Source organism: Cavia porcellus, unplaced genomic scaffold (genome assembly GCF_034190915.1).
Source record: "Cavia porcellus strain 051 isolate PalLab524CR breed Dunkin Hartley unplaced genomic scaffold, mCavPor4.1 scaffold_8, whole genome shotgun sequence".
NCBI classification, from domain to species: domain Eukaryota; kingdom Metazoa; phylum Chordata; class Mammalia; order Rodentia; family Caviidae; genus Cavia; species Cavia porcellus.
In genome coordinates, this window is record NW_026947491.1 from 17,951,799 (window position 1) to 18,023,887 (window position 72,089).

At 40.2% G+C, this 72,089-nt stretch overlaps 1 gene segment (V, D, J or C); it reads left to right on the forward strand.

The window, feature by feature from the left end:
• Positions 1 to 5,746: 5,746 nt before the first annotated feature.
• LOC100726449 (immunoglobulin heavy variable 3-23-like) lies at positions 5,747 to 31,748 on the forward strand. The segment is given in 3 exon segments: positions 5,747 to 5,854; positions 5,961 to 6,265; positions 31,638 to 31,748. Coding segments are annotated over 3 exon segments (462 nt in total).
• Positions 31,749 to 72,089: the final 40,341 nt, after the last annotated feature.

Below are 72,089 nucleotides of genomic sequence, written 5' to 3' on the forward strand. Positions count from 1 at the left end.
TGAGCACATGGAGGAGAGGCCCAGGACTCTGGAGCTATAAACAGGTAATTATTGTGTGGCATTGCTCTGCCTAATTTGAGTACACTGCAAGGAAATTTTTATTAAATTCTATAGGTTGCAGTGGAATCTTGGAAAGCTTGATCTCTATTTCTTCTTTGTTGGTTAATTTCACCTACTTCTTGCACCTAAAGATAGCTTATCTGGCAACTTACTAATGGGACTCATGTTATTTGCAATTACAGTTAGTAATACCACCTCTGTGGGCTCAAATTGTATTATCTGATTGAAAGATGCAAAGTCTTCTCTGTATGACCTGAAGCTACAGAATGTAGGACATCTGACCATGAATGATGGCCAGTGCTGCTTGTGGGTCTTCCTACTTCCATTCAGGGTATTCTTAAAATGATTGCCAACAAAGCTCTGCAGCCTTATGCAGGACTTTCACTGCCTAGTACATCTGGCCTTGTCCTGTCAGGGCACATGTGGCTTCACAGCACAGTTTATGGGTTCATTCTGGGGGGCCCAATTTCTCTTGAGCCTCTTTTCCACAACCTCTTGGAAGTGCAACAACTGTAAAAATGTCTCTTTTCATTTGTCTCCTCATAATTGTTTTAGGAGTTCTGAATGAGATTTATATACGCAGCTTAGTATTCATCACAGGGTTCCAAAAGGCCCAGAATTTCTGCTTTTGTATTCAAACTGTTACTTTTCTTAAACGATGGTGGGGACCAGCAAGGGATGCTGAGGATCAGCAGCTGGTGCCCTGGATCAAGAATAGGGGTCTGCATCTATAGAAATGATCACGTGACTCACATTTTGGCTTTATTGATATGGTGGAAATGTAATTATGTGTGGTGGAAATTGTACGGTGGATTAAACTTTCAACATATCAACAAAGCCAAAATTAAGAATCCATGATCATTTCTATAGATTCAGAAAAAGCTTTTGATAAGGTCCAACATTCATTCATGATAAGAACTTTACAAAAATTGGAATATATGGTCTTTACCTCATATAACAAAGGCCATCTATGACAAACCAACAGCCAGTATCATACTAAATGGCCAACGATTAAATGCCTTCAATTTAAAATCAGGCACAAGACAAGGATAGTACTGGAAACACTAGCCAGAGCAATTAGACGAGAGAGAAATAAAAGGAGTAAAGATAGGGAAAAAAGAAGTTAAATTATCGTTTGTAGAATGACATGATACTCTACATAGATGACCCCCAAAACTTTATTAACGGAATCTTAGATATAATAAATAAATTCAGCAAGATAGCTGGATACAAAATCAATACTGAAAATCAATAGCATTCCTATACACTAACCACAAAATCATACAGAGGGAAATAAGAGAAAATATACCCTTCACACTAGCAAACAAATAATGAAATATTCAGGAATTCCTCTCAGGAAAGAAGTGAAAGCCCTATACAGGGAAAATTATAATACTCTGAAAAAAGAAGTTGAAGATGATCTCAGAAAATGGAAAGACATTCCTTTCTCATGGATAGGAAGAATAAATGTGAAGATGGCCATTATCCCAAAACTCTTATATAGATTCAATGCAATCCGCATAAAAATACCATCAACATAACTCATAGATCTAGAGAAATCACTCCTAAAATTCCTCCAGAGAGAGAAGAGACCTAGAATATAAAACACAGTTCTAAGCAAGAAAGGGAAAGCAGGAGGCATCACAATCACTGACTTGAAGTTATACTAAAAAGCTATTGTAGTAAAAGCAACATGGTACTGGAATCAAAACAGAGCCAAAGATCAATGTAATAGATTAGAAGATATAACCACAACTACAAACACACTCAACCACCTTATCTTTGATAAAGGAGCAAAATAGCTTCACTGGAAGAACGACAGTCTCTTTTACAAATGTTGTTGGAAAACTGGCTCTCCATATGCCGAAAACTAAAACTAGACTCATGCCTATCACCATGTACTAAATTAAAATCTAAATGGATCAAAGATATGAATATTAAAACAGAAACACTATATCTATTGGATGACAAATTTGGTAAAAACCTTGAAGACATAGGGGTAGGTAGAGAATTCATGAACAGAACTCAAACTACATGGGAAATACACCCCAGAATCAATAACTGGGATCACATCTTATTAAAAAGTTTCTGCATGTCAAAAGAAATAGCCAGCATAGTGAAAAGAAAACCCACAAACTGGGAAAAAAATCTTAGTGAAGTCCCCCTCAGACAAAGGGCTTCTGTCTAAAACAGATAAAGAATTAAAAAAAAAATCAGACCCCCAAAATTCAAAGATCCAGTCCAAAAAAGGGCATCTTAGATGAATACACACTTCTCAGATGAAGAAATACAAATGGCAAATAAATACATGAAAAAAATGTTCATCATCATTTCTCATTAGAGAAATACAGATTAAAATCACACTGAGATTCCATCTCACTCCTGAAAGAATGGCTGCGATCAAGAAAACCATCAACAACAAATGCTGAAGAGGCTGTGGGATAAAAGGAACTGTGCTGCACTGTTGGTGGGAGTAGAGTGGTGCAACCATTGTGGGGGTCAGTCTGGAGATTTTTCAAAAAGCTGGGATTGGAAGTCCTATTTGTACCAGCTATTCCACTTCTTGGCATATTCCCAGAAGAACTGAAAGCATCGTACCCAATGATATATGTTCACCCATGTTTATAGCAGAACAATTTGTAATCCCAGATCTTGGAAATAACCCAAGTGCCTTTAACTGAGGAATAGATAAAAAAGTTGTGGTATTTTTATACAATGGAGTACTACTCAGTTATAAAGAAGGATCACATTGAGATATTTATAAATAAATGGGTGCAGCTTGAGACCATACTCACAAATGAAATAAATCAAACTCACGTGATGATTAAGTACACTAACAACAAAAATAAATCAAACTCATATGATTACCGAATAGTTTCCCTAGCGTAAGAAGTGACTCAAATACATAAAAGTATGTGGTACTCCTAATTCCCCATTATGTGGCTTTGAAGCCTTATAAAGTTTATACCCATTAAGTAGATTGGTTTTATTCTGGACTCTTTGATAGTATTGTCTGTGATGATATGAATAGCTATTTTGAAGAAAACAAAACATCATAATACCTAGTGATGACTTAATATCATCTTGTTTTGAAATTCCATCAAACTGTTGTTCTTTCTCCATTGGTTTTATCATGGTGTATCTTACTGGATTTTATTATATGTGATAATATAAACAAAATTTTTATATGCAAAGAGATAATATAGAAACCATTGTTCCTTTTCCGTTAGGTGGTTCTAAATACTGTGTAATACTTTCATCCCTCTTAATGGATTCAACTCTGTCTTGACATGATTGATGCTATAGTATATGAAGTTATACTGAAATATTTCAATGAAAGAGACACTATGGTAACTACTATGAAGTTGGGTTATCTTGTAGTGAAACACTATGTTGCTTAAATTGTTCTGCTTTGACCTGTATTATTATGTCCTCTTTTATCTCAATCTCCCCCTTTTAAAAAAATACTTATTTATTTATTATTATTATTTTATAATTAAGGGAAAAATAAAAAATAGCAGGATATATTATAGTAACTGTTTTAAATTTCCTATTAACTTGATTTGAAGCCCTGTATTGCTCCCACCATCTTGATTTGACTGATTTTTACTCTGTTCTGTTCTGTTCAATTTGATTGTATCTAGTTTGAGAGTATAGGCAACTAATTTGAGGCAATAAGATTCACTATGATGCCAATTCTGGTTTGACTATTATCTTCTTTTGAAGTCCTGTAATGTCTCCAGTGTTTAGGTTTTATTGGTCTCATTCTGTACTGTCTTGTTCAATTTTATTATACCTAATGATATTGGCAATTCTTTTTAAGGTAGGAAGAGGCATTATGGTAACTATTGTTGATTACCTTGTATCCTGGTGATTTATTTATTTATTTATTTATTTATTTATTTTTTACTGGTACCTGGCATCGAACTCATGACCACACACTTGCAAGGCAGGCGCTTATGCCGCTGAGCTAAATCCCCATGGCCCTCTTGCATCCTATTTTTACATCATGTACTATGTCCATCCTTTGTTTTGATTGACTGCTTTGTTTTGTGATATTTGGTTTTATTCTCTTCCAAAAAAAGTAATAAGAATTATGGGAGTAATAAGACACAAAATGTGTAAATGTTATTGTAAAAAAGAGAGGAAAAGAAAGTGCTCTAAAGGATACAACTGCAAATGTATTTAGATGTGTAAGATAGATGACCATATTACTAAGTTTTTGTTGGAACATTCAGCACAATTGTTTGTAGTCTCACTGTTTGAATGTTCATTTTATATGCTTTAATTCTGTAACTTGAACAACTATTTCTAAAATGACAATATGTAATCTATTAACTATTGATTTCTTACTGTTTTGTTAATTATGTATTACTTGTGCCCTTATACTGCTTTTTTTTCTTTAAATAAAATTAAAAAAAAAAAAAAGACTAGATGTCTGCAGGAGACCAGGGCCAAGTGCTCAGGACCAGTTGGGAAAGCTCTGGACCAGCATGGGGAACCAGGAGCAGCCCCAAATTGGTATGGGGAAGGAATTTCTAGAAGAGGGCTTCACAACATTTAGTGTCTGAGTTTCCCCTCTGTCTTAGCATCACACACACACTGAGGAGAGTGCACAGTGTATCCTCTCCAGTTCACACGTGAGGTCTCCAGACTGGAGAGAATGGAAGGGATTTTGGTGTTGACAGAATGTATTTATACTTGTATTTTACATTCTTCTTCATATGACATCCAGTGGGAAAGCTGCAGCAACGTACATATTCTGGAAAAAAGAATGTGAACCTTGGGAACATAAATGCTTTGCAATACACAGTTCTATGATCCTCATGAAATATTGTCTTTTATTTTTGTCGCCATGATGGAACTGTCACATATAGTCATAAATGTTTCAGTTTAGGAAAGAATAGAATAAAAGTATGTGCAGGAAGGGGGTTTTATGGAAAATGACAGGAGAATTTTTGAGCAAACGCATTACATGTCTTGAGAATGGGCATGGTTTGTGAGTATTTATCTATTGTATAGTTGTGTCAAAATGTATATCACTTGTTCATCAGTAAAATGAACATCTAATGTATATATTTATGCATAATCTATAAAAGTGTGTATTTTTTGAATAATTTCTTACCTCTCCAGCAGTAAAATGAGATGTCAGACCCTTGAACATATTTTTGAAAAAGGTGCCACTTGTCTACTCACTTATGAATACAATAGAATACAGAATGATATTGTCACATTCTGTCATTAGAAGAAGACATGTGACAATCATTGTTCAGTAAGCCCACTTTGTATTGGAATTGCTCAGCAAGTTGTTGAGTTCTGTGAGAAGATTGCAGGACCTCACCGACAGAAAGATTTTATAGCCTATGATCTCACAACTCATAAGACATTAGCCTTCTCACTCTAAGTACACATCTGTAAACCGGTGAAGTTACCAAATCCACTAACTACATATTGGTGAGAATTAAAAAAAAAAAAAAAGGTGAGGTTACAAATAGGAAGAAACCATGTATTCTACATATTGAGAATATTATAAAACAAATCTCAAAACATTCTCATGTGCTTTGAACCCTTCCTTCTCTGAGGCTTCCACCATAGAATCGGCCATATATACAGGAGGCCATGCAAATAGGACCTCCTTGTGCTATTGAAAACCACCCCAGATTTCACCCGGCAGCTCTGCAGAGGATACAAGGCCTGGGGCCCAACTGTTCCCACTCAGTGATCAGGACTGAGCACAGACGGCTCACCATGGAGTTGGAGCTGAGTTGGATTTTCCTGTTTGCAATTTTCAAGGGTAAATTATTTCAAACAAAAGATGTTAAGGGTAACAGCGGAAATGAATGGGTTACACAGTGGATGTGTGTGACACTTAACTAAGCAGGATGTCTCTGTTTTTGCAGGTGTCCAGGCAGAAGTGCAACTCGTGGAGTCCGGAGGAGGCTTGGTGAAGCCTGGGGAGTCCCTGAGACTCTCCTGTGTGGCCTCGGGATTCACCTTAAGTAATTACTGGATGGATTGGGTCCGACAAGCTCCAGGGAAAGGGCTGGAGTGGATCTCAGCAATCAGCGGTGGTAGCACATATTATGCGGACTCCGTGAAGGGCCGATTCACCATCTCCATAGACAACGGCAAGAACACGCTGCATCTGCAGATGAGCAGCCTGACACCCGAGGACACGGCCTTGTACTACTGTGCAGCTGGCACAGTGAGAGAAACCTCAGTGGGTGTCAGTCAAAAACTTCCATGCAGAGGCACTTGGGACCAGCAGGGGTCGCTCGAGAACACAGCACAGAGTCTACAAAAGGACATGTATTTTACCATTTTATTATTTTAGGTTAGCGTTATGACATTTTAAGAATGATGTTATAGGACAATAAAAACATCAAGGAAACACATTTTAAAAGTGTAACTACATAAAATGCCAACTAAACCACAAAATAATAGATTCATTTTCTAAAGCCACCAAAAAGCAAGAAATCTAATGTAACAAAATGTAGTGCAATTCAGTTGGCTACTGTCCTTATTGAAACAGTGTGTTTTTCTTTTTGTGTTCTTTCCTCAAAGAAGATAATACCTTTTTCAATGTTTTATAATGGAATGTAAAACAACTTAGTAAAATACAGTATAAATTTGTAAGAATGTCTTTTAATATGTCATCTAACATGTCTCTCACAGATAATATCTGGAAAAATAGATTAAAAAAAACCCTTCAGATGTATGATTACATGAAAGTCAATGTTCACTTACTCACAGTTAAAAATCAAGTAATACTAACAGAAAAGAGACTCAAACTGTGTTTTTCAAGTAGAATTGAATTTGATAAAATCCATGATACTAAGTACTAAGGAATTCAGAGATTTCAATAATTATCAGTTTTTTCAGTTCATCAATCTTCTGCCAAACATTTTTTCTAAAGTGTGTTTTAAGCCAATGTTACTAGGAAATGTCATACATTAATATTTATATTCTTTCCAGAGAAGCTTATAGACAAGCATCTAAAAATGTCTTTATAGTAAAGTTGAGATGACACTGAATTATATGTTTGTATCATATTTATCACCTCAAGTGTTTCAATGTTGCAAATTTATTAAATGAACAAAAAGCATAAAAGCAAAATATTTCTGAGTTTGCAGGTGTTTGATGTAAGGTGCAGGGGGCGGGCATTGCAGGAGGGCCGGCGTGGTGCAGCTGGTGGCATCCCTGAGATTCTCTCATGCAGCCCCGGACTCACCTTCCCTGACTGAAGGATGAAGTGGGACTACCAGCTCCATGAAGGGGCTACAGGAACTCACTGTGATGGTGACACACATTGTGCCAATCCTGTGAAGGGCTGATTCACCGTCTTCAGAGACAGTGCCAAGGGTCTACTGCATCTACAGATGACCAGCCACAGGTCTGGGGACACAGACCTATGTTAGCATGCAAGAGCCACATAAGAGAACATTAGTGTGAGCCCAGACACATAGCTTCCTGAAGGGCACCCCCATGGTTTCATTCTGAGACAGGGTTTCAGACTGGTGTTGAACTCACTTGGTAGCCCAGGATGGCCTTGAACTCAGAGCAATCCTCTTGTCTCAGGCTCCTGAGTGCAATCCTCTTGCCTCAGGCTCCTGAGTGCTGGTATTTTGGTCCATGCCACTATGTCCATCTCTTGGTCTCTTTTCAAGGGGTGCACATCCACACTCCACACACTCAGCCTGACAAAGGCATGTTTTGCCACCATTGTCCCACATACAGAAAATCCATTCCCACAATTGCTCATCAGGTCTCTGCTGACAGGATCTAAGGAAACAAGATGTTCTTTGGGAGAATAGTAGGCCTCATCATGGCTCACACTGTGCCACTGCCCCTTACAAGCCTTCTGAGATTCAAACCTGGTTACAGTCCTTAAGGCCTAAGTGGGTGCTGAGTGTGGGACCTGAGGAGTTTCAGCATTATCATGCTTGGTAGCACAGGCTGAGTGTCCTCAAGCAAGAGAGGGAAGGCCAACATTATAGGTATGTGTGTGGAAAACGTTGGGCCCTGTGAGGAGGGAAATTTATCCACCTGGCAAGATAATGTCTTCAGAGTTCAGGAGTTCAGTATGCTCCACCTCAACAGGGTACTCACAAATATCTCCATCCCATTGCACAGAATCTAATTCTTTCCCTTTTATCACCCTCACTTTTACGTCAGATATCTTTTATGGTTGATCATTAAAATTACACTTTATGGTGTAGTCAGGATTTACAAGGAAATACATTTAAAACAGGACACACAATTTATAGTATTGTTTCATATTATTCACTGTGTGAATAAAATGCAGAAGAGTGCAGGAGATCTGTCTACACACCAGAGACCCAATGAATGCAGCTAGGACCTGGTATTAATGCCAATGTCTTCTACTAATCTAGCTGGAGGCCTAGAGCCCGTGACAATATCCCATACAAGTCTGTGTCAAGAATATGCACCAGGAAGGCCCAAAGATCAGTAGTGGAAGCTAGAAAGTCTGTACCTGTGGAAGAAGCATCTGAGCCACAGGCTGAGGGATCTGCACTTTATCTGCAAAGCAACACTCAAAATAAGTGTCCGAGCTCTGCCATGAATGGCAGCTGCCATCCTCCATGACTGACAGTACCTGATCTCTTCTGACAAGGAGAACAAGTGAGTTTCTATCAGGAACACCCACCAAGACAAGCTTCTCCAGGAGCTTCAGTAACAAAGCACCTTTCCCTCCACTAGTGCTTTTATGCTACCGGCAACAACCCTCAGGTAGGATTTAACATCCAGGGTCACCGTAAGTTCAGCCAGGTGTCACAGCTGGCCATAGTTATTTCAGTGCTATTTGTATGAGGGAATAAAATTATCAGCGCTATTATGGTTTGAAACCACAAATAAAAGCCATTAGAGTTGCCTTTGTAGAAACAGTAAACCAAAACCAGTATCACATTCCTTGTGGGATTAATGGATTGCAGTGCCTCTATCCACGTTTTAAAATATGCAGGATTGCTGGATCCTATCACATCTCTATTTCAGTCCATTTGGCCCTTGAAGAAGATTCATTGTTCCTGAAGAATGGTAGTGAATGATCATGAATTTGGTCAAGTAGCAATTCCGATTGTACTTGCTGAGCAGATATGGTTTCTTTGATGATGAGGATGGTTATTTTTTTTTTATCTTTTCACAAGTGGGATAGAGCTGTGGATGTGACACAAGAGTTCCTCTTCATATCAACCATAGTCACTGAGGGACAATCAGCTTTCAAGTGGTGAGATCAGCAGTCTAAGACCTGCAGTGTCCTGCTTCAGAGCATACTAACTCTCCATTCCTGGGTCACAACTTATTCTCCAGGGATCTTGATCACTTTTTTCTCCCACACGGTGTTCCTCTGGTCTTTTTCAATGATAATATCAGGTCATTTACGTGAGCTAATGTTGGGAACCCTCTGGACCTGGCAGTAGAGCCTGTGCCAGCCAGATTATGGGACATAAATGCAACTAAAATTTAAGGTCTGTGAACCTCAGTAAAACTTCTAGGAGTCCAGTGGGACATTTGTAGCTATAATTTCTAAGTTGTAAGATAATCACATCTGAACCATCATAAAACCAGATGCATAAATTCGAGTGCCCCAATTTGGTTTCTGGCATCAACACAATCTCACTAAAGGGTTGTAGCTTTAGTAGTAGTTTAGTAAGCTCTAGAAGCTTACTAAATGATTCAGAAAGGTTCTGTTTTGAGTGTGGCCTACGAGGAGAACAAGCTCTGCAAGTGGTCCAGGCTTCTGTGTAGACTGTCCTGCAGCTCGGCCCTATGCTCTGGCACATTGAATGGAATTTGGAGTGGCACTACAGATAGAGATATTGTTTGGTTTCTCAGGCAGGGTAATTAACAGCAGAGGTGTGGGAAACCCTGCAATTGGTCGTCATCTTATGTTAGTAAGTCAACAGGCATCTTAATATTAAGTTTCTATTTAATAGTTAAGTTTCTATCTCTCCTCACCTTGCCTGTCACATGTCCCTGTGGTTCAGCCTATACAGCACTTATGCTAATTAGCCTGCATTATGGGCACGTGTGCAGGAGACTCAAATTGCCCTATAACCTCTGGTCTTGCTAGAACTTCCCACTGTTGCTAAGTTAACTGATAATGTCTCAGAACCCAACTCCCTCCTCCCCCAATACCCTATATATTTGTTACTCTTTCTTTGAATAAACGAGACTTGATCAGAGCACTGTCTTGTCTCCATTCTTTGTGCTTCTTATCTCTTTCAATCTCCACTCCCCCTCTAGAGTCTCCATGATTTTCCCGATCATCATGCAAATGTGCTCTGTTATTTTTGTAACTATGACAAAAATTGTGATGGAAATACTCTTGGTAGTTTAAGAAAGAATAGGATGAAGGAAGTGACTGGAGGTAATTTATGGAAAATGACAGGAGAATTTATGACCTCATAAATTACATATCTTGAGAATGGGTGTGACTTTGTCAATATTTAACTACTTTTATACTTTGTAAAATGTATCTCACTTATCCATCATTAAAGTACATTTGTAATATATATATATATATTATATATATATATATATAATATATATATATATATATATATATATATAATATATGTGTTGCATGTTTTAGAGCAGAATACTCGAGAGAGCTTTCTTATCTCTTTCCAGAGATAAAAGATGTCATATTCTTGAACACAATTTTGAAAAAGATGTTGGTATCTCTTCAATTATGAATATAATAGAATATGGAATGGTGCTGTCACATTCTATCTTTAGAAGAAGACATGACAATCATCATTATGCATGCTCACTATGTCTTTGAATTGCTCAGTAAGCTGTTGAGTTATATGGCAAGGATTGTAAGACCTAATGCCTGGGATGATTTTTTAGCCTGTGATCTCACATCTCATATGATATTATGCTTCTTAACATATGTACACATCTGCAGTACTGTGAAGTTACCAAATCCACTAATTATATATTGGTAAGAATACAAAAAAATTCACATTTGTTTTGTTTTGTAGTTCTGTATTGCGTGTACCCTTACGCCGCTTTGGTTTGTTTTGTGTTTTTCTCTTTTTCCTCTTAAATAAAAAAAAAATTCACATTACACACCAAAAAACATGCATTATACATATCAGGGATATTACAAAACAAAACACTGCCATGTGCTTTGAACCCTTCCTTCTCTGAGGCTTCCAGAATAGAACTGGAGAGAACATATATACATGAGGCCATGAAACTAGGGGCTCACTGTGATGATGAAAGCCAGCGAAATCCTCACCCTTCAGCTCTGCAGAAGAGCACAGCCCTGGATGCCCAAATGTTCACACTTGGTGATCAGGACTGAGCACAGATGGCTCATCATGGAGCTGGCACTGAGATGGATTCTCCTGTTAGCAATTTTAAAAGTAATTTGTAACAAAAAATATTGAGGGAGTCAATGGATATGAGTGGATTACACGATGGTTATGGGGAAGTTTTCATAGCTGGATGTTTCTCTGTTGGCAGGAGTCTTGTGTGAGGAGCAGCTTGTAGAGTGTGGGGGAGGCTTTGTGTAGCCTAGGAGGTCCATGAGACTCTCCTGAATGTCTTGGGCATTAGCTTCAGTAGCTATGGCATGGGTTGTGTCTTCCAGGCTCCAGAGAAGTGGCTGGAATAGATCTCAGGCATCACTAGTGGTATTTGGTGAATATATTATTCTGACTCAGTGAAGGGCTGATTCACTCCAGGGACAGCGGCTAAAACAGGCTGCATCTACAGGTGAGCTGCCTGAGACTTGAGAACAAGGGTGTGTATTACTGTGTTAATGAAACAGTGAGGGAAACCTCAGTGAGATCCCAGAGAAAAACCTCTGTGCAGGAACACTTCTGACCTACAGGGGAAGATTAAGACACATAACACAGAGTGTACCACAAGAGGACTTGTATTTTACCAATTTACTATTTTAGGGTGGCCTAATGGTAGTGTAAAAAGTGATGCTATGGGATAATAGTAACAGTATTTTAAAAATCATACCTCAAGTGTTTCAAAGTTGCAAATTTATTCAAAGAAACAAATAGCACACAAATCAAAATCTTTCAGTGTTTGCAGGTGTCCCATGTAAGGCACAGGTGGTGCAGTCCAGGAGGGCAGATTTGGTACACCAGGGGGCATCCCTGAGACTCTCCTCTGCAGCCTTCAGATTCATCTACTGTGAAAGATTAATGAACAGGGTCTACCAGCTCCAGAAAAGGAACTAACAACATTCACTGTGATGGTGATACACACTATGCTGACCCTGTGAAGGGCTGATTTACCATCTACAGAGGCAATGCCAAGGACCCATTACATCTACAGATGAGCAGCTGCAGCCATATGCAAGAGCCACAGTGCAGGGACCTCAGAGTGAGCCCAGACTCAAAGCTTTCTGCAGGACCACCAATGACCAGTAGGCAGCAGTTGGATCACAGAGTGAGCACAGGGTCTACATCAAGAGAAGATTTAGAAGAAGGTGAAAGAAGGTTTCTTGTCAGGATCTAGGACTTCTCCATGTAATTCTTACCCTTGATACTCCAATTTCATGTGTCTTACCTCGGATATCTCTCATTTAGACATGGTCATTTGTCAAGAATTCATCCTTCTTTATAGCTGAGTAGTAGCCCATGATGTACAAATGCTATATTTTCCTTATGCATTTCTATGTTTATGGTATATTGGCTGCTTCCAGGATTTAGCTATTGCAAATCATGTTGCTATAATCATTACTATGCATGTAATTCTGTAGTGTGATGTTTAAGTTTTTTGGCATAGATACCTATAAGGAGAATCACCACATTATATGGAATATCTAATTTTAGTTCTTTGAAATATTCTCATTCTGATTTTAAAATATCCCTTCCCAGGAACAGTGTAGCAGTGTAGGAAAGTAAATATGAAGCAGCATGAGAATGGTCATAAGCTGTCTGGTGATGGGATGTGGGAGAGAATCAGGGAGGGAAGGATTGCAGAGCAGCCTCAGGACACACTGAGGATGACACATGTGCTCCCTGCTTTGGGTTTGTGTGGCTGTGCCAGTTTTCGTGTGTGTTAACACTTCTCAGGTGCACACATTACATATGGGCTATTCATGCTTTATATCTGGTGAGACTTTTACAGATAAACAGCAGGTGAGAACAGAAGAAGAGGGAGAGAATTAACAACACCGGACAATGAGAGAGCCACTAACAGGTACCAACATCATCACCATTTGTTTTCCTATCAACAATCAGTGGAATGCAGCAAAGTCATGCAATCTCTCACCACAGGGAGAGGGGATGCAAACCTCAGGAAGTGCAATTCTGTGTCTAGTAGCTGTAACAGGAAACAGTCTGTTCACAGTTTATGAGAGCATAGGGTCAGATGAAGGGCATAACCTTATAAGACATGGGATCCTATGGAGATGATGCAACAGTTTATGACACTTTCATCATTTTACATAATCTCAAAGTAAGGAGCATCAGTTAAATATCTATGATCTGTGCAAATACACAAAAATGAAATGAGGTCAAGGGATACACACAGAACAAGAATCTAACACATAATTGGTTATCATTTTTTAATGGTACCATTGTTATCAAACTTCCCCAGGACAGTCACAGCTGTGGTGTGCGATGAGTTTTCTGAGAGATTCATCCCCACAGCTGTCTATATAGCAGGAGGCCATGTAAATAGGGCCTCATGCTGATGAAAACTAGTCCAGCCCTCACCCTGCAGCTCTGCAAAAGAGCCAATCCTGGATGGTCAGCTGTTGCCACTCACTGATCAGCACTGATCTCAGACAGCCCAACAGGGGAGTTCTCAGTGAGTTGGGTTTTCCTTCTAGCTGTTTTAAAAGTTGATTCATGAAAAAGAAGAGAAACTGAGTGAGTGAGTGAGTGAGTGAGTGAGTGAGTGAGTGCAGTGGGTCTGTGTGACAGTTTCCGAGCAGGATGTCCCTGTGTTTGCAGGTGTCATATGTGAGGAGCAGCTGGTGGAATCTGGGGGAGGATTGGTGCAGCCTGGGACTGGGTGGGACTCTCCTGAGTGGCCTCATAATTCACTTTCAGTGACTACTGAATTAAGTGTATCCACCAGACTCCAGGAATGCGCTGGAGTGGATCTCATACATCAGTGGTGACAGTAATAATATAAACTATGCAGACTCAATGAAGGGCTTACTTACCATCTCTAGATACAACAGCAAGAACACACTGTATCTGCAAAGAAGCAGCCTGAGACTGGAGGACAGGGCCCTGTATTACTGTAACACTGTGTGGGAAAGCCCATTTAAGCCCAGACAGGAACCTCCCTGGTCACCACCAGCAGGGGCGATGCAGATGCTCGGAGCAGAGGCCAGTGCCCCAGAAGCAGGTGCAGAGAGGAGAGCTGGAGATTGAGGGCTTCCTGTTGTCCTCTGTGGTTTCCTCTCTGTCTTAACATCACTGGAAGAGACCAGAGATACACAGATTCAGATGACTTATGATGTATTCAAGCTATAAATTCAGTTATATATGTATATATTTTTTCATTTTTCTTAAATCCTATAGCGAATTTTCTTAAAAAGGCAATAACCACAAAGTAGCTTGTACACCTTGAAAAATTAAGTTTATTTTGAATATCAAATCATCATTATCTAAAATGAAGTTATTTTTGTCATCATGAGGAGTGATTTTCTATTGTCATAGTAAAACTTTCAGATTAGAAAATTAAATCCTCCTCATCACTTTTCATAGGATCTGAGACCTTGCAGTTCTTCCTCTTCTTGGCCGCCTCAGAGACCTGGTTTCCAAGCTCAGCCCTAGCACAGTGAGGAGCGCTGAGCTCAGGAGAGGAGGAAGAGATGGCAGCTGGACAAGACTCACGGCTGTGTCCAGGACCTCACTGACCTCTTTCAATATTATTTGGCTGGAAGCTTACTTACATAATTTAAAAATTAGAAATTTATAAAACATGCTTTATTACTCTTCTTCGGTATCCCTGACTCAACCTCTGTTTTTATCTCACTCCTCTGGAAAACACATTCACAGATTCGAGATATACCTTAGTATAATAATAGTTAATTTTAAGGTAAAATCAAACATTTTCATAATGTTCGGTTTATTTACTAAACATAATCTGAAATCTACATATTTATATTTTTAATTTCACAAAAGCTCATTTCTGAATTCATTAGTCACATAACTTTCCAAATTTATAAGATAAATACACCTCTATAATGACTGACATCATCCTTATTATCATGCTGTTCTGTGAAGCAACTGTCCACTGAACAGGAGGAAATTTTTTGAGATGCCAATTCCCACAATGCAGGCTTCCAGAAGGCAGAGATGAGGTAAGCTCTTTACACATGGATATTACACATGCTCATCATGTGGCTATAGACTCATGGTCCCTGTCATCCTGGGAAGCTGAATCTCCTCCACCTCCACACCTAGTTCTGCATCTCACTGGGGCCATCATCGCCACCACTGTGTCCTTGTTTCAGGGATGAGAGTTCCAGTTTCCCATGGTGTCCTAGGTGCACCTGTTGATTCCAGCCCAGGGTGAGGTCACTTATCAGAGCATGCCATCTCCTGAGGTATATCTGGATATGCACTATTGAAGTTTTTCAATCCCATTTTCGTGGAGGGATTTTTGTTGAGTTTGTGTTTGTCTTTTCTTTGTTTCTGAGTCCGAATGTCATTTTCACATGGTGATAATAGAATTGTGACTCAAGGAAGAGGCCAAAGATGATCAGTGAAGTTGCTTCTGGTTTTTTTTCCAACACAGAAAGACATGAGAAAGAATTCCTCATATTTTATAGTCTACACAAATTTAGGAAAAGTTTTATTATCCATGGAGAATCTTCATACTTTTGCACACCATTTTGGTGCAAGTTGATTGGATCTGAAGGAATAGCAGGGCCAGATCCACCTGGAGCAGAACTGGGAGATAAGTATCAAGCATTCTTCACATATTTCCATGGTCTATCAGTTAGGTTCATTAGAGGAAAATCTTTATATTTTATATAAAATATAAAATATTCATTAATTAAGCTTCGGTGGCAGTCTATAGAGAGAAGGTTAAAAATTTCAAAATGACATTTGTGAGCAGCAGTGCTTCAAAATTGAAGTGAAAATCAGAGAATTGGAGCTCCTCATTGAGTCAAGAGAGTTTGCTTGTTGGAAAATGTAAGGATTTGCATGGTAAGGCTTAGGAGTCTGCTCAGGCTACATGAACGAATAAGGCACAAACATTCAGTGTCAATAGTGAAAACTGGAACCCCTCTGAAGAAGAAAGCTATGTCTTCCTTATTTTTCTTTCTATACCTTTCAATCTGCAAGATGATAGGTTAGTGCTTAAGCTTCAGTGGCAGCCTACAGAGACAAGGTTAAAGATTGTAAAATGAGCACTGCATATATTCAGTATGCAACTTCGCTGCTCATTTTGGGGGATACATGATAATAATCCACAGGCAAAGGCAGAGATATGCTCTACTAATCACATAGACACTTCCTAATCTATTTAGGCTGACAAATCACAAGTAACAATCACACAAGGGGAAGTTAGTAAAATAGGGCATTGATGGGGTCTGATTCTTCTGGTCACTAAATGTCCAGTCTCAATTACAAGCACAGGAGTGAGTACCTGACCCTGAGAAGCTCTCCCAGATCCTGTTCCAACCAGCATGGCCTCCAGTTTTTCATCACACATATTAACTGCTGGAAATGGATTGGTCAGAAACTAAGGAATGTACTGGTGTGAATGCAGCATAGAAGACATGATGAAAACACAAAGTGGAATCTATCTCTCAAGGGCCACATCTCCACCTGCAAAGGTGTCTTCAGGAGTGGTTCTCCTTGTGTATGAACTCTGTGACTACTGAAGATATAGACACACATTATTGTCCAAAGACACTGTACAGAGACATCGATGTAAGTGCAGACAGGAACCTCCCTTCAGGGATTCACAGGACATGTACATTAGGTCAAGATGCAGGGGATTCACTTTAGGGGGAATGCACAGACAAAACTGGAGGGTATCCTTTCTGGTTGAGTATCTTGCATGAGCTAATGGTCTTTCTGTTTTAGATCTGGATCTCTCTGTGCTCAAAACCTAGATGTACTCAGTGGTGCATATTTTGAGAGGTGGGTAGATCATGGCTGTGTGATGCTTATGACTGAGTTAGTGCACTGATGGAGGTCATAGCCGGCTAAGATATCAGAGGAAAAGACTGTCAGGGTGAGGTGAATCACTCTGGGAGTGGCCTGGAAAGGAATATGTACTTTCTTCTGCCTTGTTGCCATCAACTTCCCACTGTCATACTGTGAGGAAGTCTCCTCTGGCATGTCTGGCATGCTGCCAGGCCTTGGATACAGTGACCATGAACTGAAAACTCTCAAAACTATGCTCAAAATGTGAGTGTGGAGAGTGGGTCCCAAGTATTGTCACATTATCATGCTTGGTGACACAGGAATGGCTTTCTCAGCTAAAGCAAGAAAGCTAACATCATGGGAGGGTGTGTGTGGAAATCCCTCTGGCATTGTAAGTCAGGAAAATTTTCATTTGGCAGGATAATCACACAAGACTCCAGGAGCTCAGTGTCAGCCTCATCAAAATACTCACAAATATCTCCACCACAATTTAAAACATCTAATTGTTACCCATTTAGCACCCTCACTTTACTTCAAATATATTTCAAGGGTGAGCATTAAAATCGTGCTGTATGGAGTATTAACGTTTTATAAAGTAATAAATTTAATAGAGAACAAATAATTTACAGGATAATCTAAATAATCACCCAATGAGTCAAATGCAGAAGAATGCAGGTGACATCTATACACACTAAAGACCCCAAAGAATCTAGCTGAGGACCTGGATCACATGGCAGTGTCCTGCCATGGACAGGACATCTGAAGACTTGTAGACCATAGAAGTGTCTTCCTTGAGTCCAGCTGGAGAGCATGAGCCCATGACTGTGTCTCATGCAAGGCTGTATCAAGGATCTGCACTGGGAAGTCTCAAGGCTCAGTGATGGAAGCTAAAACATCTTCCTGGAATGATGGACCTGTGCCCCCAGGCTGAGGAACCTGTACTCTAGCCAGAAATCAATGCCCAAAATCAAAACCAGAGCCCCTCCAAAATAATCTCAGCTGTCTTCAGCATCATCAAGTATGCGAGCTCCCCCAGTGATGAGAACAAGTAATTTTTTATCAAAAAACAAACAGCAACAACAACAACAAAAAAAAAGAAAGAAAGAAAGAAAGAAAGAGAGAGAGAGAGAGAAAGAAAGAAAGAAAGAAAGAAAGAAAGAAAGAAAGAAAGGAAGGAAGAAAGAAAGAAAAGAAAACCCAGCAAGACCAGCTTCTCTGGGAGAGTCATCAGTGCATCATCTTACCCTCCTGTTCAGCCTTTATGCTGTTGCCCACAGTCCTCAGGTGGTCTTTCCACACACAGCACCATGCTGACTCAGTTCTGCAGGGTGTTACAAGCTGACCATTAGTTAATCCACTACAGTGTATTTTAGCCCATAAAATGATTAAGCCTACTATGATTGGAAAGGACAAAGCAAAGTGTCAGGGTTGCCTTTGAAAAATAAGAAATGAAAACATATCACATTCCTCTTGGGATTCAAATTTTTGAAAGAAACAGGTGTAGTGGCTCCCCCACTCTCAATTTACATGTCTTGTTTGGTCTGTTCACAAGATGAATAAGACTGGAAGAGTGACGGGTGATTTGTCATAAACACAATCAAGTAATGACTCAAATTTCATCTGCTGACCATATTAGGGCTTCTTTCCTTGAGCAGAATAACATGGCTCCTACTCCTTAGTATCTAGTTGTTGATTTGACACGTGTTCTCCAAATTGAACATAAGACACAAGAGAAATAATTAGCTTTCGGATGGCAAGACCAGCAGTCTAAGATCTTCAATGTTCTATCTCAGGGCTATATTAATTTTCCAGTTCCACATTACAGCTCAGTTCCCACACACCTTGATCACCTTTCTCTCCCAAAAGCGATCACTCTGGATCATTACATTGATGAAATCAGGCCATTTGGACCATGTGAGCAGAATACACCAACCCTGTGGGACTTAGTAGAAGAGCATGTGCAAGTCTGGGGAAAGAAAATAACTTGAACTAACATTCAAGATCCTTGTATTTCAGTGAAATTTTGAGGAGTCCAGTAATTTGGGGCATGCAGAGATATCCCTTCAAAAGTGAAAGATAATTCGTCATATCCTTCTCCTCCTCCAACCAGATGTATAGAGCCTTGTGGGCCTCTTTGAGTTCTTGAACCAACACATGCTTCTCTTAGCTGCTTGGCTCTAGCATATGAATCAGAGAGGCTCTACTCTGAGTGACACCTGCAGGAGAACAGGTTCTACACAAGTTCAGTCTGCAGTGTAGACTGCTGGGACTACATGATCCAGCGGGTACAGTAGTATTTATAGATGTTGCTTAGATTCTCCAGCAGGCTTCCACAGAAAATCAACTGCAGAGGTCTTTAGGATTTGGGAGCATGGTTCGGACATCACCCTCAGACAATAACTTTCCATTTGAGAGTCTGCTCTTGGCCTACTACTGGCCTCAGTGAAAACCAAAAGCTTAAACGAGGGAAACAAGGCTACTGTGTGAACTAAGATTTTTATTATGACCTGGATGTCACTGATTCACTAAGTCATACAGTTGGAAATGCACAGCAACATTTCATCATGAAATGGAAGTGGTACACACATGATCAAGACAAGCAGCATCACAAGGTACAAGCAAGGCAAATGACAAAACAGGGAAAGTGCACACAGGCTCCTAACCATACTATGCATCATTTAGTTTAGCAGAACATACCTATGGACTCATGGAATGTGCTACATGGTCAGCTTCAGAGGAAGAGAAGATGAGGGCCTGATTTACAGACTACTCTGAACCTTTTGGGGTACCATACACACATAGACAGCTGCAGAATCCCATCCTTCTTTAAGGAGGTCCCTGATGAACAGTGTTGAAAAGAAATATTCACAATGGGCAGAACACTGGGGCGTTCACAAAGTGCACTTGGTAGCACATTTTGTCTGGAAGAAAATCAGCTAGATATATTGCTACCTACTGATTCTTGGGATTTAAACAATTGTTTCACTGGATTCTCACAGATTTTTATGGAACATTGTGAACAAACATTTGCTCCACAGGTATTTGAATTGACTTCTCCAGAAAGGCAAAATACTTAAAGATAGTTTCATTCCATGTAAACAGTCATCTAGGAGTGACCTCTGCAAAAGAGTGGGCTTGGCATGGTGATGCACACCTAAAATCCTAGCAGTCAGGAGGCTTAGGCAGGATGATAGCCATGTGGTATATTATGAGTTCAAGGATAGCCTAAACTGCATAGTGAAACTTTCTCATAAACCAAATCCTTCTGCTCTTCCTCTTCATCATCATCATCATCATCATCATCATCATCATCATCATCATCACCATCATCATCATTATCATGCAGATAGGATGACTAATTCTGTGAAAAGCAGTCAGAATTTTTTTCTGCCACCCCATCACTGCTCAGTAGATACACGAACAGTGTCCATGGTGGCAAGAATGGAGGCTATGACACATGTTCTGGAAATTCTACCCTGAGAAATTTCCAACTGAGGAGTAGTCAGCTAACCTCAGCTGCATTTTCTGGAGGCTGATGTGAAAATTCCTGAAGCAGTTATGTTTCCTTTGTGAGCTGTTTGTACAGCAGAGCCAGGCAGCTTGGATGAGCACACATAGCAGATGCCCGGGATTCTGGAAGTGTAGATCAGTAAATATTTTGTGGCATTTCTCTGCATAATTTGTGTGCACTGCAAGGAAAGTTTTGTAGAATTCTATAGCTGGAAGTTGATTCGTGGAAAGCTTAAACACTATTTCCTCTGTGTTAGTTAATTTCATTTCCTTCTTGGACTCAATGACAGCTTAATAGATATGTTACTAATGGGACTCATGTTATTTGCAATTACAGCCAGTAAGACCTCCTCTGTGGGTTCGAGTTGCATTATTTGATTATAATGCTGTAAAGTCTCCTTTGTATGACCTGAAGCTGCAGAATGCAGGGCATCTGACCATGAATGATGTCCAGTGCTGCCTGTGGGTCTTCCTCCATTCCATCAAGGGATGGAGAAAACACTGATCTTTGCAACAAAGATCTTCAGCTTTGACTTTCCCTGCCTGGTTGAACTGGCCATGTCCTATGAGGGCAATGTGGCCTCGCAGCATATTTGTGAGTCCCTTCTGGGAAGGACCAAGTTCTGTTGAGCCACTTTTCCCCAACTGCTTGGAAATGCAACACTGATGATGGGTTCATTTCTTCTGTCTCTTCATAATCTTCTTGAGAGATCTGGATGAGATTTGTATACAGAGCTTAGCATTCATCGTAGTGTTTCAAATGGTACAGAATTCCTGCTTATTTACTATTACTTTTCCTAAATGTTGGTCGGGATCCAGGAGGGGGTGCTAAGAACCAGAAATAGGTGTACAGTACCAAGAAGAAGGGGCTGAAGGAGACCAGGACTGAGGGCTCAGGACCAGGTGGAAAAGCTCTGGACCAGCACATTGACCTGGGGTCTGCAGGGGACCAGGAGCGGCCCCTTAGGTGGTGCAGAGATGGAGGCTTTGTACTGAGGGCTTCACAACGTTTAATGTCTAGTTTCCCCTCTATCTTAGCATCACACACACTGCGGAGAACATACAGTGCACCCTCTCCAGTCCACAGGTGAGGTCTCCCGACTGCACAGAATGGGAGGGATTTTGGTGTTGACAGAATATATTTATGCCTGTATTTTTTCATCTCCTTCATGTGAGCTCCTGTGGGAGGGCTGCAGCAACTTGCATATTCTGGAAAATAGACTGCTAATCTTAGGAACATAAATGCTTTGGAATACAAAGTTCTCATGACCATCATGCAAAAGTAGTTTGCTATTTTAGTTACCATGAAAAGGAACTGTCACATACAGTCATGAATGTTTCAGTTTAGGAAAGAATAGAATAAAAAAAAAATACATGAAGTGAATTTTATGGAAAATAACAGGAAACTTTATGAGTTCATATCCTAGAAATCTTGATAATGGGCATGGTTTTGTGAATATTTAACTGTATGTAATATTGTGTAAAAATGTATATCACGTATTTATCATTAAAATGAACATCTAATGTATATTTTTTGCATTATCAATATAATAAGGGTGTATTTTCTGAATAAATTCTTACCTCCCCAGAAGTGAGGAAAAATGTCAGATTATTGAACATAGTTTTCAAAAAGATGTTAGTTGTGTACTCATTTATGAATATAATAGAATGCTCAATAATATTGTCATTTTCTCTCATTAGAAGAAGATATCTGACAGTCAACACGAATAATGAGCACTTTTCCTTGGAATTGCTCAGCACGCCATAGAATTCTGTGAGAAGACTGTAGGATCTCACACACAGAATGATTTTATAGGCTATGATGTCACATATCATAGGACATTGTGCTTCTCATTCTATGTAAACATCTGCAATCCTGTGTAGATATCAGTCCACTAGTTACATATCACTATGAATAGAAAAAGAAGAGGTTACACATACCATAAAACCATGTGTTCTGTGTATTGGGGATATTACACAACAAATCTCTAAACCCTCTCATGTGCATTGAACCCTGCCTTATCTGAGGCTTCCAGGATAGAACTGGCCATATCTACAGGCAGCCACGCAAATAGTGGCTCATGGTGCTGATGAAAACCAGCCCAGCCCTGACCGTGCAGACCTGCAGAGGGTCCTAGCTCTCAATACCCCGCTGCTCCCACTTGGTGATCAGCAATGAGCACAGATGGCTCATCATGGAGCTGGCCCTGAGCTGGGATTTGCTTCATGCTGTTTTAAAAGGTAATTCATGAAAAACAATAAATTCTGATTGCGTGAGTGGCATGAGTTGGATAAACAATGAACATGTGTGATAGCTTCCTGAGCAGGATGCATCTCTGTTTTTAGGTGTTCCGGGTGAGGTGCAGCTGCTGGAGACCTAGGGAGGCTTGGTGCATTCTGGGGAATCCCTGAGACTCTCCTACCTCTGGATTCACTTTCAGTGCTTCCAGCATGAGGTAGATCCACCAGGGTCTAGGGAAGGGGCTGAAGTGGACCTCATACATCAGAACTGAAGGTAGTAGTAGCACAGGCTACAAAGACTCCATGAAGGGCTGATTCTTCATTCCCAGTGAAATGGCAAGAACATATTGTATCTGCAGATTAGCAGTCTGAGACCAAGGAAACAGTCATGTATTACTGTGGGAAAGACACAGTAAAAAGACATCACTGTGAACCCAGAGAAAAACCTAAGTACAGGTGCACTTAGGACCAGAAAGGGGCGCTTGGGCCACAGGGATCACAGAATCTATCCCAAGAGTACAGGTATTGAAGAACTTTATTGTTTCAGGTTGGTTTCATGACATTTTAAAAGATAATGGTAGGGGGTATGGGAGCAGAGAAATAAAGAACTAAAATCCAAACTATGTAAAATGTCATATGAAACCCCAAACAATTCATTATGTAATTAAAAAAAAAACCCAAATGCAAGTAATCCAATAAAATAGAGTAATACAGTTAGGAAATTTGTTACTGAAACTGTAAATTTTGTATTTTGTATCCCATGCATAGTGAAGAAAAAAATCTTGTTAAATGTTTCGTAACATATATCCACAATTTAGAAAAAATATAGTGTACACTTCTAAAAATCCTTTAAACACATGAGCTTACATGTGGCTCATAGGCCATAGGTTGCCTATGTTATACACATAGCAAGGATCTACTAAGGTAACAAAATAAAAACAAAAAAAAATCCTGTCAGCTCTATGATACCATACAAGTGACTTTCCCATCTACACATAATGAAAAATCACATCATTGTGTCAGAAAAATATTTAAAACTACACATTTTAATAAGAAATTAATTCGGTAAAATTAATGATACTGAGAATCAAGGCATTAAAAGATGTTAATAGTGAATTTTTCAATTGATCTCAAAATTTCAAAAATTTTTATGCCAACATTACTGATAAATGTATTTGTTATTTCATACATTTATTTTTTGCATAAATGATCTTTAATAAATACCTGAAATATCCAAGTATAATGGGATTGAGATGACACTGAATGAAATCCTCATGTATTTTTAACTGTTAACTCAAGTGTTTCAATGTCTCAAATTTATTCAAACAAACACCATGAAAATCAAAATGGCACAGTGCATATTGTAAATAAATCACAACAACAGTATGTGTAAGGGAAAGTGAAAGTGGTTTTACCCTTAAACCCAGGCTGACTGAGTACACAGCAGTGACTGTCTCCTGCACAGCAAATCTGTGAGGCCTCTGAGCTTCGTGCTGACCTTCACTGACCTTGACTGTGGGGCTGTGAAGCTGTGGGGGAGGAAATGTGTTGACAGGTGGGAAGTCCACTGACCCCTGAGATTTGCACATTTGGCACTGATGGTTAAATCTTATTTTCTCAGGTGTTAAATGAAGGCTTTACACACAAAATATTTCAAGTACAGAACTAATTTCACTTCATGAGAAATAGGAAGCTTCAACTGAAATACAGTTGAGTATTTACACACTGAATGATGCTAGTTTCTCATACTCTTTTGAATTTAAAATAGGGAACAAAAATTGTATGTAAGGAGAGGCAGTTACTAAAATCTGTAGAGATATGGATGATACAGATATCTGGTATGACACCAAGAGGTCTCAATAAGTTTGTTTAGTGAAAAATAATTATTTCCATCATGAAAATCATAATGATTTACCAGGCAGAAGAAACTAAGAAACTGAAACTAAGAAAATACCCAGTACACACCCTTCTCCCAATAGAATAAAGATCTATTTTGTTTGTAATATTCGTGGTAATATTTATTATTTTACAATGCTTTAATTTTTGAATCCTTTGGATTATCATAAAGATTGAAATAAACTAAAGCACTCAATTATGATGTTGAAACATGTGATGTTTTAAAACTATTCAGAGATTATTTAGAGTTGTCTAATTTGTTCACAGCCTTTGTTCACAGCTTGTGATTTCACAAAGTGGTATCAACGTTATGTGGCACAGATCATAAATTTTCAACTATGACTTATTGGTCTGTCCTCCTGTCCTCATTCTCAAACTCCTGTGTAATTTAGTGATACACATGGACTTTTATTTAGAAACTGAGCTGACATTATTGGACTAAATGCCCATGAAGGAAAATAAAGATCATTATTATATTTAGACTCATTCCAACTATTTTAAAAAGAAAAAAGAAAAAAAAATGGAAAAGAAAGAAAAAACAGCTCCTTTTGTCTTTTCTTGCCTGACAACCATTACAAAAGTTCATTTCATGAAATAAAGGGTTTCTTCTTTTTCTTTAAAAAGGAGTGAAAGAATAAAATTCTTCATTTCCAAATATCCACTTATTTTTGTCACCTGCACTGCTGTATAGTATAATGTCTACTTTTTATCCATTTCTTTCAATTCAATATACTTTATCTACAATATTGTTCTATGTATACAGATCAAGAGCACATTTAAAGGATTGTGAAGGGTAGTTTCCTGTCAGGTTTGGAAATTTCTGCATATGATACTTATCCTGGATACTGTGATTTCATGTCTTTTCTTACCTCTGAAGTCTCAGTTTATTTTTAAAGAAGAACACATTCTCAACTCTACAGGACTCACATTATCATTTGTGTCAAATAAGATTCTGCTGTGTTCATCTGGCCCAGATCCCAGTGAAGCTTGGGGAACCTGGTAATGGTCTGGTTGGAAGTTGGATCCACAGTCAATGGAAGACAGTATGAGCCCAGCCACAACGCTCACCTCTGCATGGATCAGGACCCACAGACCCTGCTCCTCACAGCCCAGAGTTGTTCACTTCCTTCAGAAGGAGCTAAGGATCCTTCAGGGGGATCATGGTGCCCAGGAGCCAGTCCTTCCAGGTCCCCGCACAGGAGCAGCTGCACGGAGGCATTGGGGGAACTTTAGTTGCTGGGACCCCAGGTTTTCCCCACTCCTCATCCTCCTATGACTGACTTTCCTTTATGGATGTGGAGCAATAATGGGCCCTGCGTGTCTTTCATTATATCTTCCTCATGCAAGTGAGACTATATTAACATTTTATAATTATCATTCTGACTCATTAACAATCTGGCTGAAATCATTTAGATATCATCAATTTCACCGATTCAAATTTAAATCTTCATTTTTGGTAAGTACATGCTATTTAGCCTGAAAATCAACAACACAATATTAGTGTGAATTATTTTTTAAAACGTCATCTTTTGCCATCCCTTTTCATTCTTGCATTACCTAAACATTACCTAAACCCTGACGTGGTCAAAATGAATATAAATCTCTACTCAGTTTGTGGATTTCCTTTCATTGGAAAATTGTCTTAAGCTTGAAACAAAAGAAATTGCTTGTATCTACATTCAACAATTAACAAAACGATATCAGTTTTTTGCATTTTATTTCACACTGTATGATTAGGTTAAAATAACAGGCAATACACATAATGATGAGGAAGCACTAACATTAGAGCATTCAGCAATGGGGATGAGATTGTGTGATTTCACAGCTACTTTACAAGTAGTTATTTTCTTTTGAAATTCATAAAATGAATTCTTCGTAGCATTTACATTTTCAGGTAATTCTTTAAAAGTGTTCAAAGTTCATATTTGCACAAAATCATAGAAACTGACATTCATACAAAAATTCTTCATGGTAACCAAAACTTAGAAACTAACTAAAAATCTGCCAATTAAAAACAATATTCAAAGAAATTCAAAGAAATTACCCAAAAATGAATATTCATCACCCATAAAGAAATGAATTTAATTTTCTTGTTATTGCATGAGTATGCATTGAAACATCCTAATGAATTCAAACTTCCTCATCTGTGTCACTCTGGTGACATATAACATCTAAACTTTTTTGCAGTAATGGCCCACTGAAAATACACCTACAGCTTCCAGGAACTATGTTGACATGAATTATGCCATGCATAATTAGGAATAGTTGTAAAATTCCTTATCATGGTAAACAAGCAGGTTAAGCATTGTTATGTTAGAATCAGAAATTATTTAATATGCACAATTTCTTCAACTGTACATGTAAACTCTGATCTTACTAATTGTGGGTATAAGTGAAGCAGAGTGCCATTAAAAAGATAAACCAAAAGATATAACATCTAATATATTTCTGAAAAATCAATGTAAAATCCTACTGGAAAATCTCAGTAACTCACTGATGCGGACACCATGCATAGATTTATAAACATAATACAGCAGACAAGACTGGGGCATAGAAACAGCATAGTAGAGTTCATTTCTAATGATATAGTGATTGAAAGGAGCAAGAGGACAGGGTTGAATAAGAACTCAAAAGAAGGAGAACTTGGCAATTAGGAAATTTCCCAGGCTGACCAAATTATAAATGACACATGATTTACTAATTGAACACTCAAGTCCTGTGAAGGGATCACATGATAGGGAGAGTAGCACAGGTTGAAAGGAGCCACATGCGGATCCACACAGGAAAGTAGGAAACAGAACCAAATGGCATATAGAGTCTGTCACTCCCACCACAGGACCAGAGTGCAGGGAATTGAGAGACTGATAGGGTCATTGATGGTCAACCTGAGACATCCATTCTCATTTGGCAGATTTTTCTCAAGTGGCAGCAGCAAATATTTTGGGGCCCCCTTCCTCACTAACCTCATGTGGGGCACCTGCATTTCCAAGAAGAACGTGGGCCACATCAGCGGATATGCCAAGATACACAGACCACCTCAATCCTTGGAGTCAGTGGGGCACTCCCTATACAGGGCCACAGATCCTAACAAGTTTGCTGCATGGCTGCCTCCATCTGGCTTTGAAACCAAGTCATGGCATTGCAGACACATGCAGGAACCACTGCATGAGGGGGGACACTGCAGAAACCCTACAGAGCCAATGCTACCAACAGGGTTGGGTGAGAACCAGCACAGAGGGCGCCAAACCCTTAGCTTTGTAGACCTGTGCTACCCTGTTTGCCACAAGACCCCTGGCTTGCAGTGCCATTACCTTAGAATGACATTGTGGGAACCAGCAGGTTTGAGCTGACACCCATGTGGAGTTAGGTAACAGTTGCATGGGTAAGTGTTTCAGAACCTTGTCAAATTGTGACCTTGTGTCACAATGACATTATATCACAAAGTATTGCTGTGAGTCATGAGGTAGAAATGCTGATCTAGTTGGGGTTTTGTCCTTCTTGGACATTTTTACTCCATTCCATAAACTCTATGGATTGGGAATGTCCACCCTACGACAGGACCAACACTGAATTTGGGAAGCACTGTGCACAGTTAATTCTCTAAATGCAACCTGGTCAGAGTTACCCAAATCTAATGTATAGTTAATTCAGTTGCTATTTATCTCAGACTTTTAAATTAATACAAGTAAGTTTTCAAACACTGAGGTCACTATGAGGGAAAAAAGTGACTTTAATAAGACAAAAAACAGGATGGAGGACAGGAGGGGAAGCTGCGATTTGAAAGCATGGGGAGAAATACGAGGACATGAACTGAAAGAGATACCAAGACATTTCCTCACAGTGGTTCTCATATAATCTTGAAGGAAATAATTGTTGCTAAACTCCCTCATCACACTTACATCCCAGGTGGGCAGAGCCCTGTGGGAGCTTTTCATGCCTCAAGCTGTCTATATAGCAGGAAGACATGCAAATAGGGCTTCCCTGTGCTGATGAAAACTAGCCCAGCCCCAACCTGCAGCTCTGCTGCTAAGCCCAGCCCTGGTGCCCAGGTGATCCCTGTTGGTGATCAGGACTGAACACAGATGGCTCACTATGGAGCTGGCACTGAGTTCGTTTACCTGTTTACAATTTTCAAAAGTAAATTATTTAGAACCAAAGATGCTGAGGGAATCAGTGGAAAATCAGTGATAGTTTTCTGAGCAGGAAATCCCTGTGTTTGCAGGTGTTCTGTGTTAGGAGCAGCTGCTGGAGTCTGTTGGAGGTTTCCTTCAGCCTGGGTGGTTCCTGAAACTCTCCTGGGTCGCTTTCACGATTCACTTTCAGTAGCTACTGGATGAGCTGCATCCACCAGGCTCCAGTAGAGGGGCTGGAATGGATCTCAGGGATTAGGTATAGTGATACTAACACAGAATATGCAGACTCCATGAAGGACTAATTCACCATCTCCAGAGATAACAGCAAAAACACACTGTATTTAGCCTAATATCTGATGACACAGCAGTGTATTATTGTGCCAGAAACACAGTGAGAGGACATCAGTGTGAGTCCAGACAAAAAACTCTGTGCAGTGGTGCTTAGGGCACAGCAGGTGGCGTTCGGGACACATGGAGCAGGGAGTCTATCACAAGAGGACCTGCATTTTACCCTTTTATTATTTTAGGTTGCCGTTATGACATTAAAAAAAAATGATGCCAAGGGATAATAGAAAGAGCAAAGCAACAATTTTTAAAATCCATTTATAAATGGATAGAAATACCAACTAAAACCAGAATAATTGATTCGATGTCTAAAGCCTACATGAGACAAGATATTCAGTGTAACAAAATAGTGTAATATATACACTTGTTATTGTCATTATTGAAACTGTGTATTTTGCATTTTGTATCCTTTGCACTAAGAGGACAAAATCTTTTTGAATGTTTTATAACATAAAACAAGGTAGTAAAATACATTATAAATTTGCAAGAATGTCTAATAATACATCAACTTACAGGTCTGTGACAGATAATATGTTGGACAAATAGACCAAAAAAATTGTCAGATGCATGATTACATACAGGTCACATTTCAACCTACTCAAATGAAAGATCACATAATAGTGTCTAAGAAAAGGTTCTTAAAACAACACTCATTGTAAGAGTTTAATTCAATAAAAGCCATGATACTTAGTACCAAAAAATTCAGAGATTTCAATAGTTATCTATTTGTTACAGTAGATCAAACTTCTGTCCACTAATTTTGCTAAATTATATTCTAAGCCGATATTACTGGTAAATGTCACACATTAATATTTACTTTCTTTCCCATAAAGGTCATTGAGAAACATATAAAAATAGCTACATATAGCAAAGTTGAGATGACACTGAATCATGTTTGTACTGTTTTCATCACCTCACGTGTTTCAATGTTGCAAATTTATGCAATGAAACAAACTGCATAAAAATCAAACTATTTCTGTGTTTTCAATTGTGCAGTGTGAGTGGCAAATGGTGCAGTCTAGGAGGGCAGGCTTGGTGCAGCCAGGGGCAACCCTGAGGCTTTTCCATGCAGCCCCTGGACTCATCTTCCATGATAGCTGGATGAACTGGGCCTACCAGCCCCAGGAAAAGAGTTCCCAGCGTTCTCTGTGACGGTGACACACACTATGCTGATTCTGTGAAGGGCTGATTCACCATCTCCAGAGACAGTGTCAAGAGCCCACTGCATGTAACGATGAGCAGCACAAAACTTGAAATACAGCCATATGCCACCATGCAAGAGCCACAGCGAGGGGACATCAGTGTGAGCCCAGAAACAAAGTTTCTTCTGGGTACCTCTCTCTCTCTCTCTCTCTCTCTCTCTCTCTCTCTCTCTGTCTCTCTCTGTCTCTGTCTCTCTCTCTCTCTCTCTCTCTCTCTCTCTCTCTCTCTCTCTCTCTCTCTGTGTGTGTGTGTGTGTGTGTGTGTGTGTGAGTAATTTTGAGACAGGGTTTCAGGCTGCTCTTCAACTCACTTGGTAGCCCAGGCTGACTTTAAACTCACACCAATCCCCTCACTGCAGACTTTTGAGTGCTGGTCTTATAGGCTCCTGCCACCATGCCAATTTCTTGCTCTCTGTTCAAGGCGTGCACATCCACCTGATCCAGTGTATGTTTTTGCCACCACTGTTTTACACTCATAAAATCCATTCTCACATTTGCTCATCAGGCATCTGCTGATAGCAGTTAAGAAACTAAGATGCTGTTTGGGAGAACAGTAGAACTTCTCTTGGCTCACACTGTGCCAATGTCCTTTATGAGCGTTTTGGGATTCAAACCTGGTTACAGGCCTAGAGGCTTAAGTGGGAAGTTTAGTGTGGGACCTGAGGATGGTCAGCTTACTGCACTTGATAACACAGGCTGAGTTTCCTCAGGTAAGTGAGGGAAGGCCAACATCACAGAGTGTGTGTTGGGATACCTCAGACCTATGAGACGGGAAATGTCTTTACTGGGCAAGATAATCTCACTAGACTTCAGGAGCTCAGCATTCTCCACTTTATTAGTGTACTCATGAGTATCTCCATCCCAATGTACAGAATCTAATTCTTCCCCTTTCACCACCCTCACTTTCCTTCAGGTATCTTTTAAGGCTGTGCATCAAAGTTATAATTTATGGGGTAGTCACAATTTACAGGGAAATAAATTTAATTAAGGACACATAATTTACTGGATTTTTAAAGTAATATTCCCCTGATGAGTAAAATGCAGACGTGTGTAGGTGATCTGTGTACATACCAGAGACACAAAGAATAAAGCCAAGGATCTGGAACTCATGGCAATGTCCTCCATAATTCCAGCTGGTGGCCTACATCCACAACAATGTCTCCTGCAAGTCTGTGTCAAGAATCCGCACTGGCAAGGCCCAGAGCTCAGTGTTCAAAGCTATAATGTCTGTGCCAGAAGGATGAAGGATCTGAGCCAGCAGGCTGAGGCACCTGCTCTGGATTCAGGAAGCAAGGCTGAAGTGACTGACAGGACCTTATCTCTTCTGACAAATCCATGTGTGCTGCATTGAGGCATTGTGGGTTCTCCTATAAGTTACTGTTTGAACCATTTGTTCTTTTGGAGAATCTTTGGTCCTCACATCAAACACTGTTTCCTGACTCCAGAGGGGAATATGTGTTTCACTTGGTCTCCAGGATGAACTCCTAGTGCTGGCTTTGTGACTGTGTTTATAGTTGGAGGAGCTCAGAGCCTCCGTGTCACTGAGGATGGCTGTGGTGCCTTTCATGATAGCCCTGGTATTTTTGTGAGTGTGACTTTTGGGCTTCAGCATAAAACCCTCATCCCACCAGCACAGCTCCTTCACCCCTTTGGCATGGACTTTCTTTCTTCCACCACTGACCTTTGGGCCTTTCTGGCACAGATGTGTAAAAGAGACTGGTGTGAGTTCTTCTTGGGGGCTCTGGACCTCCAGTTGGACTCGTGGGAGGCATTGTTGTTAGTTCTGTGTTTTCATCTGGACTCATGTGGGACATTGCTGTGGGATTTAGTCCCTTTTCTAAATATTCTATGTCTTTGGTGTTTTAGATAGATTTCCTGCATTTTCTTGTGTTAACTCAAAATGACCATTACAAAAATAATATTATAAACTCCATGACCTGATTTTAATTGTTCTTTGTGTACAACCCCTAACAATAATACTTATGTATCATTTTTATTCAAGCCTCTGGCCACATTAAATGGTGTCAAAATAACATGCTACCTTCAGTCAAGGAGGCAAATACTGTCTTCCACCAAAAGGCAGAATTAGGTACTATCATCCTAGTTTTATAAAAACACATGATGGATCAATTTAAAACAATTATTGTCATTGTAAATTCATAAAATACTAACTTGAACTTCTCTCTGCATTCTGCTTGTATTAATCTAACAGCACTGATTCACATTTTCTTGGATGTGTATTGGCAGACAGTCACACAAAATGTAACATTTAGATACTTTTCAACTGGTATTAGATATATTTCAGAAAATTGTGACAGTAAGTATAATGGAAAATATACAAAGAAGGCTTTAAGTATAAGATATATACTTTTAATATGAGAGGATTTTCTATGATAAAAGATGTGCAGCCTTCAATGTAGAAACTTGATTCATTGTGAAAATGTGAGTTTTCAAGGTCATGGGTGCAGGAGAAAGGGCAGAATGTCTCTATGCTGTGAGGAGTCCCAGCATTTCCAGACAGCAGCAGAGATTCCTGATTTTACACGCCCAATAATGGGCTGAGGTGGAGATGCATGGGCTCCCTTACTCTTCCCCAGTTCAGACTACCATGGGGATCAACAGAATAATGCCCAGTATTGTCCCTGAAGATCACATGCAAGAGAGAAACAGTGATTTTTCAAAAGGCAGTCATGCAGAGGAGCACAGGACTGTTGTACCCTAAAAAGGAGCCCTGACATGTTGTCCAATAAAAAGGGCAAGGTGTCTTTTAAAAAGAAAAAGAGTGCTTCATTTAAGCTGACACCAGCGACACAGGGTAGAGGGAGTTTGCAAAGCTGTGTAACTGTATTATAATTTTGACAGATTTTTATAGCTCATAAACCACAAAGTACATAGTGAGAAGGAATGAAGAAAGCCTTTATTCACCTTTTCTTGAAGTCAGAGACATTTGGCTGTTGGTGGTGAGCCCTTTCCTCCCTTACAGGAATTCACAGCCCTTGGTTTGCTAATTCCAGGAACATTTATCTCTCACAAAGGGAACAAAGGTTGATACAGCAACATTTGTCCCTCAAAAAGGGAACAAAGGCTGACACAGAAAACAGGTTACTATGGTGAAGAGGTGAGGATGCATACAGAACAGTATGATGGTGCTTCAGTTAATTTATAACAATGTGGTCAGTGCTTCAGGGTGACTAGGTGCAGAAAACAGTTGTGTTTCCAAATGGTACTAGGGTGACAAGCATAGCACAGGATGACAAAGCTCTTTTTGCTAGTGCACAACAAGGACTTGACCAAGAAGAGAGAGAGTTTAGTTAATTTGAAAAGAGTTTTCTCCATCTCCAGCAACAGCCCCAGAGATACAGTTTTCTGCCCCTCTACAAACCCTCCCATAGAAAGGCCGTCAGAACTGTCCAGAACAGAAATACTCTAATGTTAAAGATTCCCAAAGAAACTGTGCTCACAATCAACAAATCCTTCCCAATGTTCAATTTTACTTTGTGTGGAAATGTGAATACTACAGAAGATGTAGGAAAGTATCTCATTGTCAGGAGTCAGATATGATCATCATGTGAAAATCCCTCCTCAAGGGAACCAGTAAAGCACTCTGCCTATTTCCTACCCTTATACCCAAATGGCAATCCCCAGGCAAAGCAGCTGCAGGCTCAGGTTGAAAAGCAAGTTCTGGCTGAGCAGCCCCAGTCTCCTTCTTAACTGAGCATGGATATCTTGGCTCTGCTTCTCTGCCTAGTGTTGGCTCTCTACTCTGAGTGCCTCTGAGATTCAGAAGAGGGACCTTGGTACAAAGAGCCAGATGCACTTCACTGACTGTAATGCTTCTTATCCTGAGTTGTCTTGTCCAAGCTGCAACTTCAGGAGTCAGGATCAGGCCTAGTGAAGCCTTCAGAGACTCTGTCCCTCACCTGAAAAGTCTCTGGATTCTCTTCAACCAGTTATGATGGTATCTTCGTCTGTCCGGCTCCAGGAAGGGCCTGGAGTGGATTTCTGCTATGTGGAGTAATGGAAGCACAAATTATAAATCAGCCCTTCAGTCTCAAGTGTGCCTCAACAGGGACACTTCCAAGAGGCAAGTCTCACTCTCACTGAGCATCCTGAGCCCCAAGGATGCAGCCAGGTACTACTGTGTGAGAGACACAGTGAGGGGACCTCAGTGTGAGCCCAGACATAAATCTCCCTGCAGTGGCACTAGGGGCGGCAGGGGTGCTAAGACACACTGAGTTCTTGTGAGGCTCAAGACCAGTTACAAGTTCCTTGGCTGCTGTGATTTTAGAGTCTGTGGTTTTTCCTTTCTTCTGTAACTTTGCTAAAGACACTCTGCATTATTGGCTTCTAAAATTTTAAATTTATTTCTTTTTATCAGTTCTTGTTTGCATCTTGGGGAGTGTGAGCATGTGTGTAACACAGCTTGACTGTGTTTTAAATCCCATTTTTCTTCTCTTCTGTCAATATAGCCCATATGAGAAATACATGAAAGGAAGTGCCCTGCTGCCCAGAGAGGAGGAAAGTTAAAAAGGAAATGAGGAATACATCTCGAGATTCCTTGTGGGACAGAATCAGAGAGATCTCACCAAGAGCACATGGGATTTCCATAGTCAGGCACACCAGTGTGGTTAGCGGGATTACAGCTGCAGGAGCGCCAGGAACAGGTGCACCTGGAGCAGAACTGCAGTAGAGACAAAGCAGAAGACAGGGGAGCTTTGTGTAGCTTCCTCCCCCTCATGGCCTCCAGAGCTTCAGACTCATTTCACTTTCTCTCTCTCCATGTTGTTCTTTGTATCACATGTTTCCAACTGTAGCTTTTGGGATGGCTGTGTGAATCCACGAGGGACAGCAAGAGTCACATAGTCAGGACACACACATTGCTATAGGGAGAAGGCCGCACAGCTGGGAAGACTTAGAAATGGGTCTGTGTCAAAGCCTGAGCTGGGTCCTGAGGTCCATAGGGGAAGGATCAGCATGTGCATCCCAGAAGGATGTTACTGTGTCCTTCATGGGGGACAAGATGTGCTGATGAGCCCAGGTGTCACTCATGGAAATGAACCAGCTCACCAGATACCTGATTTTTGGACAACCTTGTGATCAGACACTATTTTGACAGTATCAGTGTGTAATGCTGCTGCCTGCCCACCTATTCTTTTTGGAAGCCCATTATACTGTTGGAGCTTCAGAGAATCCTGAGTGGACTCAGAGCCACTGGAGTGTGTTCTCTGCTGCATCTGCCTGCTACCATTCCTAGTAGTATTTGCATTACAGGGTACTCATTTCTAGGCATGGGCATCAGCTGAAAGCCTATCCTGGGGCTCAGACAGGTTATAGGGATGCATAGATTCCATTTTTTTTTGCAAAAATGCTAGATGCTACAGTGAAAGGATCCATTTCCATGCTATAGAATTAGGGTCACACTTGACCGTCTCAGAACCCATGAAACCCATTGTAGAAGTGGATGATTTGGAGACCCTTCCATGGGACACAGCAAGGAAGCTGCATTGCCCTGACCTGGAAGTTCCCTTCTCCCAGATTCTTGATAATTTATGTAAGCAGTAGCTTCAGCCATGGAGTCCACTGTCCCATGGTAGCATGAACAAGTTCACACAGGGTATCCATCATTGCACTCTAGGCTTGGGCCATGTACATGTGTGTCCAGGGCCTCTGACCCCTGACCTGGATCTTGTATTAGACTGATCCTACTCCCAGAATCTCTGTGCATGGTGTTTGTGGTTTTATCCTTCACCATTTCTGCCTCTAGGCATGTAGACATGCAGGGGGTGTCCTGATATCACTGCCTTGAACAGTCAGAGGCCATGCAATGACTAGTGTGCCCAGGGTGATCATTCTCTAACTGCGTGTCCTCAATACCTGCAGGCCCAAGATGTTATAAGGACAAAACGTCTGCATTTTAGACACTTTATGAATCCTTTATTTTCATATAATCTGTGCTCAGGATAAAGTGAGTATGAAGCCCAGGGTCAGGGAGTTTCCAGAGTGCAGGTGCAAGGCAGGAATAGAGATGTCATATTCACACCGCAGATAGCATCTGTGCTGCAGCCTCATGCACAGGGATACTGAGACACTCCTGTTATTCACAGCTCATCTCTGGCTGGGGTCTCACAAAGAGACCAAAAGACAGGAGCCTCCTCACCCAGAGAATGCAGACTCCCAGGCAGGTTCCCTGTCCAGCCTTTGAAGCCATCTGTCAGGAAAGACTCTGCTGAGTCTCAACCTATCTGTTCTGGTTTTCCTGCAGAGATAAGATGGTTTGAAAGAGGATCCTTGACCCATGGCCTTTCTGATGTGTTTTAAAGAATTAAAAATGTGTGTGTGTGTGTGTGTGTGTGTGTGTGTGTGTGTGTGTATCACACAGGAATTTAGTAATGTACTTTTATAAAACTATTACAATTTTCCAGTTTTCTCTTTTCGTTTGATCTCTTCAGAAATCAAAATGCATTTTATTGAAAAATATTCAATTACATATTACATGACTTATCTTCCACCGTTAGTTTAGACAATGAATTAATAATGGATGTGATGAAACTTCAGCAAAGCCATCACCAATTCCTAAGCATGAAACTCAGCACGACCACAACCCCTGGTTAGCACCTGGTTGGTTTCTCATAGCCTTCATGTATTTCACTCAGATTTTATTCCTGTTTTTCACGTGCCAGTGTCTGTTAATGTTTTGGTTTTTCCATTTGATCTGTAACATGACATGGAACAGAGGCAGTCATTAACAACATACACTTTCCTAAGCCTAATGATCAAATGCTGCCTGAACTTGCAAGGTTTTAGAACAGCCTGGGACCACCTCAGTGCCCCATAAATGTACGCATGGCTATGATAGTTTTCTCAACTCTCTGTGAAAATACGTACCATTCTTTCTATAATTCCACCAGTGCCATGCAATTCAGAACAAGATCAGAATTCTGAATGCAAGGAAATAGATCTGTTCAGTATCAAAGCTCAAAACCAGCGCCCACCCAAAAAGGAAGACCCTCCCCTACTTCTGTGTGTCAGGTTTCAGTGTGGACTCAACACAGCTCCACCCTTTATCCAGATCTTTACTGGAGGCTCATGTGCAGCCTGCTGATCTATTTGTCCTTACTCCCACGGACTCCACTGTTCCATCCATTCAGGCCACCTCCTTATTAGGTTAGGGGAGGGAAGGAAAGAAGTTATAAATCAATTTGTGTTATGTACATGTTCTAACTATGCATAGTAAATGCATTCATTACATTCTGCAAACATGTACTAATAAAAATTAAAATCAAAATAAAAATAAGAATGGGCAACAGACTGACATGTGTTGGATTCAAGCCTCTGTTCATGAAATGATACAGATAAAAGAGTTTCAAGAACATGGATTCAAATCTTTCAGTGAATTCACAAGGCACCAGGCTCAAGTGCAAGAAGCTATCAGAGTTCCAGCGGTGGCACATTAGCACAGCAGAATATCTGCCTTGTGTAGTCACAGATGAGGATTCCCATAGGTTTAATCTGTCTCAAAAGTAGACAAGCAGCACTCATGGCTGTGGAGATGATATTGGATGCTGTATCTCCTTGATGAAGAGGTCAATACAGGGTGACCCCTGCATCCAGCATTTGTGAATCTTGACAGTATGGGTCAGAATGCACAGTCTCCATGCTCAGGGTCTCCCAGTGTGGAGGGATGGAGCTGAGATCTGCTCTCTATCATGACTCACATTAGAATCCTCATCCCCACTTTCTTGATTCATAGACAAATTAATAAGGATATTGGCACATGGGAGAATTGTTCAAGGATATCTAATTTATGGTCCTAGTTGATTCCATCTTCATGATACCTTAGGTAATGTGTAAAGCATTTGCTATGGAACTCAGTAGCAAAGAATCATGCAAGTCCTTGCAGCTTCTTACTGGAAAGCCTTTCAATGCACCTATAATAAATAAGAACTTCACCTCTCTGGTTGAGTGACATTCCCCTGAAAACCAGTGCCAACTCTGTCAGTGAGCTGAAAGCCTTTAACCTGCAAGCTCTGTGCTCTGTTCTGAGTTTCACCTTCATCACTGTTCTCTACCATGCAGGGAGTGGACATCTTTCAGGTGTCTTCACAGTAATGCACCTTGCTACAGGAAAATTGAGTCAGTAAAACACTAGGTTGTATCAACAAGGCTAGAAATTACACTATACACGTGTAAGCATCTACCATGAGATAGAAAAAATATAAGGAACTTTGGGTGAAAAAAGTATGCATCTTCATAAAAATCCATGAACATACATGTCTATGATTGCATTTCACATGCAGAAAGATAAAAACAATTAGATGAGTGTCTGGAAGTCTACAAAACTTACAACAATTTTGTATGTGAGGCAATTTTGCCCATTTCAATGAGATGCAGCATTGTACTGCTGCCATCAAAACCTTGCATTATAGCAATTATGAAATGAGAAAATGGAGCATGGAGAATGCAAAGGGTTTTTGATCCGGGACTCTGAAATGGATGTGTGTATATGCACATCGAACATGAATTGTTTTTGTGTGCTATTCACATGAACCCATGGACATGTGCTCTGTGTTTCTAACAGTCTGGTAAACCTGGATCCTGTGTCCTGCTTTTCATACTCAAAAAGCCATTCTTCATCAGCAACAACATTCAGATCCCGGACCACCTCTTCCACTACATGTCCTGTCCGGGACTAGGAGGTTTCAACCTTGATTAATGGACTCCAGGGACATCATTTAGTTCTCAGAGGATTTAGTCAGTGTCTTCCAGCCAGAGGCAAATCCAAACATTTTTCCATCCTATCTCTTCTTCTGACCTTCACACACAAGAGCACACCACACATAAATGTTCATAGAGCTAACAGATAAATTCAAATTGTGCATTGGTTTCATTAGTTTTGCACCCCAATATTGAAGATGATCTCAGTGATTTGCAAAGTAGATTGTCAACAAAGTAGATCAATGCTTGTTCCTTCTGTTTCTCGTGTTGGCTCCCAGATATGTTCTCTGGAAAATTCAGACAGGAGGATGTGGAGATTCTGCCTCTGACCTCAGGATCTGCCCTGATCTTCCCCTGTCCCATCTCACCTGCTACTGCAGGAGACTAGACCTGAGCCCATGAAATGCCTCTCTCTCAGCCTCACAGTCTCTGGTTAGCGATAGCTCTAGGATATTGCCTTTGGATCTAGTTCCTTCAACTGCCAGGCAGGAAACTGAGTGGATGTGGCAGGATGTTAATAGTGGAGGAACAACTTGTATTTCATCCATGACAAGTCAGCATCCCTAAAGACACAGCCCAGAACCAGTTCTTTGAGTAGCTGTCCTCAGAATCCACAGAAAACACAACTGTATTATCTTGTGAAATACATTTTCTGAGGGGATCTAAGTGTAAGCCCAGACTCAATGCTATGTACAAGGTGGTGGGGACCAGCAGAGGGCCCTTAAGATCAGCAGCAGGTGCATAGGACCAAGAAGAGGGTAATTCAGGAGATCAGGTGCTCAGGACCATTTGGGAAAGCTCTGGAGCATCATATGGACCTGAGGAGTCTGCAGGGGACCAGGATTGTTCCCAAGAGGTGGTGCAGAGAAGGAATCTGTGGACTGAGGGCTTCACAATATTTCATGTATGAGTTTCCCCTCTGTCTTAGCTTCACACACACTTAAGAAAGCGTTCAGTACACCCCCTACAGTTCACAAGTGAGGTCTTCAGACGGAAGAGAATGGAAGGGATTTTTGTTTTGACAAAATATATTTACTCTGGTATATTATCATCTTCACATGAGCTTGTGTGAGGGGGCTGTAAAAACTTGCATACAATAGAAAGAAGATTGAGAGTCTTAGGAAATCCGATCTTTCCCTCTCTGAGTCTTCCCCACTACAACTGGCCCTATATACATGAGGCTTTGCAAATAGGGCCTCAGTGCACTGATGAAAACCAGCCCAGCTCTGATCCTGCAGATCTACAGACAAGCCCAACCCTGGGTGCCCAATTGTTCCCTCTTGGTGATCAGGACTGAGCACAGAGGCTAATTATGGAGTCTGCAATAAGCTAGGTTTTGCTTTTTTCAATTTTTGAAAGGTAATTCATGACAAATAAGACATGCTGACTGTTTGAGTGGCACGAGTGTGATAAACAATGGATATGTGTGGCAGTTTCTTGAGCAGGATGTCTCTGTGTTTGCAGGTGTCCTGTGCGAGAACTAGGTAGTGGAGTCAGAGTGATGCTTGGTGCAGCCTGGAGGGGGGGGATCCTTGAGACTCTCCTGTGTGGCTTCAAGATTGATCTTCTGTAATCACGACATGAACTGGATCTGCCAGGCTCCAGGGAAGGGGCTTGAGGTGGTCTAATCGATTAACAATTATGTCGGTAGCACAAACTATGGAGATTCCATGCATGGCTGATTCACCATCTCCAGGGACAACAGCAAGAACATGCTGTATCTGCAGATGAGCAGCTTGAGACCTGAGGACTGGGCAGTGTACTACTGTGCTAGAGACACACTGAGGGAAACCACAGTGAGCCCAAAAACTTCTGATCAGGGGCGCTTAAGACCAGCAGGGGTTACACAGGACACATGGAGCACAGAGTCTATCCCAAGAGTACAGGTATTGAAGAATTTTGTTCTTTCAATTGGGCTTCAGGACATTTTAAAAGATAATAGTGGGGCTGGGGATTTAGCTAAAGGGCGTAAGTGTCTGCCTGGCAAGCAGGCAGTTGTGACTTCGATCCTGTGTACACACACACACACACACACACACACACACACACACACAAATAATAGTACAGGGTAATAGAAAGATCAATGAAACCAAGAATTAAAATCCAAAGTATATAAAATGCGAACTTGAACCCAAAATAATTAATTCTTCATTTACTGAAACGTCCCCCAAACATGTAATCCAATAAAATACTTTGATACAATTGGAAAATCTGTTATTGAGACAGGAAAATTTGCGTTTTGTATGCTTTGCTGAGTGAAGAAAAAATATTTTACAATGTTTCACAGAAAGAGTAAACAATTTAGAAAAATACAGTGTAAATTTGTAAGAAAGACTTTAAATACATGACCTTATGTGGGTCTTATAATTAACAGGCTGGCTGTGGTACACACCTAGCATGAATCTCCTAAATTCATAAGGAAAAAAGCAAAACAAACTGTGAGCTCTATGATAATATACAAGTGACCTTCCCATCTACTTACAGTGAAAAGTCACATCACTCTGTTAGGAAACAATTTTAAAACTAGACAATTTAATGGGAAATTAATTGAAGAAAATTGATTATACTGAGAACCAAGGCAAGCAGAGATTTGAATAAACGTGAATATTTTCAGTTGATAGCAAAATTGGTCAAGTAATTTTCCAAAGTTTGTTGCGAGTCAACAATACCTATAGAGTTCACACGTGTATTTCATACATTTACTTTTTTCCTATAACATATCATTGATAAATATGTAAAATGCCCAGGTATAACAGGGTTGTGATGACAATGAATCAAATCCTTTTATTATTTTAAACTGTCAACTCAAATGTTTCAATGCCTCAAATTTATTCAACCAAACACCATAAAAATAAAAATGTCCCACTAAGTACTGTAAATCAATCACAAAAACTGTTTGTGCAAGGGAAAGAGAAAGCAGTGGCCCCTTAAACCAAGCCTGGCTGAATGCACAGCAGTGACTGTCTCCTGCACAGCATATTTGCTGAAAGTGGTTCTCCATGACAGAAGACAATGGAAAGGAGGCTGTGAGGCCCCCTGAGCTTCATGCTGAACTTCACTGACTTTGATTGTGGGGCTGTGAGGCTGTCAGAGAAGGGAACGATTTGGCAAGTGGGAAGTCCACTGCCACCTGAGATTCGCCACATCTGACACTGTTAAATCTGATTTCCTCAGGTGTTAGATGGGGTTTCACATGCACATGTTGTTTGAAGTACAAAACTAATTTAACTTCGTGAGAGACTAAAAGCTTCAACTGAAATATAGTTGAGTGTTTACATACTCAATGATGCTAGTTTCTCATATTCTTCTGAATTTAAAGTAGGGAACAAAAGTGGTGTATAGAAGGAGGGGCAGTTACTAAATTCTGTAGAGATATTAACCATGCAGATATCTGGTATTATATCAAGAAGTTTCATTAAATTTAGTTTATTAAAATAATGATCTCCACCATGAAAATCACAATGATTTGCTGTGTAATAAATTTGGCTAACTGTACTGTTATTTCCAAATCAGGAAACAACCAATGCATTCCCCTTTTCCAAAGAGAATAAAACTCTAAATTTGTGTAGTACTTGTTGTAACATTCAGGCCTTACATAACATTTATTTCAGATCATTTGGACTAATGCTAAAGATTGTAATAAACCAAAGTTTTCAATTATGGTGTTGAAACATATGATGCTTTAAAGCCAACCACTCATACATTAGAAAAGCTGTTAAACTTTTTTCACAGTGTCATATTTCCAAATATGCACTAAGATATTGTGGCATAAAATTCAAAGCATTGACTCATTTGTCTCTCATACCTGTCTTCAAAAACTGCTATGTGACTGAGTGACTTGAGTGAACTTTTATGTAGAGAGATCAGCAGATATTATTTGACAAAATTCCCATTAAGGAAAAGAAGGCTTTTTCTGTCTCTTACCCTTACTGCAATATATAAAAAAGAAAGACAAAACAGTTCCTTTAGTGTTTTGTCTCTTGACCACAACTACAGAAACTCATTAAATGGAATAAAGTGTTTCTTCTGTTATTTTCTTTAATAAAACTTGAAAGTATAAAATTCTACATATATATACAGATAGATAGATATATAGAGAGAGATGCTTTTCTGCACCAGGATTGATCCCTAACAAAATATCTACTTTTCAACCACTTCTTTCAATACATGTTAGCTTCAATTTCATACCATGTACACAGTACAAGATCACATTTCTTTATTAATTTTAGATAAAAAGACATATAAAAGAAAAACAAAAACAAAAAGAGACAACAACAGCAACAAGCACAAAACATAGCAATATAGTTTTTTAAACAAGATGATAGAAATTTAACATGGTGGTAACATTGCATAGTGTTATCTTAAAGCAGTTGCTTAGAATACCATGAATAAATTTATAAAATTGATCTAATCATGTGAGGGTTAACTGTTATTTTACAAGAACTAATACAATTTGTAGAATACTCCTGTTAGTTATCTTATATGTGTTTATACAAATTTGGGTATTTTTCTTTTTCCCTTCCTCCTTTCCCCTATTCCAGTTACTTTTCCTCTTTAAGCAGGTTTTTATTCCTACATAATATTTATTGTAAGTTTTCCATTGTATTTGGTCCGTTTCTTATACTACAGAGACAATAAGGTACTTACACATGTGAGTTTGATTTATTTCACTTAGGTGTGTGGTCTCAAGTCATATCAATTTACTTACAAGAGCCTTGATGCAATGTATCTTTATGGCTGAATAGTATTACTTTATACAAAAATACCACATCTTTTTTATGGATTCTTCAACTGATCGGTACTTGGGTTGTTTCTAAGACTTGGCTATTACAAACTGTGCTGCTATAAACATGGTGCACATATATTATTGTGGGATGATGTTTTTAATTCTCCTGGGAAGATGTCCAAAGTGGGATAGCTATTTCAAATGGAATCTCTAATCCTAGCTTTTCAAGGAATCTCCATACTGACTGCCACAGTAGTTGCACTAGCCTACACTGCCACCAACAGTGGATAAGAGTCCCTTTTCCTCATAGCGCTTTCAGCATGTATTCTTGGTTTCTTTCTTGATCTTGACCATTCTTTCTAGAGTGAGATAAAATCTCAGTGGTTTTTAATTAGTATTTCTCAAATGACCAATCATGCTGAACATTTTTTCATATATTTATTTGCCAGTTGTATTTCTTCTTCTGAGAAGCATATATTCATCTCAGATGCCAATTTTTAGACTGGGTCTATGAATTTTTTTCTTAATTCTTACATATTCTAAGTAGAAATCCTTTGTCTGTTGGACAGTTGAATAAGCCATTTTCCCAGTTCGTGGGCTTTCTTTTCACTCTGCTGGAGATTTCTTTGGCATGCAAAAACTTTTTAATAAGTTGATATCTCATTTGATGATTAGGGGAAGTATTTTTTTGTGCAGGTTGATTTTTGTTCATGAAACTTTTGCCTATCCCTATGTCAAGATTCTTAGCTACTGTGTCTTCCAGCAGATTTAGTGTTTTTGTTTTAGTATTTAAATCTTAGATTCAGTTTGATTTTATTTAGTGCACGGTGATAAGCATGGATCTAGTTTTAGTTTTCAGCATACAGAAAACCAGTTTTTCCTGCACCGCTTATTAAATAGGCTGTCTTACTTCCAGTGAATATGGTTGCACCTTTGTCAAACATAAGGTCGCTGAGTGTATTTCTAGTTGTAGTTGTATCTATAATTCATTGTATTTCTCTTTAGGTCTGTTTTTCTTCCAGTACCATGCTGAATTTATCACTGTAGATTTGTAGTATAAGCCAGGGATTGTGATCCTTTCTGTCTTATCCTCGTTGTCCAGGATGGACTTTGCTATTCTAGGCCTCTTCTGGTTCCAGATGAATTTTAGGAATGATTTAATCTAGATCTGTGTGATATTAAAATTGTATTTTGATTGGACTGTGTTAAACCTGGATAAACAGTTTGGGACAATGGCAATTTGCACAATGTTTTGTCTTCCTCTCTATGAAGAGGGAATGGCTTTCCATTTTTTGAAATTCTCTTCAATTTTCTTTTTCAGGGTAATGTAATTTTCAATGTGTAGATCTTTTACTTCCTTTGTTAGATTGATTCCTAATTATTTTATTTTTGGGTGCTATAGTGAAGGGTATGATTGCTCTTACTTCTGTTTAACTTAATTTGTTGTTTGTGTACAGGAGTGCTATTGATTTTTGAGTGTGGTCTTTGTATCCAGCTACATTACTCAATTTGGTTATCATATCTAGAAGTCTTTCAGTGGAGTTTTGCAGATCTTCTATATAGAGTATCATTACATCTGTAAATAATGATAATTTAATTTCTTCCTTTCTCATCCTTATTTCTTTTATTTCTCTCTCTTGTCTAGTTGCTCTGGCTAACATTTCCAGAAGTATATTAAATCAGAATGGACATGTTTGTCTTGCTCCTGATTTTAGGTCAAAATTTTCAGTTTTTGTCCATTTATTGAGATGTTAGTAGTTTGTTTATCAAGGATGGCTTTTATCAGATTTGAGTAAAGACCCTCTATCCATTTTTCCATAGGATTTTTATCATGAATGAGTATTGGATTTTGTTGAAAGCTTTTTCTGCATCTATTGAGATGGTCATCTGATTCTTGTCCTTGGCTCTCTTGATAAGGTGTATTGTATATGTTGGTTTATGTATGTTGATCCACTCCTCCAGTCCTGAATGAATCTCATTTGATCATGGTGTATAATCTTCTTGATGCTTTATTGCATTCTATTTGCCAGTATTTTATTGAGGTTTTTTGTGTCTATGTTCATTAGGGACATTGGCATGTAATTCTCTTTTTTGGTTGATTTTTCCCTCTGGCTTTGGTAGTAGGGTAATACATGCTTCCGCGAATAAGCTGGGAAGACTTGCTACATTTTCAGTTTCACTGAAGAGTTTGAGGAGTGCTGGCATTAAGTCTCCCCTAAATTTATTGTAGAATTCAGCAGTGAATCCATTAGGACCTGGGCTTTTGTTTGTTGGTAAGGTTCTAATTACATTGTCTATTTCATTAAATGAAGTGAGTTATTCTGCAGTTTTACATCTTTTTGATTCAGATTTGTTAATTCATATGTTTCTAAGAATCTGTCCATTTCTTCTATGTTTTATCAAACCTATGAGAATAAAGATTTTCAAAATGGGTATTAATGATCTTCTGTATTTCCACAGTCTATAGCAATTTTGCCCTTTTTGTTTAGTGTGAATTTGAGTTTGTCTTTAAGGTCACATGATGTACGGTTTCTATGCTTTTGCTTTTAAACTATGAATTTCCTTTTGAGATAAATGTGTTTCTTGTACACAACATATTGTTGGGTTTTGTTTCTTAATCCATTCTTCCAATCTGTTTCTTTATATTAGTGTGTTGAGACCATCTACATTGATGGATATGACTGCTATGTACTGACTTGTCATGTTGTCTTTCTGTTGCTGGCTTTCTACTTTTTCTGTTTAATTGTTTTCCCTGATTAGTGGTTTACTTCTGTTTTTGTTCTTGGAATTGTAATTATCTTTGTATCTTTCTAGAGTGTCTGTCAGTACTATTTGTTGTGTTGTGATACTGGTCATGAAAGAGATCACGTGATTTGTAAAGTAGCGTAGACTGAGAGAAGCCAGAAGCTGATCCACAGGAAAACAGAAAACTGATCTCAGTGGCATTTAGAGTATGTCATTCCCAGATGCAGGACCCAAGTGCAGAGACTAGAGCACCTGACAGGGTCATTGATGGTGAATCTGTGACCTCAGGTCTGAATTATCAGGGTTTTCTCAGGTGCCTGCCCCAGACATATTGGGGTCACCTTGCACAGTAACCTCTCATGCGGCACCTGAGTTTCCAAGACCAGTGTGGACTAAAATGACACAAGGCAGTGTGCCCGGCCCACGTCTGTCTATGGCATCCAGGGCGCATTCACTCACCAAGTGTATAATTCCAAAGAGATGTGGGGCACGGATGCTACCATCTGGCTTTCAAAGAAAGCATTGGACATCTGCAGGCACAGCACAACTATTGCAGGAGGATGAACACTGTAGAGATCCCACAGACACAATGCCAACACAAGGGTGGGGTGAGAGGTGGCACAGAGAGGTGCCACAATACCTTGCCTCACAGAAACCTGTTGCTATATTTGGCATAAGACCCTTGTCCTGCAGAGCCTTCAGCATGAAAGCTGGTGCAGAAGCCAACAGGTATTAGCTGGCACCATATGAAGTCTGGTGACAGCTGCAGCCACCAGACTGCATGCAAATGAGGCTGCCAGGCCCTTCTTACCTTGTGACCAAAATCACAGTGACATGAAGTCACAGAGGACTCTTGTAGGTCATTAACGATACTTGCTTCTCTAACGGGGTTTTGGTGGTTTATGGGACGTCTCAATCTTTTCTATTAGATCTGTGGATTGGGGGTGTCTGCCCTATGCCAGGTCCAACACTGTATTTGGGAAGCACTTAACATGGCTAATTTTAAAAGTACAAACTGGGAAAGTCATACCCCAAATCTGATGCAATATTTATTTTCATGCTATTTATATCAGTCTTTTTAATTGACATAATAAAGATTTCAAACTTTGCAGACTCTATAAGGCGGTAAAATCACTTTAGTAAGAGAGATAAAAACAGGATGGAAAGCTGTGATTTGAGAGCAGAGGGGCCTCAGTATTTCTGTGTTGGACCTCATGCATCCCCTAGAGATACCGTTTGTACCAGGTGATTTTTTGGCAAGTTTTCCTAGGGTTCCTGGTTTCCTCCATGAGGTCAGGGCTCTTGAAATAATAACTGATCTCTTCTTTTGCCTCCCTGAGATGGAGGACTATAGTGTGCATCTGTCCTGCCACCTGAGGTTTCAGGAGATTGAAAACATTTGGAAGCACAGGGCTACTTCTGCCAGGCACCAACTCTGTGATTGCCTGTTCTTGAACTCTCAGGGTAGAGAAATACAAGGAGAAACTGTATTTGATGTAAGTTTTTCCTTGTGAGGTATTTTTACAGCTTCAGCAACAGGTGTGCACCCCCAAAGTTTGCACATCTGTTATGCTCACATTCTGATTCTCCAGCAAACTCAGCCTTCAGTATTCCATGAATTTCTTTCAACTTAATCTTCTAATCATTTGGCCTGGGTAACCTCAGCCCCAGGTAGTGAGTCTTGGTCCTATTCTATTATGTCATTCTAGTACCTCCAGATCCCATATTTTTATTGCACTGTAATGTCATTGTTTGATGTTTCTTTTTAAATTTTATTTAAAAGGAAAAAAGAGAAAAAAACAAAACAAAACAAAGCGGTATAAGGGTACAAGTAATACAGAACTACAAAAAACAAAACAAAACAAACAAAAAAAAAGCAGTAAGACATCACCAGTTAATAGATTACACATTATCATCTTAGAGATAGTTGCTCAAGTCACAGTATCAAAACATACAAAGTGGACATTCAAACAGTGAGACTGTAAACAGTTGTGTTCAATGATCCAACCAAAAACATTAATATGGTCATTATTTGACACCCCTAAACTAAACATTGTTTGATGTTTTAATGAAAATTTATTAGTTTACACTTAATCCAGTGTGGCTCTTGTTATGGTTGCACTGTTTTTTGTAAAGGAAAAAACAACACCTGCGGTAAAGTCAAGCAAAGCAAAATGGTATAAAACCAATCAAAAGAGAAAAATAAAAATATTATGGGCCATCGAACCAGATATAGGAAATCAACAATGGCTGTCATAATGTCTCTTATTCTCTTCAAAATAGCTGTCCATATCCTTACCCATATGGAAATCATGTGAAGGCAACATGTAACTATAGAAAAGTAGATAGAAACTTGATGAATTTGAAAATGATATGCTCACAACCAAGAATCTCTTTAAACACTGATTCTGTATTATCTTAGTAAAGAGCAGAATGCAGCAAAGTAACACATATTCTTCCTGTAGAAAGAGGAGGATAGAATTATGACCAGGTCTGTGAGCTCTATGTAGGAGCTGAAACAGGAAACAATTTGTTCAAAGTTTAGGAGAGCATAGGCCCAGAGATTGGGGAGAACATTTATAGCACAAAAGCTCTACTATAAGAAAAGAAACTTTTTTTAACACTTTCATAAATTTCATAAAGCAGATACATTGAAAAGAAAATGCATTTTATTTGATCAGGAGAAATAAAAGGACATGAAGAGATACAGATACTATGATATTATTTCAGAGTGAATTCTCATATCATCATAAATGAAATTATTATGGTCAAACTCCCTCTCACACACACATTTCTGAGGTGGGCACAATGCTGTGTCAATTTTTCTGGCCTAGAGCTGTTCATGTAGCAGGAGGCCATGCAAATAGGGACTCCCTGTGCTGCTTAAAACCAGCTCAGCCCTGACCCTGCAGCCTGCAACGGAGCCTAGCCATGGATTCCCAGGTGTTTCTACTCTATGATCAGGACTCAGCACAGACATCTCACCATTGAGCTAGTGTTGAGCTGGATTTTCCTGTTAACAATTTTCAAAAGTAAATTATTTAGAAAAAATATTCTGAGGGTATCAGTGGACAAGAGTGAGTTAAACAAAGGATGCATGCAACATTTTCCTGAGCAAGATGTCTCCCCATGTTTGCAGGAGTCCTGTTTGAGGAGCAGCTGGTGGAGTCCGAGGGAGGCTTGGTGCAGCCTGGTGAGCCTGCATAGCCTCAGGATTTAGCTTCAGTAGCTACTGGATGTCCTGGATTTGCCAGGCTCCAGGAAAGGGTCCAGAGTGTATCTCAGCTATCTGTAGCAGTGGTAGCACATACTATGCAGACTCTGTGAAGGATCAATTCACCTTCTCCAGGGATAATGGCAAGAGCACATTGTATCTGCAGATAAGCTGCCTGAGATCTGAGACCAGAGGAAATGGCCATGTATTAGTGTGCCAGAGACACAGTGAGCACAAACTCGGTGGGAGTCAGTCATAAATATCTATGCAGGGGTGTTTAGGGCCAGGTGGTGGCACTTGATACACACAGCATAGAAAATACCACCAGAGGTCTCATGTTTTACCATTATATTGTTTTAGGATAGCATTATGACATTTTAAGAAATGATGCAATGGGATAATAGAAACAACAAAGAAACAAATTTTTAAATCCACATTACATAAAATACAAACTGAAATCCAGATTAATAGATTCATTGTCTAACTAAAGACAAGAATTCCAGTATAACAAAGTAATGTAATACAGTTTGTTTTTGTCCATTACTGAAACTGTATTTTGTATTTTTATTCTTTGCTCAAAGAGGAGGAAATCTTTCTTTTGATTTAGAATATATTATGAAATAAGTTGGTAAAATACAGTTAAAACTTGTAAGACTATTTATACATACATCATCCGACCTGTCTCTCACAGATAATATGTTTGACAAAAAGACAAAAATATTTGTCAGATGTATGATTACACACAAATCAAATTTCTAACTACTCACAATGCAAAATCACACACTATCAGAAAATGGTCTTAAAACTACACTCTTTAATAAGAACTTAATTAAAAACCATATTACTAAGTATCAAGGCTTTCAGAGATTTCAATAATTATCAAGTTTTTCAGTTGATAAAAGATCTGTCCACTAGTTTCACTAAATTATCTTCTAGGCCAACACTACTGATAAATGTCACACATTAGTGTTTACCTCTTTTCCCATAAAAGGTCATTGAAAAGCATCTAAAATATCTACATATAGAGAAGTTGAGATGACACTGAATCATACATTTGTATCATTTTTATTACTGCAAGTGTTTCAATGTTGCAAATTTATTCAGTGAAACAAACAGCATGAAAAAACATATATTTATGTCTTTGCAGGTTCCCAGTGTGAGCTTCAGCTGTTGAAGTCCAGTAGGACAGGCTTGATGCACCTGTGGGCATTCCTGAGACTCTCCCATGCAGCCTCCTTCCATGACTGCTGGATGAACTGGGCCTACCAGCTCCAAGGAAGGGGCCTCCATGACTGCTAAATGAACTGGGACTACCAGCTCCAAGGAAGGGGCTACTGGCCCTCACTGAGATGGAGACACATCCTATGCTGACCCTGTGAGGGCTGATTTCACCAGTGCCAAGGTCCCACTGCATTTGCAGATGAACATCCACAGATTGGGGTACACAGCCATCTGTTACCATGCAAGAGACACAGTGCAGGGACATTAGTGTGAGCCCAGACACAAGGCTACCTGCAGGGTATCCATTTTCTCTCTCTTTCTGTCATTTTGAGAATGGTTTTAGGCTGTTCTTGAACTCATTTTGTATATCAGACTGACTTTAAACACAGCAATCCTCTCACCTAAGGCTCCTAATTGGTGGTATTATGGGCTCATGCCACAATGCCCATCTCTTGATATCTTTTCAAGGGGTGCCCATGATCACTCTCAAGCTGACCCAGGATATGTTTTTGCCACCACTGTCCTGCACCCATAAAATCCATTCCCACACTTGTTCATCAGGCCTCTTCTGAATTCCAGTTAGGAATCTACTGTTCTTTGAGAGAACAGTAGAACTCCTCAAGGTTCACACTGCACTAGTGCCCTTTCCAAGCCTTCTGGGTTTCAAAACTCGTTACAGGCTTAAAAGCCTGAGTGTATTTGAGTGTGGGATCTGAGGAGTGTCAGCATTATCATGATTGGTAACACAGGGTGAGTTTGCTCAGGTAAGAGACAGAAGGCTAACATCACATGGCGCATGTGTGGGAATAACTCAGGCCCTGTGTAAAGGGAAATTTCTCCATCTGGCAAGATAATCTCACTAGAGTTCAGGAGTTCAGTATCCTCTACCTCATCTGGGTACTCACAAATATGTCCATCCCATTGCACAGAATCTAACTCTCATTAAGCACTCTCAATTTTATCTCAGATATCTTTTTAAGGCTGAGCATTAAAGTTATAATTTATGTTGTAGTCAGAATTTAACAGGAAATAAATTTAATTCTGGACACATAATTTTTAGGATTATCTTATATTATTCACTGGATGAGTAAAATGCAGAAAAGAGCAGGGGATCTGTCTACATAGCTAAGGACTGGAACTCATGGCAGTGTCTTCCGCAAGTTCAGCTGGAGGCCTAGATCTCATGCAAGTCAGTGTCACGGATCAGCACCTGGAAGGCCCAAAAGTCAGTGGTGGAAGCTACAAAGTCTTTGCCAGCAGAATGAAGAATCTGAGCCACCAGGCTGATGGATCTGTTCTGGATCTAGAAACCAACTCTCAAAATAAGTATCTGAGCTCTGCTAAGAAGATTAGTTGGCATCCTCTGTGACTCACAGGATCTATCTCTTCTGACAAAGAGGATCTCTGTTTTCTATAAACCAGCATGACAAGGTTCTCCAGGAGAATCTGTAACAAGCCACCTTTCCCTCCAATTCTGCCTTTGTTCTGTTGGCAACAAGCCTCAGGTAGAAATTAACAATCAGAACCATGCTGACTTGAGTTCAGCCAAGTGTCACAGCTGACCAGAATTGATTCACAGCTATGTATGTCAAGGAATACAATTACCAGGACTATTATATTTTCAAAGCACAAGTAATAGTTATTAGAGTTGCCCTTAGAAAAACAGTAAACCAAAACCAGTATCACATTCCTAATGTGATTAAGGGATTGTAGTGCCTCCATCCAAGTTTTAAAAAAATGCAGGACTGCTGATTCTTACCATACCTCTATTTGAGTTGTTCAGAAGATTGATTGGTCTTGGAGAATGGTAGTGAATGATCATAAATTCAAACAAGTAGCAATGTCAATTGCACTTGCTGAACAGAAATTGTTTTTGTGATGATGATCTTGGCGGCAGTTTTTTGATCTCTTCATATGTGGGATGAAGCTATAGATGCGACACGTGTTCCTCTCCATATCAGCCACAAGGCACAAGGGAAAGAACAAGCTTTAATACGGAGAGATCAGCAGTCTAAAACCTGCAGTGTCCTTCCTCAGGGCTGTATTAACTCTCCATTTCTGGATCACAACTGACTTCCAAAGGATCTTGGTTACCTTTCATTCCCAAAAGGTGCCCCTCTGGCCTCTTACCCTGATAATGTCATGTCATTTGCACCAAGTGAGTTCAATGTGGGAACAACTCTAGAATTGACAGTAGAGCATGTAGAGATGATAGGACATCAAGTTTAATTCAAGGTCACTCTACCACAGTGAAACTTCTAGGAGTCCAATGGGACATTCATAGTTATCCTTTCTAAGCTGAAAGATAAACTGTCACTCAGATAGATAAACATCTGACTCATCTTTAAATCAGATGTATAAAGCTTAGTGGAGATATTTGGTTTCTGGAACCAACCTGACCTCACTTGAGGGTTTTGCACTAGCAGTTTACTAAATGATAATGATGATGAAGAAGATGAGGAGGATGAGGAGAAAGAAGAGGAGGAGATTAAGTTTGATTTGTTTTGTGAGACATGGTATCACTAGGCAGTTCAGGCTGTCATTGAATTCACTACGGAAACCATTGACCACATCCCAGGAATCAGCATAGTGTCACAAATCTGCCCATGCTTTTACAATGGACAGCAGTTAATTTTTTTCCAATCATCCTCTCACTGCACAATTGATGCGTAAACATAGTGTCTATGGTAGCCGGCCTGACATTCATGAGTATTAGACTCACTTTTGAGATACGGCCTTGAATTTTTTTTTTCATTTGTTCCATGATCAGCTTAAATTCAGCTAAATTTTCTGGATTCTGAAAATTACTGAAGCATTTCTATTGCTTTTGTGAGCTGTTAGGTTTTTTTTTTTGCTGGGTTTCATTTGTTTGTTTTGGTTTGGTTTGGTGTGGTGTTTTGCTTGGCAGATCTGGGCAGCTTGGATCCCCACAGGCAGGTGTGCTCACAATGTTGGAAGTGTGTACCAGCAGATATTTTCTGACATTGTTCCTCTAAATTGTGTGCATAGCAAGTAAAGATTTTTGAAACTTCTATAACTTAAAGTTGTTTCTTAGAAAGTTTAAACTCTAATATTCTGTAGTTGTTAATTTTTTTCTTCCTTGTTGGAGTCAAAGAGAGTAGTCCTTACTGATGGTAAACACTTTAGTTGCAAGTATATCTGGTTGTCTTACATTGATTGGCCCAAGTTTATTATCTGATTGTGAAAATACAAAGTCTCCTCTGTATAACTTGAAGGTACAGAAACTTGGGAATCTGACCATGAGTGATGGCGAGTGTTGCACATCGGTCTGCTCAATCCGATCAGGGTCTCCTGAAAATGATTGCCAACAAAGGTCTGCAGGCTTCAGTTGGGTTCTCATTGCCTAGTTTAGCATAATGTCCTATCAGGGCATGCATGGCATCGCAACACAGTTTATGGATCCCTTCTAGGAGGCCAATGTTTTCTGCAGCCACTTTGTCCCAACTGTTCTGAAGTGCACTGCTACAGAAAGGTTTCATTTGTCTCCTAATCACAGTCTTCTTGGGAGACTCAGAACAGATTTATGTACATGGCTAAGCATCCATAATAGCACTCCAAATGCTGTACAATTCCTGCCTTTTAGGGGTGGCAAATTTCAGATATATCAAAGGACAGAAAAATCCAGATGGGTTGGCAAAATAATTGGGCTCAGAGCAAGTCTTGTCAGGTAGAAAGGGATTAAGGAATAAACATTAAGACGCACTCAGGAGAATGAGGGTCCTGATGTGAAGAGGAATGATGGCTCCTCAAGCTGCTCTTTTTTAAAGTGAGGGGGAAGTACAGTTTATTAGAGAGTGGTGTAGTGTGCACTGAGGAGCAGAGTATGGCTTCTCAAAGCAGTGAGGCATATCGTGGCCTTTTGAAGGTGCATTGACAGCACTTGTTACATGAAAACACTTTGCAGTTCTGGTTTGATTCTTCCCAAGTCCATATGTGCCTTTAACCAGGTTGGCTCCATGGAATTTGTCTCCATGGCCATGATTCATGGGTCCAGGCTTCAAGTGGGGGGACTGGGAAAGGTGCCAATTACAGCTATTCCTAAGTGACCTGCAAGCAAATTTTCTGCTTCCTGTTCCCACAAACATGTGCACTGCTGGCCTAGATGTCTTATTTTCAAAGGAGCAGGGAGGTTTGTACCATACAATACCACAATGATTTCATATATCCAGAACCTGGAGATTTGCCTTGGTTGTTTTGGTCTTTTCATGTCTCTAAGGAAATAACTAAAAAGGGAGCGGTAGTGTGCGATTGATCTAAGATATTCAGTGAAATTTGACTAATACACTATGGCTTAGAAAAGAAAAAAAAATATTTGGAGTGCAAATGTTCCTTTAGGGCATTTCCTTACCATACCCTTATACTAAAGCCAATGAGAAACCACCAGCAGGGAGTGATGGGGATCCAGCAAGCAGAGGCCAGAGCCAAGGAGCAGATTGTAGAACAAGAAGCTGGGGATTGAGGGCTTCCTGTTGGCCTCTAGAGTTTACTCTGTGTGTTAACATCACATAACCAGACTAGACCCAAAATAAATATGCAGGCTCCAGATGACTTATGAAGTATTCAGGATACAAGTTCAGGTATATATGTATATATATATATATATATATATATATATATATATATATATATATACTTAGTCTCTTTCATAAGATTTTTCTTAAATTTTCAGTAAAACAAAATACATTTTGGGAATTAAGTACCTTTTGAATTTCACATCATCTTTGCCTAAATCTACACCCTAGAGTTAAGTGAGGTATCAGGAAAAGGCACAACAGACTATTCAATTTTTTTCTTAATTAAAGGACATGACAAGAACTTTTTACCAATGAATACAGGATGCATTCAACAATAGAGTGCGGGTGCCCAAAGAAATGAGACACTGTAATGTCCATTTGAAGATGCAGTAACAGCACCATTCAACACAGAGAAATACCTTGCAGGGCTGGTTCGAAAACTCTTCAGAAGGTCCTATGTGCTTTGAACCAGGGTACACTCTATGATAATTTGCACCCCATAGCCACAATTCATAGGTCCAAGAATCAACACATGATGGTGGGCCACAATTAAATTATTAGGAATGACACAGTTATAAAATAACTTATTTAAACTGTGTAGGTCTCACGCCTATAATTCCAGTACTGTGTAGGCTGAGGTAGGAGAATTGGTAGGAGTTCAAGACTAGAATAGGATAGAAAGTGGGCTCAAGGTGAGGCTAATAAGTATAGCAAGACCCTGTATCAAAAAAAATGACACACACACAAACACACAAATCTAACTTACAGACGTGTTACAGCAAATAAAAATCAAACAGGAGCCTCTGCCTAACTCCCTGTCAGGTAAATACCATGCAGAATTTAGGCAGGCTTGATGATTGGGTCCAGCTGGTATTCTTCTGATACTGTGCAGAACCAATTTGACTATTCCAGCTGATGTTTCTCTCAATGAAGAAAATATATTGCTTCTAACTGTCTTAAGTACTTCAGTTGGGATGAAGTAACCCAATCAAAGATACTTTTTCACTCAGCTTGGTCAACTTGAACCCTCTCCTGTCAATCCTAGGATGTTCCTATGTTATGATAAATAATTCCTTTTAAGCAAATGTGTGCAGTGTTAGCTTATCTGGCAACATTTGACTGATTTCAATACACCTGACCAATATGCACTGCCTTGTACTTCCTGTTTCCACACTGTATTTAAAACGCCCCCAAACTCCCTCAATGCTGATGATTTGGATCTGAGATTCCCATCAGACTGCCAGCACAGTAAACAAATGTCTTCTTGATTCCTCAGTGCAAAGAGTCTTCCATTCATTTTGACACTGGTTTTCCTGTAACAATGGAACTGGAAAAGGTACCAGTCGCCATTATCCCTGGTGAAGTACAAGCAACATTTGTGCTTCCTGTCCCTACAGTCATGTTCTCTGCTGGCCTAGTTGTCTTACTTCTGAAAGAGAGGGGAGGCTTGCACCATGCAACACAATGATGATTTCATAGATATGGAAGTTGAGGATTTATCCTGGTCATTTTGGGCTCCTCTTGCCTCCGAGAAAACAAAATATTAGTGAAGTGGTAGTGAGACAAGGGTTCCTGATTTAGACTATCAAGGGTAAACTGGACTCTTACTCCATGGATAGAAAAGAACCAAAATACTTAGAGTGTAGAATCTCCTTATCATGCCCTGTTCTTAAGGTCATGCTTCTGGTTAAGATTTTAGAACCTGTCCTTGAACACATTCCATGGTTTCATATCCACAGCACCTTAGAATTAGAAATATGGGCTAAAGTTGGGACAAATCTGAGAACTCAAAGAAAAGGGCAAAGGTGTCTGTAGCCAGCTTAGTGACATGGGAGCTATTGAAGCTATCCTGATCAATATGAGTCAGGATGGGAGGAGTAGAGGTTATAGTCCCTTTGCAGAGACTTTGAGTGCTCAGTCTCATGCTGAAATATTTGTAGCAATGGTCTACTCCCCAGCATCTCTGTGCCCACTTCCTGTAACACAGATGGGGCTCTCTAAATTCCTAAAGGAAGCAGCACTCCAAGGAAAACATCAGCTTACCTAGTTAAATTTAAAACGGATCAGAAAAGAGGAAATCATTTGTCAGGTGGTGCTCTTCATATTACCAGGACCACCATTCCTTGTGAGATATTTGAAAGTTTGATTTTATAGTATAGGCCATTACCATGGGCACTAGCTGATTTGCAGGAGAAATCCATGGATCTTGGACACCTCACAGCCTCTTGAAGTTTTTGCCTTTTTGAGACGGGGTCGGTCTCACTCTGCAGCTCAGGTTGGCCTTGAGCTTATTTGTAGCACAAGATGGTCTCGAACTTGCAAGGAACCTCCTGCCACAGCTTCCCATTGTGGGCATTATAGTTGAGCACCTGCACATGTGGCTTATTGCAATTTTTAACTGTTGTTCATTTCACTTTGCTTAGCTTGTTCTTCTTGGATCAATTCCACCCTCACATACCATTTTTACTGGTGGCTCTGGCCACACTGAAATGTATCATATTAACAGGCTCCCTCTGCTAAGGAGGCAAATATTTTAATTCACCATAAGGCACATTTAGGTACTATCATCCTAGTTTTATCAACAACACATGATGGATGAGGAGCTCAAATAAAAGCAATTATTGTTCTTTGTAAATTATTAAACTACTGTCTTGAACATTTCTCTGAATTTTGCTTGTATTAGTCTAAGAGCACTGATTCAAGCCTCCTTTGATGTCTACTATTTATATGTTACTTAGATGTTGGAAGACACTCAAATAGAAAATGTAGCATTATGAGACTATCCAATTGAGCTCAGCCATATTTTTCAGAAAAAGTTTATAGTAAGTGTGATGGAGAAAAAGATACAAAGAAGAATTTAATATAAGAGATATACTTTTGAGATGAGAGGATTTTTCTGTGATAAAATATGTGCTGTTTTCATGTCTAAAAACTTGATTCATTATGAAAAGAGGTTTTCTCAGGGTCATGGATGAGGAAGAAGAGCAGAATGTCTGTCTGTCACCAGGAGTCCCAGCATTTCCAGAGAGCAGCAGAGAGTCCTGATTTTACAAACCCAAGAATGGGCTGAGGTGGAGAATCCCTTAGGTTTCCGCAGATCAGGATACCAGGGGAATCTACATAACAAGGCCCTGACATTGTCCATAGAGATCACATGCAAGAATGAAACAATAGTTTTTCAAAAAGCACTCATGGAAACAAGCACAGGGTTTGCACCAAAAAGAAAGTTCAGTTATTTTAAATCATTTTTCTCCGTCTCCAGTAAGAACACCACAGACACACAGTTCTCAGCCCTTCTATAAACCATCTCTTGGAAAGGCCCACAAAAGTAAGTGAAGTTAACAGGTCAAAAAATGTCCAGAGCAAGAATACTCTAATGTTAAAGAGTCCCACATAAATTGTGTTCACAATCAACAAATCCTTCCCCCTATTAAGTTTCACTTTGTGTGGAAGTGTGAAGACTACACAAGATGTAGAAAAGTATCTCATTATCAAGAGTCAGCTCTGATCATCCTGTGAAAATCCCTCTCCCTGGGAAGAACTAAAGCACCCTGCCCTGGGTCCCACCTTTATACCCCCAGGGACTTCCCCATGCAAAGCAGCCCCAGGCTCAGAGTGAAAAGCCAGTTCTGGCTGAGCAGCTCCAGTCTCCTCCCACAGGAGCCTTCACTGATCATGGATTTCTTGGCTCTGCTCCTCTGCCTGATGGTGGCTTCCTGCTGTGAGTGTCTCCCAGGTTCAGGAGAGGGACCTGGGCACAGCAAGCTGGGTGGGCTTGACTGAATGCTATGCTTCTTGTCCTCAGGTGTCCTTTCCCAGGTGCAGCTGCAGGAGTCAGGATCTAGTCTGATGAAGCCTTCAGAGACCCTGTCCCTTACCTGCACTATCTCTGGATTCCCTTTAACCAGGTATGGTGTACACTGGGTCCTTCAGGCCCCAGGGAAGGGGCTAGAGTGGATTGGTAGGACAGGGAGTGGTGGAAGCAAAAACTATAACTCAGCCCTTCAATCTCGATTGAGAATCAGCAGGTACACTTCCAAGAGCCAAGTCTCACTCAGACTGAGCAGCCTTAGGCCCGAAGACTGGGCCATGTATTACTGTGCAAAAGACACAGTAAGGGAACATCAGTGTTCAGAGCTCAGATATAAACCTCCATGCAGGTGCTCTCAGGACAGCAGGGGGCGCTCGGGACACACTGAGCTCCTGTGAGGTTCAGAAATAAGTGCAGGTTCTTGGGGCTGCTGTGATGTTAGAGTCTGTGCTTTTCCCTTCATTACATGACTTTGCTAAAGACACTCTGCAGTGTTAGCTTCTAAATTTTTAATTTTAATTTTTAGTATGTATTTGCAGTGAAGGCAGTTTACAGTCATCTTGGCGAGTGTGTACAAATTGTGTACCGCAGCTTGATTTTCTTCTAAATCCCCTTGCTCTTCTCTTCTGTGTCTCTTTCCTCTCTTCTGAATCTCCTTTATCTACTTTTATTGATGTTGACAATACCGATCTTATCTCACATGTGTGGTTCACAATGCTTACATTCATTTAGGTCATTAGACTGAAGGCCAGTTATATCCGTAATCTACATGATGTCATTCCCATCAATTTTTTCTAACATAGATTGAATCGAGTTCCCTCCCACTGGCAAAACATGTCCTCGTTTGTTTCCTTCTAACCTTCCTTCCATCTGTTTGCCCTTTTCCTTATTCAAATAAGAAGTCCTACATGGAATTGAAGCTTTTGTGTCTGATTTATTTCTCAGATTTGTATTTGCAAGGTTCACACATTTTCCTACAGATATTTTAAATTTTCCATTCTTTTTTAAGGGACTAGCATCCCACTGAATAGGCTAGCACATCCATCATCTATTAGTGAACACATTACACACCAATCCACTCTAGTCTCTTACTTGGAGCCTGAAGGACCCAGTGCCCACTGGCATTGTAAGCCTTGATAACAGCACTCATGATCAGCAGAGGGTGAGGAGAATCCACAGAGCACAGGAAAGGTCCCAAGAGCAGGCGCAGAGAAGGAAAATGGGGAGTCAGTGCTTCCTGTCAGCCTCTGTGGTCCCTCTATGTTCTAAACCATATTTCTTGAAGGACCCTGCAGTACATAAACTGCGAATGGCTGATTAAATAAACTAGTTACAAGGAATGTTTCTCTCAAATTTAATTGCACAAATATATAGTTACATAATTACTATTTTATCTATTACCTTTGGTTTTTACTTATTTATTTACTTTTGTATTCTCATTTGTTGATTACTGCATTTATTTATTGTACAATTATGGTTCTGTTTAGGAAACCTTCCTTACCTCTACAACTTCAAGTGTTTTGCATATTTTTAAAATTTTATTTTAAAGAGGGTAAAATTAAACATAACAAAACAGAACAAAATGGATCAGAAGAAAACAATGTAAGCGACACTGATTTCAAAGCAAGACAAAGGAGATCTTCATTGTTTATCATATTGTCTCTTGTGTTCTTAGAAGTAGTTGTCCATGTCTTCACACACAGAGAATTAATACAAAGCAAAATAGTATTAAACTGATCAGAAGAAAATGATGAAGGCATTATAGGCCTTCAAAGCAAGAGAATAGGGAAATCAATAATGGCTTCTCTAATGTCTCTCATTCTCTTCAAAATAAATGTCCATACCTTCATGTATGTTGAAATTAAGCAAAATACAAAAGAAACTAAAGCCACTCTGAACACATTATAATAGTATTGCTAAATTCAACCGAGTGACACTATGGAATCAGCACGGGATGACATAGTATCTCTTTTTCTTCAAAGTAGCTGTTTATTTTATCATGCATTACATAATAAATGCTCAAAGTGTTTAGGACAAGTTCTACTCATGTACGAGTCTCTACATGTATACCCATACTTTCTGTATAAGAGGGAAAACAAAACAAAACAAATTCCTAGAAAAACATGAAACAGAAATAAATAAATGACAATAGCAAAGAGCCCAAAACACTGACAACATAGGCCTTCAAAACAAGGTGTTAGGAGCACAGCTCAGGTTGATGTTTTACATAATGTTCTTCAAGAGTTCCTCAGATTAATATACAATAATATGTACAGTTGTTCCAGTGCTATGAATGTTAACTATTTTGTTGGAAGAACTTATAGAATTTGTAGCACAAACATGTTAGCTATCCTAAGTGTATTTTTTTTCTGTCTTTTTCCTTTTTATCGGTAGCGGGGATCGAACTCACGACTGCCTGCTTGCAAGGCAGGCATTTATGCCACTGAGCTAAATCCCCAGCCCCCTATCCTAAGTGTATTTATATAATTTTAGATATTTTTCTTTCATCTTACTTTTTCTTTTCTTCATTTTGCTGAGATATTTTTTCTCCTTTAAGCAGATTTTTATCCTTTCACTATATTTATAGAGTTTTTTTTGTCTTATATACTCTAATCTTTTCCCCCTGCAGCCTCTCCAGCATTTGTTGTTGGTAGTTTTCTTGATCCTGGCCATTTTTTCTGGAGTGAGATGGAATCTCAGTGTTTGAATTGGCATTTCTCTAATGACCTATGAGGCTGAACATCTTTTTATGTATTTATTTTCCTTTTCTATGCCTTCATCTGAGAACTGTGTATTCATCTCAGATGCCAATTTTGGAATGGCTCTTTGAATTTTGGGGATCTAATTTGTGTTTAATTCTTTATATGTTGTAGACAGAAGTCCTTTGTCTGAGGGACAGTTCACTAAGTTTTTTTTTTTTTTTTTTCCAATTTGTGGGTTTGCTTTTCTTTATGCTGGATATTTCCTTCGACATGTAAAAACACTTTTATAGAATGTGATCCCAGTTATTGATTCTGTGAAGTATTTCACCTGTAGTTTCATTCTTGTTCATGAAATCTATGTCTATCCCTATGTCTTCAAGATCTCTACCTACTTTGTATTTCAGCAGATTTAGTGTTTCTGTTTTAATATTTATATCTTTGATCCATTAATATTTATAATATTTATATCTTAGTATATGATGATAGGCATGGGTATTGTTTTAGCTTTTAGCATATGGGGAGCCAGTTTTTATACCACCATTTATTAAACAGACTATCATTCTTCCATTCAACACGTTTGACCACTTTATCAAAGATAAGGCAGTTGAGTGTGTTTGAAGTTGTGGTTGTATCTTCTAATCTAGTCCATTGATCTTCAAATCTATTTTCATTCCAGTACCATGTTGATTTCACTACAGTTGTTTTGTAGTATAACTTCAAGTCAGGGATCGTGATGCTTCCTGCCTTGTCTTTGCTGCTTAGAAATGTCTTTGCTATTCTAGGTCTCTTCTGATTCCAGATGAATGTTTTGAGTGATTTCTTTAGATCTATGAGGTGCATTAGTGGCATTTTCATTGAGATTGCATTGAGAAAAATTGCCATTTTCACAATATTTATTCTTAATATCCATGAGCAAGTGATATCTTTCCATTTTTTGATATCCTTTTTTATTTTTTCAGGGCATTATGGTATTCCATGTATAGAAATTTTGCTTCTTTCATGAGATTAATTCCTAAGTATTTAATTTTTTTGGTTGCTAGTGTAAATGGTGTGGCTTCTCTTCTTTCTCTCTCAGTGAATTTGTTGTTAGTGTATAGGAATGCAATTGATTTTTGAGTATTGATTTTTGCAGAATTAATTTGTTATATCTAGGAGACTTTCAATGAATTTTGGGGGTCTTCTATATAGAGTATCATGTCACCTGAAAATAATGATAATTTTACCTCCCCTTTTCCTATGTTTACAACTTTTATTTTTGTTTTGTTTAATTGCTCCTGATAGTATTTCCAGTACTATATTGAATAGGAGCAGTGATAAGGGACATTCTTTCTTGTGCCTGATTTTAATGTAAAGACTTTCAGTTTTTGGCCATTTAATATGATACTGGCTATTGATTGGTCATAGATGGACTTTGTCATATTGAGGTAATGACAATTTATTATAATTTTCTGTAAGGTTCTTATCATGAATGAGTGTTGGACCTTACAATAAGCTTTTTCCAAATCTATAGAAATGATCATGTAATTATTACTCGTGGCTTTATTGATATGATGGATTACATTTATTGATTCACTTATGTTGAACCATCCCTGCATGCCTGGGATTAATCCCACTTGATTGTTGTGTATCATCTTCTTGATGATTTGCTGCATCCTATTTGCCAATATTTTATTGAGGGAATTTGCATCTGTGTTCATTAGAGAGATTGACCTGTAGTTCTCTTTTTTAGTTGGGTCTTTCTCAGGTTTTGGTACTAGAGTAATATTTGCTTCCCATAATGGCTTAGGAAGAATTGCTTCCCTCTTGACTTCTTTGAAGAGTTTGAGGAGTGTTGGCAATGAGTCTTTTTCATATTTCTTGTAGAATTCCCCAGGGAATCCGTCTGGTCCTGGGCTCTTCTTTGTAGGTAAGAACTTAATTACATTTTCTATTTCATTAGTAGAATTTGAGTTATTCATCAGTTTTACATCTTCTTGACCCAGCTTTGGAACTTCATATATGTCTAGGAATCTGTCCGTTTCTTCCGTGTTATCGAACCTATGAGAGTAGAGGTTTTTCAAATAGGTGAGGATGGGGCTGGGAATTTAGCTCAGTGGCATAAGCGCCTGCCTTGCAAGCAGGCAGTCATGAGTTAGACCCCTGGTACCGATAAAAATGAAAAAGACATGGCGGGTAATGATCTTAAACTCTCCTTGGGTCTGGGATAATGTGCAGGAACACCGGCAGCCCAGTACCTCCTCTGGCAGCAGATTTCTCTGGATTGAAAGAAGGTCTTTGGGCATGGCTCAGGTAGGCCTGAAACCTAAAAAGCCCAGTCTAGTGTGGCTGGAAGCTGGGCAGGTTCTTGACCACTAGAAGCAATGATCTTAAACTCTCCTTGGGCTCAAGATGGTGAGCAGGAACCTACCCTGCTGGTAGCCCAGTTCCCTCCTCCAGCAGCACAGTTCCCCAGATTGAAAGGACCATAAGTTTCCTTTTAATGTTACATCATCTTTATCTAAAAATAACATACTTACTTTTCTCCTCATAAGTACCAGTTGTCTACTGCAGGAATAAATGTTTCAGGCTACAAAATCAAATTATAGTCATCCCTCTGCACATGGGCTGGCACCATGCATCTCTCTCTTCTCCTTGGCCCCTTCAGGAGACCTGGTTCCTAGGCTCAGCTCAGCAACATGAGGAGCTCTGTGTACAGGAGAAGGAAGAGGGGCAGCCATACATGACTCAGAGCAATGTCTAGGGACCTTGCTGTGCTTTTTCTGTTCATGTTATGTGGCTGGAGTTCATTTATGTAGATTTAAATTAGGAATTTATAAAGCAAACCTCACTGTTCTTTTTCTTTTCTCTCTCTCTCTCTCTCTCTCTCTCTCTCTCTCTCTGTCTCTCTCTAATACAAATGTGCAGGTTTCAGAGAACCAACAAACAGCATCTCCTGAAACCCACACCATGGTGGAACTTAGGGTTCTGGGCAACAAAGGAATCAGCTTGCCTCCCTGGTAAGCAGCCAAGGCTCGAGTGAGCAGCAAGGGACCCAGGGAGACAATCAGCCAGCCAGCATCTCTCAAGATCCTTGCCATGATGGAACTTAGGGTGATAGGAAAAAAAGGAATACACTTGCCTCCCTGGTAAACAGTCATGAGCCTAGTGGAACATGAGCTGAGAATCAAATATCCTTCCACCTCTTCATTATGAAATGGGAGCCAGATGTCTGAGCATCTCTTAGGAGGATGACCATATGCAATATAGAAAATATGGGGGATTTCCTCCTACCATCTCTTTGAAGGTAAATATCGTTATCACTGTTTTGCTGTCTTCTGATTAATTGCATTGCTCTATTCAGTACTCTGTTTTGATAGGTTTATGATGCTCCATATAAGGTTTGACTTTGCTATACCTGATTAAAAGAACAACTACTGTAACTATTGTGACGATAACAAGATATACTGTGGTACCTATTAATATCATCCAGGTATCCTGCTGTGAAATGCAATACCAACTTCACAGCATTGTCTTGATTGGCTTTGTTCTGCTGTATTTTACTACCTTCAATAATACTGCTGTTTTTTACCACCTTCAATAATACTGCTGTATTTTACTGCATCAAATAGTAATAAAATTATATACACACACACACACACACACACACACACACACACACACACACACACTTCCATGTGCTCAAGTCACCAGTAACACTTAGAACATTCTTCTACATCAAATTTTAAAAAAAATGTACAGGTTTCAACCTATATATCAGTACAATAAGGAATAATGTTTAAGATAAAAGTTTCCTATTTAATAATATTCATTTTTTCCTAACCTGGTTCTCCTATTTCTGTGTTTATACTTTTAAAATCTTATATCTGTTCATTTTATATTAATTAGTCACATATCAATTAATTAAACTTTTATAAAAGCATCAAATGTATGTCTATTGTAGTTAATATTATTCATTTTATCATTGCACTCTGTGAAGCAAGTGTATACAGAAGAGAACAAGATTATTTGAAACACACATTTGCACACATGCACACTTCTTGAAAGTACAGCTGAAGTTATGTCTTCACCCATAGATGTCACACATATTCCTCAGTGTGTCTATGGAAATCATGGTCACTGTCATCCTAGGAAACTAAATACCTCTACCTCCTCACCCAGCTCTGCACTTCACCTGCACCATCATCATCACTGCTGTGTCTGGTTTCAGAGATGAGACTTCCTGTTTCTCATGGTGCTCCATGTGCACCTGTTGTTTTCAGCCCCAGGTAAGATCACCTTCCAGAACACAGCATCTCCTGAAATGTAGCTGAGTCCACACTACTCAAGGACATGAATTTCATTTTTCTGGAGATATTTGAAATATCTAAAATTTGTCTTTAGTTTTTGTTTTTTTTTTTTTAAGGAGACAATTCAAGTGACTTCTCTTGAATGCAGAAAAATTGCTGCAACACTGATTTTATTGAGATTTTTCTAGATGTGCTGATATGTACAAATCTGACTTTGAAATTTCCTTTTCTCTTCAATTGGCTCTACCCATTGCAAATAAGACCAGCCAAGGTTCTGGTATGTAACTCTAGAGCCATCAGACAGTTTCCTGTTTCCTTGCATAGTGTTATCTGTAAAAGATAGGAGCAGAGTCGATGGCAGAGCAGGTAAGATCCAGGAATGCCAACTGGGGATGAACCTGGAAATAAAAAGTCTCTGAGTCCCAGGGCACAAAAGTTTACAGATGACAAATGGGAGAAACAACCACCAAAACCAATTCTGCTTAATTGGATTATGAAGACTGATGCTTCTGTGTGTCATTCTCTGTGTGCAGTATTCAAAGTTGCTTTTCTCCCTACCTGATTAGTCAGCTCTAGTCACATAGGTCTCATCATGCTCACTGTCAGACGTCCTCAAGCCACCTCCTACTTCACAAGATAATAAATTCTAAGACAGCACTGGGATCAAGGATTTGTCCTTACATCCTCGCAAGGACTGGACTTAGAACTCCATGGATGTCCTTAACTTTGAATGTGTCTTGGTGTCTTTACACTCTCTGTGAGTTGCATTGGAGGTGATAGATTGAAATTAACTTTTTAGGATTCCAATAATGCCTCAGTGGGATTAAAAATATAACTTTTTTGGATTTTGAGGAAGACTGGAAAACGATTGCAATATTTAGATAACAATATTCAGTATTTAGGGTTACAATATTTGTATCTCAATTTGGCCAGAATCTGCCAGGAGAAAACTTGCTGAATACTGTATGATGAATTTGCTTAGAACTAGTTTCTAAACTTAACTTTTAGCTATAATGATCACATTTTGCTTCCATATGCTTTCATTAAACTAGGTTTTTGTTCAAAGGATTCCAAACCCTAAGATATCATTCGGATGAACACAAAAACAATACTAGATTCATTTTAGATTCCTTATACTGGGATCCACCAGACTCAGTCTATAGAAAAGTTTCTATGATCCATATCAAGCCCTTAACTAGCTATACCCAATGGGCCATAAATGGCTTTTCATCTGGTTCCTATCCCCTGAATAAAAAAGCTAAAATCAGTAAAACAGGCCAACCACACAACTCAGAATCCATGAGATAGGAGGTACTTAGCACAGAACATACTTATGCAATTTTTATAATTCAATGCATACATTCCCTATCTTTCTGCTAATATCTAAGTAGCTGTTCAACATATTAGATGACAAACCAATGATATGTCAGATTGTAAAATTCCCTCAACTTTGTCCTTATTGAAAATCGTTATTAGCTCTTTTGATGAAAATCCTTGCACAAGGTACCCATAATTACCCTAAGAATTGTATTATTTAGACAATGCGTACATAATTCTTTCTTTCTTGTCTTCTCCAGTGTTGGGAGCCGCGGCCGAGCCCGGTCGCCTTACTTGGCGGACGTGAGGCCTGTAGAAAAGAGCAAAGCCTGAGCTAGATTACCCCTCCCATCGAGTGAGCCAAAATGGCGCCTGCTTCCTGCCCCCTGATTGCCCTGGCGACTTAAACAACCCGCTCTGTAAGATAGTCTGCCTAGCAACAACTGATGTTAGCCAATCAGCCCGCATCGCGCGCTTTGAACTGATTGGCCACTGTTACCCTATAAAAGTAAATGCCTCTCCCGCCACGAGAGAGAAGCACAGAGAGAAGCACAGAGAGAGATAGAGAAAGTCCACCGGCGAGAAAGGGCTGGTGGCAGAGAGGAGGCCTCGCGGGGCCCACGCGGAGACAAATAAAGACAAGGTTGCACACCGTCAGAATCTGTCGTGTGTTTTTCCTGCCGGCCGGGAGCGACACCGACATCTGGTGGCCCGTACGGGGAATTGATCACTCCCCTCAGTGGTGTGCAACGCTCCAGCATGGTGCTGCCGGACAGGTGAGTGGGGGATAAGCCTGGGCTCTGGGTGGCGTGCACCTACAGGGCTTTTAGACTCCCCTCAGGCTCATGCGTAGGTGACGGGTTCTCTAAGTCACACGCGGTGAGTAACAACCCTCGTAGGTTAAGGATGGGTAATTTACCGAGCGCGGAGGCACGGCCCTTGGTAAAGGCCCTTAAGAAGCTTTTAAAATCTAGGGACCTCAGGGTAGGTCAAAAAACACTGGAACTATTCATAGCAGAGGTAGATAGGGTGGCTCCCTGGTTTTTACCCACAGGGCATTTAAACCTGCTGTCATGGGAGAAGTTAGGCGGGGACCTCGCCTCGGCGGAATTGGAAGGCGATATTTCGCCGGCTATTTGCCCCCTGTGGGAAATGATACATGCGTGCCTTGAAGGGGAGGGGAAGGGGTTCCCGTCGGCAGTTAGAGACGCGGAAATCATGGACGCACGCAAGGCTTTTGAGCAGGCAAAATCGAAATGCTCTCGGGAGGGATCCGTCCAGGGGGAAAAGATCCAGGAAAAGATAGAGGACACCCAAGCTCTGGAGTCCTCCGACTCAGATAGCGAAGAGGAACTAGAAGGTGGGGCAGGAAGCCGAGAGGCCCAAAACCCCTATGCCGAGTTGCGCTGTAAATTGTGTGCATGTGCCACTCAAGAAAAGCAGAGAGAGGAGAAAGGACCCCCGAGCGCCCTCTGGCGGGGAGGAGATAGAGAGCCATCCGCTCCGCCCTGGAGCTCTTTTCCAAAAGCGGCTCCCCCCCGAGAGGCCGCTACAGGGGACCCTCCCTTCTCTCAGCCGGCACAGGAAGTGACGCCCCGTTCCACTCTGTCGCGACCGCCGTCCTATGACGTCGCGCCGCGGGGCGGACGGTATTTTCATGGGTGGCTACTCTGCCGAGCAGGCTGAGAAAAACGCCGGTCGAGGAAACAGGGGCTGGGGATTTAGCTTAGCGGCATAAGCGCCTGCCTTGTAAGCAGGCAATCGCGAGTTCGATCCCTGGTACCGATAAAAAAAAAAAAAAATAAAAATAAATAAATAAATAAATAATAAAAAACAAAAAGGGGGAGTAAGCCAAGGCCTGCCTCCAAAGGCGCGGTTATCTATGGCATGACAATGGATGGGCCCGGATCCGGTGGTTAGCTGGAACCGAGGCGCGGTTTGTGTTTTTCCGCAGGAACCGGGACGAGAACCACTGTGGGTCCCAGAGAGGTTAACGCGACAAGTCCCTTGACTGAAGATCAGGCCTGTTCCACCAGAGGCCAACCGCAGACCCAACAACAAGATGAGCCCTAAAAGAACTGCAGGACAATCACTTTTTGGGGGCCTGGAACGGCTTGCTCCCCTATGTGCTACCCTTGTTAGGCCCCCTGTGCTCCTTGCTTCTGCTCTTACTTGTAGGACCATTCTTGCTCCGATGGGTTACATCATTTATTAATGGGCACCTTGTAGCGGCCCGGCGTCAAGTACGCCTGGTTGCCCATGCGGCCCTGGCAGCATCCCGTGATGGGCACAATGACCCCCAGGCTTACGCATGGCTCGCTCGGTTGGCCTACGACCGAGTCTAGATGTGGTGGGTCTCCCGCACTCCTTCCCTATTGACACCACACAGCAGGGTAGGTGAGTCAATGACGGGTAACAGCGTGCCTCCCCAGCACGACTCGACCTAAGCCAGGCCCTACCCCATACTGCACGAAAGCCGCTGGATTACTAGAATCTGCCCAGATCTAGATGTCTCTCCGAGGGGATCACACGCAGGGGCATGAGTGCATGCCTATGTGCATCCAGGTTCCGTCCAGTTCACTCCTGGCCCTGGAAAAAGGACGAGGGTCTCAAGGCCTTGGCGGACCCGGGGGCGGCCGACCAGGGTCCAAGCCAAGGGCCTACGGTGGGCCTCAACACAGGGCATAAGCCTCTGCACTCAATCCAGGGCGGGCTGCGATGCATACATTCATTCAAAGTAAATAAAATAGGGGGAGATGTTGGGAGCCGCGGCCGACACCGGTCGCCTTACTTGGCGGACGTGAGGCCTGTAGAAAAGAGCAAAGCCTGAGCTAGATTACCCCTCCCATCGAGTGAGCCAAAATGGCGCCTGCTTCCTGCCCCCTGATTGCCCTGGCGACTTAAACAACCCGCTCTGTAAGATAGTCTGCCTAGCAACAACTGATGTTAGCCAATCAGCCCGCATCGCGCGCTTTGAACTGATTGGCCACTGTTACCCTATAAAAGTAAATGCCTCTCCCGCCACGAGAGAGAAGCACAGAGAGAGATAGAGAAAGTCCACCGGTGAGAAAGGTCTGGTGGCAGAGCGGAGGCCTCGCAGGGCCCACGCGGAGACAAATAAAGACAAGGTTGCACACCGTCAGAATCTGTCGTGTGTTTTTCCTGCCGGCCGGGAGCGACACCAACACTCCAGTCTTATAGCTGTATACTTAATCAAGATAAAAATATCTGGTATATATAGAAGTCATTAGATAGAATATATGCAGAGTATATATGACTGCTAATCAACTACGAACCCCTTCAGCCTAGAGAAGCCAGATCGATCATTGCCCATTACTCCCTCATGGCAGTTTGTGTTACTTCTTCAGAGGAGGGATTGTTATAAGCAGCTCAGTTAGATATACATGTTATAGACCATCAGACAGGTCTAGGCCCACAAAGGATCCAGTGTAGAAGCCCAGATACCTTGTATCTAAGGCAGAGACAGACGCCTCCCACTTTGGGCTAGGTATAAAGACAAAGATCAATCACATACACACACATCCTAAGAACTGATATTGTACATAGGTCTCTGCCACTCTCTAAATCCAGGAGAAACCATCCCAACCCACTATAAGAAGAGTCAATGCTCTATGTTCCTGCCTGCTTGCTATACAACTTGCATCCCCATTTGTCAATAACTTAATCAATTTTACCTGATAGTTAACCTTACTTGTGATCACAGTTTTGTCCCACTTCACGCCCACCCTGTGTGTTCCCATATTTTCCCCACCTTGGCCATGTCTCACTTTGTTGTATTGCTATATAGAAGTCCCTAGAAAAGACAGAGTCTTTGGCCACCCACTCAGAACCACTTCTGTCTCTCAGAAAGGAGCTTTCTTTCTCTCTATAAATATATACTGCTCTTAATGTACATTGTTCCTAAAATTCATTCATCAATTTTAGAGAACATGAACTCATACTGGATATATAGTAGGCTGGGAGGCTTTTTGTCATATGTCAAGATGATGTGGATCAAATAGTTAAAAGAACATGGATTCTCATGTGTCACCGTAATGAGAGAGACATGGGCTCAGGTTCAAGGAGCTGTCCCAGTCCCAGCTGTGACACAATAACACAGCAGAATATCTGCCTTGTGTGATCACATAGTCAAGTTCCCATAGGATTAATCTGTCTCAAAAGTAGACAAACAGCACTAACAGCAGTGGAAATGACATTGGAGCCTATTTTCTCCTTGCTGAAGCAGTCACATACAGAATGACTCCTTCACCCAACATTTGCTCCTCTTCACACTGAAGGTCAGATTGTGTATT